Below are 72,089 nucleotides of genomic sequence, written 5' to 3'. Positions count from 1 at the left end.
TTGGGCCCGGTGTCTTGAAACTCGTCGCTCTACTTATGGGTACGCGATATTCCTGGTGGGTAATCTTGTATCAAGGAGTGCTAAGAAACAACCCACAGTTTTCCGCTCTAGTTGTGAGTCTGAATATCGAGCCATGGCGAACACGGCAGCTGAAATTATTTGGATTACTCATCTGTTACAAGAGTTATATGCTTTGCCCACCGGTCGTCCTACACTTCTTTGTGATAATCAGAGTGCATTATTTCTCACTCAAAATCCAGTCGCTCACAAACATGCTAAACACATTGTCCTTGACTATCATTTTGTTCGTGAGCTAGTTGCATCCGGAAAACTGGTCACCATGTTTGTTCCTACCAAGCTTCAAGTCGCTGACATCTTCACCAAGAGTCTTCCTCGACCGCAGTTTGAGCAGTTTCGTCGCATGTTGCGCCTTGGGTCACCGCCTCTTGCTTGAGGGGGGATATTAGCCTAACTTATATTTATGTAAACTATTAGATTTATTGTATACTTGAGGGGTGTATACTGTATTATTTTTCTAGTATTTATATAAGATAACTCCCATGCCTATTGGTGTGGCATTCCATTCATTACAGAGAGGTTAATTTATTATTTGATTATTAAATTGAAATAAATAATTTATTAAGATATTATAAGAATAATATATTAATTAGAAATAGTAAAATTTAATTAATAATTAATCAGAAATTAATTGGAGTTAGTTGGGGTTTAATGGAATTAATTAAAAGTGCATGATCTAAAGTGCAATTGTTCAAGAGTCGAACAAAAGGCTCCAGAACCTTCCACCAGGAGGGTAGACAGTTTCAAAGGGATAATCTAGGGTTTCTACATTATCCCATGTTGATAAATATGAAGTTGGATAATTAGCAATTTGAAATATTATTATTATATTCAGATTAGGGTTATCCATGGCTTCCTTGTACCACTATATAAAGGACCCTAGCCTTTCATATTTCGGTCACTCATACTCTTATAGAGATGGCCAAAATTTTGCTCTCCCCTCTCCCCTCTCCATAATATTCCTCTTGCTATTTTGGGTGTGATTCCATTAGAAGCATGACACTTGTGGTGCTTGCTTCCAAGAGATCAATAAATGATAATTCTGGTTGTTTACTATAACAACTAAATTGTGTATAACCCTAAACCTTCTCTTTAGTAATATCGAAAATTACTTAAGGGCTAAGGTTTATAAGGTTCTTTTGATGTTATTAGTTGTAGGTTCAATAAAGAAAACATAGATCTTGTTTTAGGTTGTATGCACACTTAAGAGTTTTAAGTATGATTTGTTAAGCCTAAAACCCATCATTATGGTGATTGGATTTATGTGTGTCTTTCCTTTTAAACCTTGCATCAAGATTTGTCTATTTTGGCCTCTTTAGATCTAGGGTTTTATGAAATGCTTGTTGAGGCATGTAAATGGATAAAGTTGAAAATTTTATCCATTAACTCCATATTTCGAAGTATTCTGGAAGTTTTGAGCTTAGGTCTCAAGGGATTAAGTGGTTAATAATAATTGTATATCTGACCGAAAAGCACGTGACCATTGAAGGGGTTTTCCCAAACAAAGCACGTAAAATGTACGTTCTTGTTTAACTTTTTGGAGAGAGGAGGAGATTAGTTGGACCAACGGTGCTCAACGATGGTAGTTGTTGGAGATGACGTTGGTCGATAGTGTAGGTGGTGTTGTGGATAGTTAATCACTTTGAGGTTGTTAGGTGGTAACAGCCGAGTATTTATTAAGTAATTATAAAATAAAGAAAAAGAATTATTAAAGACAAATAAAAAATTATTAAGGATAGAACAGTGTTTTTATGTCATATAGGGACCAATTATGTAATAAAAATATACCCTAGAGTGTAAATTGCCCAAGAACATGGATCATTCGTGTATTTAGGTTGTGTTTGGCGCGCCATAACTTGCTGATAAGCTAGTTTATTTTTCGAGCTTTTTTTATGTTGTCGTGTTTGGTAAACCAAAATATGGCTTATAAGCTAGCTTATAAGCTATCTTTTTGAAAAGTTACTTAGACCAGCTGCTTAGGGAGCTTTTTTTAAAAATTTCCAAATACACCCCTTAATTAATTATAGAAAAACATTCTCTTACATGTCATTTTATATTTTCAGCTAGTTTTATCAAACGTAATTTTTTATCAGTTAGTTTTTCAGCTATCAGCTAGCTTTTCAGTTAGTACACCAAACACAGCCTTAGTGTAGTTATTATAACTATTTACTTAAATTTTCTAATCCGTGTATTTTATTACTATCGTCATGACAAAAACGAATAAAATCTTTTGATTTATGTTACTTTGTACGAAGGGAATATATGATTTATCCCACTTGATTATTAAAACTATTTTCAAATGTATAATTTAGTAACGAATTATTCTTTTCAAAAGGACAAATTTTTGTTTTTTTTCTTTGATAATACCTCGCATATTCATGCTGTTTGACTTACATGCACAATGCATTTGTATGTACATGCATGTATCATGTTCCATCGATTTTCCTTTCTCAACATCAAATGGTTTGCTTATATTACTGGTTAACGACGTGTATGATATTTCATCAATTAAATTAACTTATCATCACGCAATATGTTATTTTTTTTCTTTATACAAAGTTAAAATGATTCACCATAAAAGATGATAACATTAATAATATTTGAATACAAGACCTTATGCTATTCAATCAATTGAGAAAACAAATCACATTATATCCCAATAAATGTACAGATAGAAAAATTAGATTCCAAAAAGAGTTATAAAATAAAATGATTTATTAATATTAAATGTGATATAAAAGGTAACAAAATACAGTCACAAAAGCAAGAAATTGCATAAGTGCACTGTGCACAACATGCAAGGCTTTGCCTTTAAAGTTTTGGGGATATGAATAGTAGTAATCATTGGTACCACCACCAAATATACTTTTTATAAAATTTTATACATGAATATATTTTAGATTATATAACTGCTATAAATAATTCAAATACTGTAATGATAATAATAACTATGTTTGTCATAATATAATATTTGAACGATTGTAGTTTACAAAAACTCTAATCATTTAGCCATATATGTTGTTAGATAATTTATTTTTCTTTAAATTATATCGATGTTTAAGATCTGAATTATCTAGGAAACAAATAGCCTGTCTCTCAATGATGAAAGAAAAAAGGTGAGTGTTGTTAAGTATCTCTAATACAGGTCAAAAAGCTTTAATTAATACCACAAAAAATGATTATTTGTTCGTTTAATGTTTGCTCTTAATATACATATTACTTTCTATGTGATGGTTTTGTGGTTGGTGCAAGTTGCAACGTAAGAGTGATAAGACCTTTATGGTTTACATATATTTTTCAGTTTGAATACAAAATTTTAAGGCCAACACAAATATAAGTTCATATCGTATCCCGTATTATTAGACGAATGAATATTTAAATTTAAATTATATTATAATTTAAACTACCAATATATTTTATTAATTCGAGCCTCTGGGTTATTATAAAATGCATCCAACTATATCTCGACCAAAAAGGCTTCAAATATTTTAAATGATGAAAACCACTAAGAGTTTTTAAGAGAAAGGAAAACATTAGACATTTGGATTAAGATTGGCACACCAGAATGATGAGAAGCATTGTAATTAGAGTGTTTTGAATAAAGCTCCATGATATATTTTGCCTTTAATCATTCCACGAAGAAGAAAAGAAATCCCCATGTTCTTTATCACTGCAAATTCACTCTTTAATGACATGTAGGCCCACACATCTTATTGGCTTGGCCCATCAAATTCATGTGGTAGATTTTATGTCTTTACAAAGAGTTTACTTTTCTTTTCACACAAATGAAAATGAAGCTTGACCGAACTTTGCATCTAACTAAATAAATATCTTATTTCTAACAAGAAGTTAGTAATACATTAAAATACGTTTTTAGTTTATCGAATTTGGTTGTCTATGAAAAAGATCTTAGGATGTCTATGGACTGACTTTGATCTTTGATCTATATTAACTATTAACATCTATTTGGTTGTTAATATATCTTAATCCCAATCAATTGCTGGCCATTAGCTTGAGTTTCTAGTTAGTACCCCACAAGACAAATATTCTTTTTATGCTCAATTTTGATATAATAATAGCTATAAGGAATAACCAAATGACTAATGACCCAACGGTATCAAAACATAACAAAAAGATGTTCACAACTAAATGTTGATAGTTCGAGTAATGTTTAATACTATGTAGATTTAAAAGCATTATGGTATGTGTAAGTAAATTGTTTAGAAAAAAATAGTTATGTAGTATAAAGGACAATTGGGCAAACATGCAAATTTCAAACGATTGTTGTCATAAACACATCGAACTATCAACGTACTTTAACAATTTAATACTTGATGCCTACTCAAAATTGTGGCCCCAAGAAACAAAGCATGTCTACTAGGACTATAAAAAGACCAACCATGGGCCATGATTAACTGGTCACAGTTCTGGACCTTAAGCGGGCCTGGTCCTAAAAACTCTTCTTCAGTCATTGATTAATGAGTCTTGGGTCAGCCTCCAATAAACAAAGCATGCCTACTAAGACGGAGGGAGTAGTTAAAAATAAATGATTCAACAACTTTTTACTACAATCAGATAAAGATTTAAATTATTTTAATAAAAAGTTAAAAATGAATACATTATGAAACTTAATTTTCCTCTAAGTATATGTAAACGTATATGTTATTGATGTCGTCTTTGTCTTGGTTATCGTATTCATCATGGATATTGTGATCGTATTTCTCTTTCTCTTGTATATAACATTTGTCACTATTGTTATCTTGTTTGTCTTGGATATTTTAAAAGCATATCATTGTCTTGGAAGTTTTTATAACTCATGTTTGTCTTCTTTTAAATTGGTTGTGGGTGTTGATAAACCTTTAACCTTGTGCGGAGTCTTCTAGTATCTTATATTTTATGTTCTAAATTTGACTTTCAACCTTTAACTAGTGTTTGTCTTGAAGTACGTTGCTATTCCAGACCCATATATGAAAAACATGATCGTGCTTTTTGAAGAAACACATTGTGTAAGTGTTTCGATGTCTCAAAATCTGATTTTTGACTCAAAAAAGTTGCGAACAAAAAGTGTGATCAGAAACACGATCGCGGCACAAAAACACAATCATGTTTTTTTGAAAATACGTGTTTCGGATACGAACTCTTCAGTTTCAGCAAATTAAACCTAGGTTTCAGATTTTCCTCAATTCACTCAAACCAAGGTTATAATACCAACTTGTAACGAGTTAAAAAATCACAATAAAAAGAACTTTTTAAAAACAACTCATAGTCATAAAATGTTTACAAAATTATTGTTTCCAAGACCTCTGCATAGGCTCGCTATCCTGAAATTAGAAAATTCTCGAAATTGGATGTTACACTCCCCTATATACTCTTCTTCATATGCTCACTATTAAGCTATCATCTTCAAACTATTTTCTCTAGGGAAAACAAAACCTTCCCATCCTAACTTATCAAAAATTTCTTGGTTACATTAATGCAAGCACCACCTCCCACAATTATAGTTAATGATGTTTCCATCCCCAATCCGACGTTTGTTACCTGGCTTAGAAGTCGATCAAAGAGCCTTAATTCTTATTCAGTTTGCTCTCTCTGAAGAATCCATGGTTGTTGCTCTTGAACACTCTAGTGCCAGATTCGTATGGACCTCACTTGAAGCCGCCTATAGCCATGACTCGGTGGAGCGTATGCAAACTCATCGTGATTCCCTACGCCAACTTACAAAAGGTACTTCCAGTATTGCGAAATATGGCTGGAAATTTAAATACCATTATGATCAACTATCTGCAATCGGTCATCCCATTTATGATGCCGATAAATGTAATTGGTTTTTATGGGGTATCGATGCCTCATTTGAGAATTATTCTACTTCCAAACGTGCAATCAATGCATACCCCTCTTTTTTCTAATATCCTTGTACAAGCACAAAGGCATGAGTTATTCCTAAAATTACTTCACGACTCCACTGTTTTGCAAGCTGCTTTTACTGCCATTCTCACCAGATCTTCAGGACAATCTTCTACTCGTGGTTTTTTTTCTAGAGGAAGGGGTCGTATATCTAGCAATCGTGGTGGTTATTCTAGTGGCTGAGTTCGTGGTCTGTGGCCCCCACACTGTTAGTTGTGTCGTACAAATGGCTATTATGCAAATCAATGATCGTAATTATCTTTGTTTTCTTATCAAACTTCATCCCCACCACTTGATGCAAATTTGGTTTTTGCATTTCAAGCTTAATGTCATGTTACAAATAACTCACAAGACTAGTATGTTGATTTTGGAGCTACTGTCCATATGACCCTGCATGTCACAAACCTTGAAACAATCAAGCCCTATCAAGGAAAACAACAGATCCCTATCAAGGAAAACAACATGTCTCCTTTGGCAATGATAAAACTCTTTAATTTCTCTTATTGGTCGATCCTATATTCCTAGCAATATTCAACTCTTAGATGCCCTTATTGTTCCTAATCTCACAAAAAAATATTTTATCTATTAGTAAACTTACCAACGTTCAACCCGTTGATTTCTTACTTTCAAAACATTTTTTTGCTATTCAGCATCGAATCACCAAGGACATTATAACGTGGGGTCGGGTTGATTGTGGGTTCTACATTCCTGAGCAAGGTCATGAAGCATTTTTGGCATCTTTGTCTAAGCCTAGTGTCTCCTTTGAACATTGGCATGCTTGTCTTGGCCATGTTGTTTTTGATGTTATTACTTTTATGTCTAAAATAGGTTGTTTGTATGCGACTTCTTTGTTACCTAAACCTCATATTTGTACTTCTTGTTAGCTTTCCAAAAACAAACATTTATCCTTTCCAATTAATGAAAAATGTTCTTTACATGTTTTAGACTTGATTCATTGTGATTTTTGGGGCCCCACTCCGATTATGTCTGTTGATGGTTGTCTATATTATATTATTTTTGTGGATGATTTTTCTCGTTTCACATGGTTTTACCCATTAAATACGAAATCACAAGTTCACATAATTATATCTTCCTTTTTTAGTTTTGTTCAAATTCAATTTTGTATTAAACTAAAAACCTTTTGTGACATCCCCATCTTCACGGCCAGAAAAGATCGATTTTGTTTATGCTTTGTTTAAAAATCAGAGTAACATTTTAAATAAAAGTGTTGCGGAATTTGTCCCAAAACAAAATATGATAAATATTTATCAAAAGCAATTCCAAGAAATGTATTTCATTAAAAGACTTGGGATGTCATGTGAGCACATAGGGACTTGGGATGTCATACGCCACTACCTGTAATACAAGAAACTGAGTGGGTCAGGCTTGGGAGCCTGATGAGCACATAGGGTTTTCAACCCACAATAAATAAGTTTATTAATTTCATCAATCAATAATAACCCGATTACCCGTTCCCGTTATCCTCACTTTACGTCCCTAAACACCTATCATAAGGAACCTAGCCTAAGGATCATCATCGGGATGGACACTACTGCTAAGGGGATTCATCAGCAATAAATGTACTAAAGGCAACCAAATGGGGGATGGAGTACACCGATGAACACCTCGTTCACAAACACCTACAGGTTGCGAGTCTGTTAGTGTTCCACTGGACTGTCTAGAAGAGTCAGTGGTCGTCATCCATACTCCGCTAGATGACGAAATCAACAACATCAACATTGAGGCCTCTCATCATTTTATCACACATCAATGATTACATCTACCCATGTTTTATCCCAACATTTTCGTAGATATAAAATACATATACAGTTTAAATCATTGAAAACATGTATAACAATGTTTATCCAGCATAGATAGCAAGTATTCAGATAATATGCACACATAACACGTAATTTATATAAAATACTTCATATCTATGTGTAAGTTGAAAGTAACCATGCACTCACCGGAAAGGTGGTGACTCAGCACTTGGACAACGCTTCGATACTCTCAAAACAATTTTCCTTCGATGAAACCTAGTACCAATACCACTAAGGTTTAGTCTAACGATAATCGCGACAAATTAATAGTCCGACAATTATTATTATTATATAAGCGTTAAATAACACTCAATATAACTCATAATAATAACCCAAATAATATTTTTAAGGACCTAATAACATTACTATAATTATTTGAAAGCTATATTAAAAATTGCGTAAGCGTAGCTCACTTACAACGGATTTTAAAGAAAACCGGGCTTTGCTCGGAGCAGCGTTTCCGAAATCGAAAGACCCTTTTTCTCGGGACTCTGGGAACCTCGGGGCTTCCTTAGGGTGCTAGGGGGGTTCCATAGGGTTTAGGAGTGTTTAGGAAGCTTAGAGAGAGAGTGAAGAAAGGTATGAAAATGGAGGAACTCTCAGCCCCCTTTTATAGCCTGCGAGGCCTCGAATTACGCTGGGCGTATGGCTCGGATGAGGCTTCCAGCCAAGGTTTTGAAAACCGGACCGGACATCGAACCGGCTGTCTTACCGGTTCGATGGTTCAATTGGTCCGACCGGTTGAACCGGTTCAAAAAACCGGAAAAACCGGATATATATATATATATATATATATATATATATATATATATATATATATATATATATATATATATATATATATATTGTAGTGTGTTTTATATATGTATATATGTATATTAAATATATGTAGCGTGTGTTTTATATATTTACGTTATAATTATGAAGTTGCATATATATATATATATATATATATATATATATATATATATATATATATATATATATATATATATATATATATATATTTTGTTATTTCAAAAATAAACAGTCTAAATATCTAAATATATATAATGTGTGTTGTGTTGAAGCAAATATATTTAATGCGTGCAAATTGGCTTGTAAAGGAACTGCAGTATAAACTTTGGCTTAAATCCCACATCGACGGGTAAAAAGAATTAGAAGGCAGTGTCACTTTATAAAACGGAGTATTCCCACAGCGTAGAAGATAAATTGACGCTTCATTGAATTAGTTGGTTCCTTTGAGCCGGTTTTCTTCTTAGGCGTGAGTAAGCCAAACTTGTTCAAAAACCGGTTTTGTTACCGGTTGAACCACACCGGTTTTTTTTGGTTCAAAAAAAAAACCGTCGGTTATTTCCGGTTTGGTTTACAAGCGGTTTTTTGCCTTTATAAAACTGGTAGCTTTGCCGGTTCCCGGTTGAACCGGTTCGACCGGCCGGTACGGTTTGGATTTCAGAACACTGCTTGCAGCTCTCTTTGCACGTGGACCGATCTCAGAATGGATAAGAACTGGAGTACGCGGGTCGTACTCGTCCTCGGACGCGGGCGTATGCGAGGGTGACGCATCAAGATCCGAAGCGAAGCCTTGGTCAGCAAGCAACGACTGAGATTTGGCCATGTCATCTCGGTTTCGCAATTTTCCTTCTCGCCTTCTAAAAATCATAACTTTCGCATACGAGCTCCGTTTTTGACGTTATTTATATCCACACGAAGGTGGTAATGTACTCTACAAATTTCGTTTAGACTCTGTCGGCTAATTTTGACTTTATTTTAAAAGTTACATTATTGGTCCGTTAAAAATTCATAACTTCTTCATCCTACGTCTGTTTTCGTCCGTCTTTTTATCGTTACGCTACAATTAATGAGATCTTCGATTGTCGTTTAGGTCGTGTTGGCTAAAAACAGCTCGATCTAATATTCAAATTTCGGGTTGTACACTGCTAAGCCGAAACTTCGAAAAATCATAACTTCTTCATATGAAGTCAGATTTCGGCGTTCTTTTTATGGACGCTCTCGGTTTAACGTATTCTACTACTCTCGTCTAGATCTCTAAGGCTAAATCTCGCTCTATCGTAAATTCACTATTTACGCTTCCCGGTATCGTGCCGGTTCCGTCGCAAAACTTCGACGGGTCATAACTTCTTCGTTATAACTCGGATTTCGACGTTCTTTATATCCCCAGAATCCTTGTTTTGACCACTACAACTTTATATAAAGATATCGGGCTTATCTCACACTTTCATTTTGACGCTTATTTTTATTCTTTATTAATTATACATTTATAATTAAATAATAAGCACATAAATACACATAATTCACATAATTCACATAATACTCAAATATTTCATCTTTATTACTTCAAAAAGAGTTAAAAAGTTGACCTAGACTATTACATTGTCAAAAATACTTAGCCCTGAAACCCGAACGTTACACCTTTCAAAGTGACGGGGGTATAGAGTTCTTATATTCTCATGTTCATTAGTTATTTACTAATAACAGGACACATCACCCTATCAATTGCCCATATAGACCCCAATAGAATGGTCATGCTGAAGGAAAACATCGCCACTTAACCGAAACGGGTCTTTCCATGTTGTTTAATGTACATGCTCCGACTCCTTATTGGGTTGATGTTTTTAATTTCGCTACGTATATCGTCAACCGTTTACTAACTAAAGTCCCTGATCAAAAACGCCCATTTGAAGTCCTTTATAACACCATGCCAAAATATGATGTTTTTCGTATTTCGGGGTGTCGTGTTTTTCCCTATCTATGTAACTATTCACCTCATAAGCTTGGTCCTCGTAGCTCACCTGGTATCTTTATTGGCTATGACTCTCAATATAAAGGATATTATTGTTTAGAACCATCTACCTCCTTTATTTATACAACTTTCCATTATAACACCTGGTTCCGAAAGTGCTTCGCTGCTAGGGTCTACGACCCAGTCATTAGTTGTCATGGGGTTAGGGCCTTGAGAAAGGAACGATTTGGCCCATTTCGGATGTGGGTATTAGGGTATACGAGACCCAAGTGTTTGATTGTGGCTTCGGAGGCCAAGGGCATACTCGTAATTCGACATCCCAGTCCTTTGAGAATTTAGGTTCGTGTTTGGGACGTGTTTAGGTAATGAGGAGTTGTAAGAAGCGTAGGGCTTCTCGCCACCTTTTCTTGGATATAAATTTCGTCGGAAACGGACCCCGGATGAAGAGGATATAACACTTTGAAGTTATTGTCAATTTCGGCCCCAAATGGAGAAAAGTTGCAAGAAGGTACCAAGCATGCAAGGTGGCATGTGCGAGAGTACGCCCATCGTAAAAGGTTGCTTGAATGTGGGTTTTGAAGGCGTACGCCCATCGTACGTTCGGAGTCCCTAAACCCTAATTTTTAGGATTAAACAGTATATAAGGAGCATTATAACTTAAACCCTAGCCTCCTTACCAGACTCCCAACGTCAAGAAACCCTAGATAGCCGTTCATTCCTCATCCTTGTGTGATTTTGTCCTTGCGAATCTCAATTTAGTGTTTAGAAGCTTGAAAAGAGAAAGAAGAAGTTGAAGAAGAAGAACTTGAGTAGCTTGAGCTCACAAATCAGAGATAACACCAGTATTTGGCACTCATTTGAGCTAAAAAGCTTCTAACTTGCCTCATGAATGCTTAGATCTGTGTTAATGGAGTTTTGGACCTTTTTAGGTTCCAAGAATGGGTTTTTAGTGATCAACCTCGTTCCTAGGTCTAGGGTTGCCACCCTTAGTGTCATATGAGCCCCATAAGCAATAAAGTTTCAATCTTTAAGGTCCATTTGTGACCATGCATGAGATCTAGCCATTTCCATGGGATTTTGTGGCTATATTCCAAGTTTGGGTTCATTTGGTGGGTTGCTAGCCACCAAGTGATCGACTTTATGGATTAAGACGTTGAAGAGGACTTGGATCTGTGATTATAGCCTCTGGAGTAGAGTATTAAGTGCTTAATGGTAAAAGAGCTTAACAGAGAAGTACGTGGGGCGTACATGCAGGTACGTGCTGCGTACAATTGAGTACGCTCCGCTTACTCATCAGATATGGCTTTACGTCTTTTAGGCCTCAGTTTGGTTCAATCTTTGGACTTATCATCTATTAGGCCTTAATGGGCCATCAAAACTCAGATATTGGACTAAGGACATGTTTGGGCTTAGGGAAGGCCTATTTGAGAAGTTGGGACCAACTTAGAAAATTGGGCCATTAATGGGCCTTTAGTGGGCCATTAGTGGACTTAAAAAGATTAGATGGAATTGGGCCTTGGATATGGTCCAAATTAGAGCAGGGGTAAAATGGTCATTTTACCCTAAGAAGGATTATTGGTTTTGGACTAAGTGTTATTTGATATTGATATCTCGGGGAGCCGAAGGATTAGCAGTTCGAGAATTGCCAATTAGTAGCCAGAGGCTTATCTGCAAGTCTTCAAAAGTGCAATGTGTGTCTCCTCACTGTCTGTATGGGTCTAAGGCCACAGTGCCGACCCATTTAGTTTATGTATGGTAGGAAGACCCAGGGGTTAGCCCTGGGAATTATGCATGAAAGACCAGGAGGTGGCTCTTGGCACATAATATGCTATTATGGATGGTAGGAAGACCTGAGGTTAGCCCTAGGCAGTATGTATAAAAGACCAAGAGGTGGCTCCTGACACACTGTATGCACATTAGCTAAGTAGAGTAGTTTGTATGCTATTTGTCTTTGTGATACTTGCATGGAAGACTAGGAGGCGGCTCTTGGCACTTGTCTGTAAGACCTAGGGGTGGCCTCCGGCTTGGCAAGAAAGACCACGTGGCGGCCTTTGGCATAACGACAAGACTATGTGCGGCACATAGCAACTTATTTGATATATGATTAATATGTATGGCTCACAGTTATGTATGGCTTAGTTGATATGTATGGTATGTGGTATCTGGGGAACTCACTAAGCTTCGTGCTTAGGGTTTACAATTTTGGTTTCAGGTACCGCCAGTTTTTAGATAAGGAGCTCGGTACGATCGCAGCACATCCACCCATATTATTCCACATTATGTGATCTTTGGAATTTGACTTTGATATTAGTTTATATTAAAATGTTTTCAATGTTTGTAACAAGGTTGTTAAAGTGTTTTAAGCAAACTATTTTATAACTTATCAAATAAAAAATGAAATTTTTGGTCTTGGATTTTGGGATGTTACAAGTTGGTATCAGAGCCCTTGTTTGAGGGATTCAGACACACTCTCGGGTGTGTCTGGACTGACACTAAGGACTTGGTATGAAAGTTTACAATACATAATCATATTTTTATAAAAAGGGTTTTAAAAAGAGAAAAAAGGGTGATGTGTGCAATCGACCGAGCTCAAGTAAGTGGTTCCCAAAATACCAATACAAGTTTGTTATGTGATATGATATGATTATGTGATTCGCATGCTAGATTAGAGTTAAGGATCTAGGAGAGATGCCTTTGTATGCTTATATGAGCTTGTAGATTTGCATGCTAGAACTGATCAGCCAGTGGTAGGATGGCCTGTTTAGGTTATGCTTAATTATATGAGCCTTTGTATTGTATGCTAGTACAGATTCCTGATTAGAGGATAGTTTGATTGGGGTATGTTGGTTAGATTTACCATTTTCTGAATGTTGTTTGCTCTGTGCTTTGTGAGACTCTTGGTAATGTGAGTTAGCTACTAAGTGAATATGCTAAGTCACATGTGGCATAGACTGGATAATCTCAGAGTGATAGACTTGACCCTATTGCGCAACTCTTGTATGAGTTCAACCGCTATATTCATAAGGTAGCTAGTTGACATTACTGGGAATCTTTTAGCAGCAGAGGACTGGGTGGGTTTGGGAACCTAGGAAAGCCTAGGATATGCAGTGGGTTAGTAGTATGGTTACCTGCATGATGGTTGAGGAAGTGACTTAGAGGATTCATGAGGATTGATGCGGAAATTATGGATAGGTGTAGAAGGTAGTATTGGGCCCATACTACTGAAAGCATAGGATCCATACTCGAATCAGTGAGAGTCTTGGAAAATTCGAGAAGCTTCGGGGAGGAGGATCTCTGAGTATGTTTTGATCATTGGTTTTGTGGTTTTTCAGCTTGGGGATGAGCTATCCGGGAGATGGTTCAGGTTCAGGTTCCAGCTTAGGAGCAGTTGCTGAGCGGATCAACTAGTAGTTGCGACGGTTCATTTCATCAGAGATCCTTCACTGTGTTTTGGAGATAGTAGAAGAGCACTTGAGCGCATTCCATGTAGAGATCATGGATGTCATTGGAGCTCGCACGCTAACTTTCCGGGAGTTCAGTGCTTGTGGAGCCCCTGCGTTCCATTGGGAGAGGGACCCCTTCGTTAGTAGGAGGTGGTTAGCAGATATGACTAGCGCGTTCAGGACAAGTTTCTTCCCCGAGGAGGCAAAGGTCAAATATTTTTCATGCATGTTGAAGGATCGGACACGTGATTGGTGGGAGGAGATCGGTAGTAATTGGGTGATGATGCGGTCGATGTTATGTCATGAGATGACATCTCGACCAGGTTCCGAGTTGAGTTTGCACCGGCGATTGAGGTGCAGCAGTTGGCGCGAGAGTTTTTGAATCTTCACCATACTACTGAGACTGTGGCAGAGATCACTGCCAAGTTCCGAGAGAGGGCGTTGTTGGTACCGCAGTATGTAGCAGATGAGGAAATGAAGAAAGTAAGGTATCACGACATGCTGCGAGATGACATCAAGAAGTTCGTAAGTATCTCAAGGTGCGAGACCTTGAATGACATGATCTCTAGAGCCCGAGAACAGGAGAATGATTTGGAGCACATTGAGGAAAGGAGGGCAGACCGGGTGCATACTTTGGAGGGTCCCGGGAAGAGACCCAATACTTCTGACCAGCATTCGAGAGGCCAGCAGGACCAGAGTCAGTGCAACACGTGCGGGAAACTGCACAAGGGATTCTGTCGTTCCAGGGGTATGGGCTGCTACAAGTGTGGTAGTATAGGTCACTTCAGTAGGGATTGCCCTTAGGGAGCGAGCCCATTGTGTTTCCACTGCGATCAGGTAGGCCTCAAGAAGGTCGACTGCCCGACGATGAGGGGAGGAGCAGCGAGTGCGTCTGTCCCGACTACCTTGAGGATTACTGATGTACGAGAGAGTAGGGCTTTGCGGTGACAAATGAGGAATATTAGGATTCTAGCAGGCCATGTGGCAGGTATATATACCTTTTACTCTGTTTAGTTCTATCGGTACTTAGAAATTCTATTTCCTCGTATTGGTTGAGAACAGTATACCTATGGGTTTATCCCCTACTTGTATTTGGATTATATTTTGCATACTGGGAATTCTTAGTAGTCAATGTAAGGTCATTTTTTTTATGGATCGGAAGTGTTTATTATTATTTTGGTTACTGTCGAGGTTAGTTCTGGGGCATTACACGACGGTCTGCGGTCAGGGTTCAGCAGGGTGGTTATTCACCAAAGTTAGGATTTGGTGAGGTTCAGTCTTTATGCTAAGGTTAGCTTTTGGAAGCGTCAAGAGAAGCAGTCTAAGAAGTTACCCTGAGCATCAGCCAATTGGGCTTGAAGGTTGAGTGGGACATCAGGATAAGCATTAGGACCATCACTATTGGGGGTTCAGAAAGCGTTCATCTAGTATTCAATAATTCCGCGTGTAACACCCCGTTTATTAAATAAATAAATAAATAAAATTAATGGATAAATAGTAGTCCTAAAATCCATAATATTTATCGGGGTGTTGATTTCGGGGAGTTGAATGGCATGATTTAGAGTTTCGGGGGCTAAAGTGTAATTTTGGGATTTAATTTGTAAAGATTTTTAGAAGACAGGGGGTGTTTGGTAAGTATTGGACGTATTATGAAATAATTTTTAGATCTGGGGGCTATTGGGTAAATTTCGGACTTGATTTGAAAGGGAATTCAGAAGGCAAGGCTTAAATGGTAAATATTGGATTGAGTCTGAAAGAAAAAGGGAAAGGATGGACTATTTTTGGCATTATGGAAACTAGTTAAGGGCATCGAGTATATAAGCATCACCCTTCGTAACCCTAACCCTAAATGAGTTAGCAGCCGTCATCCTCTTTATACCTCCCACCCCTTCCGGACGCCGCCACCATTGAACTCGTTCATTCTCCGGCCACCAAGCACCATCAAGCCGTCCTTGTCATCGGCAACATTGAATACCGACAATGAGTGGAGGGCATCCTCCAGGCGCTACTGCTTCGTCACTCTCCATTAGCGACCGCCGCTGCTGGATCTTGCTGCCGCTGCTGTCATTTCCAACGAGAGGAGACGCCGGGAATTAGAGCTGGATGATAAGGAGGTTCTATGGCATTCATTCCATCGGAGATGGCGACTCCTTCTCTTCCTTTCGTTTCTGTGGTTCCGATGACTCTAACTGCCGCCTTTAGCCACCGTTGTGGCCGTTAGGGCTGCCGCTGCCGTCATCATGCACCACCAAGTGGTGGTTGCGTTCAGATTTCGAAGAAAGGGCTTACCGGTGTCGTTGCTTCTTGACTGGGAAACAAAAGAAACCACCGCCACCACCGTGAGGTGGTGGCTGCCATCGTAAAATCATCACTGTCGTCGCCGTAAGCCACCAGGTGGGAGGCTGGAGTGTATTATGCAATTTGGAGTGTGTGTGTGTGTGTGTTTTGTGTGGCTGGAACACCAAGGAAGTCACCACCACCACCATGAGGTAGTGGCTGCCACTATGTGCCACCACCGGCCACCATTAGGGTGGTTGTGTGTGTGTGTGTGTGTGTTTGTTTGTAATAGTTAGTGTGCGTTTATTTGGATTTTTTGCTTTGTAATATTGTAACCGATTCTAAAATAATAAAAGAAACTCGTAACCACCACCGTGAGGTGGTGGCCGCCGTCGTGACCCTTCGTTGACCACCATTACCCGAGGTGGTAGTTGGTGGGGCCCTAGCGAAGCCCTAATGGGACTAGTGAAACCCTAATTGACCTAATGAAACCCTAATGGGATCAAAAACTTAGTTTTTGGGCTATTGGGCTATGATTGGGTTGGAAACCCTAATTAGGGTTTAGAAAACCCTAATTTTGGATATATGGATTATGGGTTGTCGGGACCCGTATTTTTAGATGATCGAAATGGGATTATGGATTAAGCCGACCACGCTACATGATTGACCCAATATATTGATGGACTTAATGGATTAAGTCTTTAATGGGTTAAGTGAGATACACTTAACCCTAATTGTCATTTTATGTGAAACCCTAATTTTCACTTGGGCTTTGAGTTCGGCCTTCCTATTGGGCTTTGGTGATTTGGCTAATAATGGGCCATCCAAGAACTAGCAAATGGACTAGAATAATTTAATGGGCTTTAGGGTAAGGCCCATGTAAGGGGTTTGGTCTCAATTTGGAAAATTAGGCCTCAGATGGCCATAATTGGGCATTTATGATTATGAGATATTGGGTCATTAGAAATGCCAAATGTTTGGACTGGACTAAATAGTTGGGCCTTAGAATAAGACCATGTAAAGTTTTGGGCCCAATTTGGAAAATTGGGACATATGTTGGGCTTTGACTCATAGCTGAATTTGGGCCTTTAGATTGGGCCTCGAGTTTGAATCAAGCTAAGATAGGGGTAAAGCAATCTTTTACCCCAAGCATGGACTTACGATTTTCGTGTTGGAAACCAATTATTAATTGGGTGTTATTTTGATGATTGACAGTGTAACGCCCGTGTTTCTGGGCTTGCCATTTTTAGCAATGTAATAGTCTAGGTTAACCTTTGTAACCCCAATTTGAAATAATAAAATGTATTATTTGTGAATTATTTGAATTATGTGATTTATGTGTGTATTTTCTTAATTTTTATAATTTAATGAATTAAGAATAAAATAAGCATCAAAATTAAAGTGTGAGATAAGCCCGATATCTTTGCATAAAGTTGTAGTGGTTGAAACAAAGATTCCGGAGATATAAGGAATGCCAAAATCCGAGTTATAACGAAGAAGTTATGACCTGTCGAAGTTTCGCGACAGAACCGGCACGACGCCGAGTGACGTAAAATATGAATTTAAGATAGAGCGATATTTAGCCTTAGCGATCTAAACGAAAGTCATAGATTTCGTTAAACCGAGAGCGTGCATAAAAGGAACGCCCAAATCTGACTTCGTATGAGGAAGTTATGATTTTTCTAAGTTTCGACTTAGCAGTATGCATCCCGAATACTCGATTTGAGATCGAGCGGTTTTTAGCCGAAACAATCTAAATTTGAATCGAAGATCTCGTTGTTAGTAGCGAAATGATGAAAAGTTAGGAGAGAACGGACGTCAGACGAAGAAGTTATGAATTTATAACGAAGTTTTTCTGTCCTGGCCTTCTAAAAATAAATAATAAAAATAAAATCAAAATTAGCCGACGGAGTCTAAATGAAAGTTGTAGAGTATGGTCTGACCTTCGCGTGGATATAAAGAACGTCGAAAACGGAGCTCGTATGCGAAAGTTACGCAATTTAGAAGTTCGACGAGTCCATTACGCCCAACGTAATTTGAGTACCCCCCGCGTACTCAGGCGGATGCAAGTTGCCTGACCAATACTCGAGTGCCACAGATCGACGCATGCAGTGACGTCAAAGTACGCCCCGCGTAACCAAGTTACGCCCCACGTACTGAGTACGCCCTGCGTAATTTGAGATTACGCCCCGCGTAATCCCAGACCCTCAGCCTATAAATAGAACTCGAAATCAGCCATTTTCTCTTGTTCAAACTCTTCCCTCTCTCTAAGTTTTCCTCGATTTGCGTGCCAATCATATCCCGAAGCCCCGGTATCATTCCCGAGCCCCGAAGCAAGATCCGAAGCCCCGAGGATCCCGAAGAGCGTTATTCCCGAGCCGAAGCTCTGCCCGCGAGGAGTTTGATTTTGGTGAAGATCTTCCAGATCTATCGATGTATACTACTTCTATAAGCCGTAGTGCTGTCGGATCATCTTCTGATCAAGTGAGTGTGTAGTTATTTTCATTCCAATGCAATATTATGAAGTATTTAATATAAAATACGTGCTACGTGTATATATTTTGTGGTTATATGTGTGAATGTATATTCACTCTCTTCTATCTCATAGATATGATATATTCTCTATGAAATACGTGTTATGTGTGTATGCCTCATCTGTTATGTGGAATATGTATTGATTAAAGCATGCTATACAGGTTTTTAAACAGTGTATAAAAATGTATATTTTTATCTACTAATATGTTGGGTAGAACATGGGTAGATAATTGGTGTGTAATAAACAGATGAGAGGCCTCGGTGTTATTGGTGTTATTCTAGTCATTTAGCAGAGTATGTGGGACACTAGCAGACTTATTACCTGTAGATAATTGGTGTGTAATGACGACCACGGACTATTCTAGACTGTCCTGTGGAACACTAGCAGGCTTATTACCTGTAGGTGTTGTGAACGACGTGTTCACTGGTGTACTCTATCCCCCACATGGTTGCCTTTAGGGCACTTATTGTTGAGGAAGCCCCTCTGTAGTAATGTCCGTCCCGATGAAAATCCTGAATTAGGTTCCTTATAATAGAAGTTATTTTAGGGACGTAAAGTGAGGATAACGGGAATGGGTAATCGGGCTTTATTGTGGATTGGTGAAATTAAATATAATTATTTATTGTGGGTTGAAAACCCTATATGCTCACCAGGCTCCCAAGCCTGACCCACTCAGTTTATTTTTATTACAGGAAGTGGCGCAAGAGCTTAAGATGGGCGAATCATCAAGTTGTTTTGTTTACAAGTCTGTATATGTATATATTTTTTGAATGACTTGTAATGTTATCGTTTATGCTTTATGATCTGTATCGGAACATGACATCCCGACTTTTGATTATGAAATGAAATCATATTTCTATATGAAATGTTTTGATAAATATCTATTTTATCATGTTTTGTGTTTGGGAACAAATTCCGCATCTCTTTTAAAATTAAAAATGATTTACTCTGAAAATGTTTAAAAAGCATAAATGAAAACGGTCTTTTCTGGCCGAGATTTTGGGGATGTCACAGTTGGTATCAGAGCATTAGTTTAAGCGAACTAGGAATTTGTAGGATTTCTAGACTTAAACTTAGTATGCTAAGTGGAGATTGTGAGATGTGTGTCTGATAAATTTTAGGCACGAGCACTAGTTTATTTTAGGAAAGTTGCCTAAAATGCTTTTATGTGCTAAATGTTATATGTTGCCATATATGATATTGTTTGTTCGGATCTATGGTTTGTTGCCAACTAGATCTGAAGGTTTATGTGCTTAGGATTCTAAGCGTATGTATACGATATTAGAACTAGCATGTAATCGTTTGGATTAATAAGGTGAAATTATTCGGTGTGTAGATCAAAAATGGTGAGAACAAGAAGCGGAGTTGGAAATGCTGATGAAAACAGGAATCAACCGCATGTAATTCAACAAGTACCTGTTGTAGCTGATGCACCTGAGCCGATAACAATGGCTGGTGTACAAATGATGATTCAAATGATGTTGAATCGTCAGATGGAAGAAACAAGACGCCTGCTTAGGCAGAATCGTGAAGAACCGTCAATTCAAGCGGAAGAGCCCGAGGAGAATGGAGGGCAGTCTGAAGGAGAAAACTTTAGTGGGATCATTGGTCAAGACGAACAACCAGTGGTTAGACGCAATAACCAGTATGGAGGAAATGATGGTCGTGGGTGCAAGTATAAGGATTTCATGGCATCCAAACCACCATGTCTATCCGGAAGCCCGACGCCGGTACAAGTTATGGACTGGGTCTCCGAAATGGAGACTATGTTTGAAAGTTGCGAATGCAGCAACAGGCAGAAGACCGCTCTTGCGATCCCTCTGCTAAAATCTGGCGTGTTGAGTTGGTGGAAGCTGTTAGCTGACTCTATGCCCAAGGGAGAAGCAAGCAAAATGTCTTGGGAAGACTTTGTGGAACAACTAAAAATGCAATACTGCTCTGAGCAGGACCTTCTGGAAATTAGTAATGAGTTTCAGAATTTGAAGAAAGGGAAATTGAGCGTTACTGAATACGCTGCAAGTTTCACAGAAAAGATGAAGTTTATCCCATATTTGGTGCCTACAGAACTCTCTAAGGTCAAGAAGTTTGCCCTTGGACTACTAGCGGACTATGGTCCAATGGTTAAGCAAGCAACCACATTGAAAGCCGCCATTTGGGCTGCTAGAAATGTTGAGACCCAGATCAGGGAAAAAGGTCTGGAAAGGTCAGAGGTTGGTGAGAAGAGGAAAATCGATGGATTTTCAGGGTCCAGCACAAAAAGTAAATTCTCGAAGTCTAGTTCGAAGGGAAGTGGAGGAAAGGTAGAGGCGAAATGGTGCGACAAGTGCAAGAAGAAGCATCATGGGAAGTGTGGCGGGGAAACCACATGCTTCAAATGTGGAAAGCCAGAGCATTATGCCAACGACTGCACCTTCACCAAGAATGTTTGTTATGGTTGTGGTGAGGAGGGGCACATCTCAAGGGATTGTCAAAGAAGGAAGCAGCAAGACCCAACATTCTGCCAAAGCCAAAGGTGAGAGCATTCCAGATGACACTGGAAGCTGCTAAAGATGAAGCTAATGTCGCTTCAGGCACCTTTCTCGTTAACAAATTGTCTGCCCAAATTTTATTTGATTCTGGAGCCAACTACTCCTTTATATCGCATGAATTTGGTAGAAAACTAGCTTTGCATGTTGATAGAGTAGATAATGCCTTATTAGTCGAAGTTGCTAGTGGCAAGTTTGTACCTGTTAGCCATCGTATGAAAAACATCTTAATTGATCTGAATGGGAATAAGTTCCACGAGGAATTATTGCCTATCGAACTTAAAGGTTTCGACATCATTTTGGGAATGGATTGGCTTAGCGCCAATGATGCCGAAATTTTATGCAAGAAGTAAATAGTGAAAGTGAACCCGCCTGGGAAGGAATCGTTTATGGTGTACGGAGATAAGCGGAGAGTAAACTCTGGAATCATTTCTCTAATGAAAGCCAGAAAATGTTTAACCAAGGGGTGTACATCATACTTAGCATTCGTGATCGACGCTAAGAAGGAAAAGAAGGTGATGCAAAATATTCCTGCTGTGTGTGATTATCCGGAAGTATTTCCAGAAGATCTTCCTGGATTACCCCCCGATCGACAAGTAGAATTTCGTATCGACTTGTTGCTTGGAACGACGCCAATTGCAAAAGCACCTTATCGATTAGCATCGACGGAGATGAAGGAGCTAATGATGCAGCTTCAGGAGTTATTGGACAAAGGTTTCATAAGACCTAGTTCATCACCCTGGGGAGCTCCGGTGTTATTCGTAAAGAAGAAAGATGGAAGCATGAGGATGTGCATTGATTACCGAGAGCTGAATAAGACAACAATAAAGAATAGATATTCGTTGCCAAGGATTGATGACCTATTCGATCAACTACAAGGTTCAAGTTATTTTTCAAAGATCGACTTGAGGTCAGGATATCATCAGCTGAAAGTAAGAGAGCAGGATATAGAGAAGACTGCATTCAGAACGCGATATGGACACTACGAGTTTTTGGTTATGTCGTTTGGACTAACCAATGCTCCAGCAACATTCATGGATTTAATGAACAGAGTTTGTAATCCGTTCCTTGATAAATCTGTGATAGTGTTCATAGATGACATTCTGATTTATTCAAAAAGCCAAGAAGAGCATGGCATACACTTGCGAGAAGTGTTGGAAGTCTTGAAGAAGGAGAAACTGTATGCGAAGTTCTCCAAATGTGATTTTTGGATTCGTGAAGTCCAATTCTTGGGTCACGTGGTCAACCAAGAAGGGATAATGGTTGATCCAGCAAAGATTGAAGCTGTAATGAAGTGGGAACAACCAAAAAGTCCCACGGAGATCTGAAGCTTTTTAGGATTAGCCGGATATTACCGAAGGTTTATCCAAGGCTTTTCTTCGATCGCTAGTCCATTAACAGCTTTGACCCACAAAGGAGCTACTTATGCTTGGAGTGATAAGCATAAAGAAGCATTCGAGAAGCTAAAGAAGAAACTATGCAAGGCACCGATACTTTCTCTACCCGATGGGGTTGAAGACTTTGCTGTTTATAGCGATGCGTCTGGGGTTGGATTGGGTTGCGTTTTGACCCAAAGGGATAAGGTGATCGCATATGCGTCTCGACAATTGAAAGAGCATGAAAAGAACTACGCGACTCATGATTTGGAGTTGGCAGCGGTAGTTTTCGCACTGAAAATATGGAGGCATTACCTCTATTGCACGAAGTGCAAACTTTTCACTGATCATAAGAGTCTCCAATATCTCTTTAGTCAAAAGGAATTGAATATGAGACAACGACGCTGGCTAGAGTTACTTAAAGACTACGACTGTGAGATACTTTACCACCCCGGTACAGCCAATGTTGTTGCTGATGCTCTCAGTCGAAAAGTCAAAGGAGAAGGCCAAGAGCGTTGAGAATTGAAGTTGTCTCGACTATTTTGGAAAGTATCAAGAAAGCTCAAAGCGAAGGTTTTGAGAAGAATGACCGAAAGGAGGAACGTTTGGGCAAAACATTGGTGTTCCGTGTAAACAGTCACGGACTGAAGGTGTTCCAAGATCAGATTTGGATACCTAAGACAGGAGGAGTCAGAGATCTTCTGATGGAAGAAGCTCACAAAACCATGTACTCGATTCATCCCGGTAGCACAAAGATGTATAGGGACCTGAAACCCTATTATTGGTGGCCGACGATGAAGCTCGACATTGCGAAGTATGTGGCCGAATGTGTGACTTGTGCAAGAGTCAAGGCACAACATCAGAAACCATACGGGAGTTTAGAACCATTACCTGTGCCTATGGGTAAGTGGGAAGACATTGCTATGGATTTTGTCACTAAACTACCCAGAACAAAAAGTGGTCACGACATGATTTGGGTGGTCGTTGATCGATTCACTAAGAGTGCGCATTTCATAGCAGCCAACGAGAAATGGTCTATGGAAAAGCTTGCGAATTTTTATGTGAAGGAAATTGTGAGGCTTCACGGTGTTCCGTTAATGATTGTGTCGGATCGTGATAGCCATTTCACCTCGAGGTTTTGGAAAAGTCTACAAGAGGAATTGGGTACCAAGTTGTGTTTAAGTACAACTTACCATCCGCAGACTGATGGTCAGAGCGAACGGACGATACAAACACTTGAAGATATGCTGAGAGCGTGTACCTTGGAATTCCTAGGTAATTGGGATGAACATTTACCTTTGGTAGAATTTTCCTATAATAATAGTTTTCACTCGAGCATAAAGATGGCACCTTATTAAGCATTGTATGGACATAAGTGTCGTACGCCGTCTTGTTGGCTTGAGGCTGGGGAAAAGTAGTTTATGGGGCCGGAGATAGTCCATCAAACTGCTGAAAAGTTGAGAATAATTAGGGAAAGAATGTTAGCAGCTCAGGACCGCCAAAAGAGCTATGCTGACAAAAAGCGAAGACCGATGACTTTTGAAGTTGGAGATTCGGTTTTGCTTAAAGTCTCGCCATGGAAGGGACTTATAAGATTTGGTAAAAGGGGAAAGTTAAGTCCAAGGTTTATTGGACCGTTTAAAGTTCTTCAGAGAATTGGGAACCAAGCTTACAAGCTCGAACTACCCGAAGAACTGAATGGAATTCTTAACACTTTTCATGTGTGTTACTTGAGGAAGTTCACGGGGGAAGTTCCCGACATAATTCCACTTTCGGAGTTGAGGATCGATGAGAACAAGAGGTTGATCGAGGAACCAGAGGCAATCGTTGACCGAAAGACTATGAAGTTGCGACGTAAGATGGTTGAGTTAGTGCTTGTCCGATGGAAACACGCGAATGGGCCGAATCTCACCTGGGAGACGGAGAGTGACATGATGAGTCGCTATCCACATTTGTTTGCTGGGGTGTGATTTCAGGGACGGAATCATTCTAAGGTGGAGAGAATTGTAACGCTCGTGTTTTTGGGCTTGCCATTTTTAGCAATGTAATAGTCTAGGTTAACCTTTGTAACCCCAATTTGAAATAATAAAATGTATTATTTGTGAATTATTTGAATTATGTGATTTATGTGTGTATTTTCTTAATTTTTATAATTTAATGAATTAAGAATAAAATAAGCGTCAAAATTAAAGTGTGAGATAAGCCCGATATCTTTGCATAAAGTTGTAGTGGTTGCAACAAGGATTCCGGAGATATAAGGAATGCCAAAATCCGAGTTATAACGAAGAAGTTATGACCTGTCGAAGTTTCGCGACAGAACCGACACGACGCCGAGTGACGTAAAATATGAATTTAAGATAGAGCGATATTTAGCCTTAGCGATCTAAACAAAAGTCGTAGATTTCGTTAAACCGAGAGCGTGCATAAAAGGAACACCCAAATCTAACTTCGTATGAGGAAGTTATGATTTTTCTAAGTTTCGACGTAGCAGTATGCAGCCCGAATACTCGATTTGAGATCGATCGGTTTTTAGCCGAAACAATCTAAATGAGAATCGAAGATCTCGTTGTTAGTAGCGAAACGATGAAAAGTTAGGCGAGAACGGACGTCAGACGAAGAAGTTATGAATTTATAACGAAGTTTTTCTGTCCCGGCCTTCTAAAAATAAATAATAAAAATAAAAGTCAAAATTAGCCGACAGAGTCTAAATGAAAGTTGTAGAGTATGGTCTGACGTTCGCGTGGATATAAAGAACGTCGAAAACGGAGCTCGTATGCGAAAGTTATGCAATTTAGAAGTTTGACGAGTCAATTACGCCCAACGTAATTTGAGTACACCCCGCGTACTCAGGCGGATGCAAGTTGCCTGACCAATACTCGAGTGCCACAGATCGACGCATGCAGTGACGTCAAAGTACGCCCCGCGTACTGAGTACGCCCTGCGTAATTTGAGATTACGCCCCGCGTAATCCCAGACCCTCAGCCTATAAATAGAACTCGAAATCAGCCATTTTCTCTTGTTCAAACTCTTCCCTCTCTCTAAGTTTTCCCTCGATTTGCGTGCCAATCATATCCCGAAGCCCCGGTATCATTCCCGAGCCCCGAAGCAAGATCCGAAGCCCCGAGGATCCCGAAGAGCGTTATTCCCGAGCCGAAGCTCTGCCCGCGAAGAGTTCGATTTTGGTGAAGATCTTCCAGATCTATCGATGTATACTACTTCTATAAGCCGTAGTGTTGTCAGATTATCTTCTGATCAAGTGAGTGTGTAGTTATTTTCATTCCAACGCAATATTATGAAGTATTTAATATAAAATACGTGCTACGTGTATATATTTTGTGGTTATATGTGTGAATGTATATTCACTCTCTTATATCTCATAGATGTGATATATTCTCTATGAAATATGTGTTATGTGTGTATGCCTCATCTGTTATGTGGAATATGTATTGATTAAAGCATGCTATACAGGTTTTTAAACAGTGTATAAAAATGTATATTTTTATCTACTAATATGTTGGGTAGAACATGGATAGATAATTGGTGTGTAATAAACAGATGAAAGGCCTCGGTGTTATTGGTGTTATTCTAGTCATTCAGCAGAGTATGGATGACGACCACGGACTATTCTAGACTGTCCTGTGGAACACTAGCAGGCTTATTACCTGTAGGTGTTGTGAACGACGTGTTCACTGGTGTACTCTATCCCCCACATGGTTGCCTTTAGGGCACTTATTGTTGAGGAAGCCCCTCTGCAGTAATGTCCGTCCCGATGAAAATCCTGAATTAGGTTCCTTATTATAGAAGTTATTTTAGGGACGTAAAGTGAGGATAACGGGAATGGGTAATCGGGTTTTATTGTGGATTGGTGAAATTAAATATAATTATTTATTGTGGGTTGAAAACCTTATATGCTCACCAGGCTCCCAAGCCTGACCCACTCAGTTTATTTGTATTACAGGAAGTGGCGCAAGAGCTTAAGATGGGCGAATCATCAAGTTGTTTTGTTTACAAGTCTGTATATGTATATATTTGTTGAATGACTTGTAATGTTATCGTTTATGCTTTATGATCTGTATCGGAACATGACATCCCGACTTTTGATTATGAAATGAAATCATATTTCTATATGAAATGTTTTGATAAATATCTATTTTATCATGTTTTGTTTTTGGGAACAAATTCCGCATCTCTTTTAAAATTAAAAATGATTTACTCTGAAAATGTTTAAAAAGCATAAATGAAAACGGTCTTTTCTGGCCGAGATTTTGGGGATGTCACAGACAGTTCGTGAACCTGTCATCCAACAGCTAGAGTTTTGTCTACACGACTTCAGCAGTGTGAGGTGAGTTACTTTCTAGTAGAAGTGGGTCTACGACCACAATGTCGGTCCACTAGTAGGAGTTGTTTGATTAGATAATTGTCTTTTTGATAATTATCTAGGTTTGGTACTGCTTGATATGTTTTTATGTGCTAGCGTGATATGATGTTATGTGATAGTGGTAGTAGGGGGAATAGTCCCTGTGTTACGGTTGTAAGGATCGAAGGGTAGGTCGGGCACCCCAAATATGCCTGACAGTATGTGTATGCTATGTTATTATGTGGTAGTAGTATGGGTGAAATAGTTCCCGTAGCCGGTTGAGATAAATCGGAGGTAGGTCGGCACCCCAGAATGGCCTGACAGGGTAGGTCGAGCACCCCAGAAATGCTTGACATGGGTAGGTCGAGCACCCCAGAATTGCCTGGCAGGGTAGGCCGGGCACCCCATAATTGCCTGGCAGTACGTGATTTGTATGGTATGTGGTATGATGGGGGAACTCACTAAGCTTCGTGCTTACGGTTTTCAGTTTTGGTTTCAGGTACTTCGTTTTAAAAGGAAAGGAGCTGGCTCGATCGCAGCGCATCACACTATGTTTTCCGCACATGAGATCTTTGGGATTTTACTCTGATATGGTTTTATGATAATATGTTTTGATTATTGACACTTTGGTTTTGGCATGAGATATTATTATGGTTGTTTTTATAATGTTGGTTTATGAATTTTTAAACTAAAAACGGAATTTTTGGTCTTGGATTTTAGGATGTTACAAGCGGTATTTAGAGTGGGCTAGTAATGGATTGCTAGCAAGGTTAAGTGTTGGCAGTCAACGTGTCTATCATGTAAGGAAGAAAGGAATGAGAATCCTCCAATTCTCGTGTGCCGTGAAGACTTAGTCTAATCTAAGTGGGGGAGAAACAATCATGTATACAGAAGTGGGAGCGGGTTTGTAACCGGGATAAGTTTCGCATCCATATCAAGAAGAAAGGTGACCCAAGCGGTTGTATTGAGTGAGGGTAGTGTAAGTTGGAAGTTCGGAAAACTTGCCAACATTTAGATCGCGTCCTCGTTATGGTTGATAGCAGGTCTTAAGAAATCAGGATGGGGATTTCAGTCATAACATGAATTCAGCTTGGGATATTAGATCGTGCATGTATGCTCGACTTTGGGTGTGTTCAGATTACTAGTAAGTGAAAGACTATGGTCAGCGGTCGAGTTAGCATGGAAAGTGTTGTAAGATTGCGGGATAGTCGTAGCATTCACTAGTAGCCAGTTAGAGTGGAAAGTGTTGTAAGACTGCGGGATAGTCGTAGCGTTCACTAGTAGCCAGTTAGCGTGGAAAGTGTTGTAAGACTGCGGGATAGCCGTAGCATTTACCAGTGGCCAGATAGCATGAGAAAGGTGGCAAGATTGTGGAGTGGCCCGTAGCATTATAAGTGTTGTAAGACTATGGGGTGGCCTATAGCATTCACTAGTTGGCAGATTGAATAGACACGTTGTAAGACTATCGTTAGTTAGCCATTAGTATATTGGTATAGTAAGACTGTTGGGTGGCCCATAGCACTCGTTAGTTAGCCGTTGGTATATTGGGGTAGTAAGACTATGGGGTGACCCGTAGCATTCATTAGTGATCAGTAAGTATGGGAGCGTCAGACTGCGGGTTGGCCCGTAGCATTCGCCGGTCTTTATTCGACAGTGAAAATGTATTAGATGCGTGATTCACTGGTAGATTTCTTCAGATTGTTTACACCAGGGCAGGACAACCCGCACGGATGTGAGCATGCCACAATATTATTGGATTCGAGAAGCGATAGGTCGTTGGAGACCAGGAAGGATGTAAGACTACAATGGTTCTGGTAGCATTCACCTTTTGTAGTAGAACTGGTGGCAATGGGTTGTCAGACGGTGTGATCAGGAGGGTCAACAGGAATTATGGATCCATGAGTGACAATGTGGATAAAATATTTTTTGGTAGTCAAGGTTTCTTCGGAAGTCACTGGGAGCGACTGAGAGGGTGTTCTTTAGTTCAACAACCGGGTGGGGGTCCGGTATTTCAAATAAGGGCAGATCAGTTGGGACCAGGGTGGCCTCGATTCATCCAGAAAGCGGATAAGGGACAACATGATGTTCAGATAGAAGTGGTAATGTGAGGATTCCTGTGTGAGGAATAGCTTACCGATCGAAGGTACTAAGTCACTTACATATGGATTGAATAATCTTAGAGTAATGGATTTGACCTTGTTACACGGCTCTTGTATGAGTCTAACTGTTGCAGGGATGAATCTTCTACTTGAAGGATTATTTGAGCCTTCTGCCAAGTATAATTGTCCTGCAGATGGTTATGCAGGGGCAGTCTATCAGGGAGACAAACCAGTATGGGATTCAGACTCGGGGGGGGGGGGGGAGGGACAGAAGTGGTTTGCGGAAGCTCAAAGCTCATTTTCTTCTGGATGGAAGATCGTTTTGGTTTTCGATTGTCTTGGGAAGATTGTTTTACGCGTAGAATCCTCGGTTGCATTCCTTAGATCAATTGTTGGGAGATAGGTGTTAGTAAGAAGAGATTTCGAGGACGAAATCTAATTTAAGTGGGGGAGAGTTGTAACACCTGGTTTCGAAAGTGCTTCGCTGCTAGGGGCTATGGCCCATTCATCAGTTGTCATGGGGTTAGGGCCTTGAGAAAGGAATAAGCTCCGTGCTTACAGTTTACAGTTTTGGTTTCAGGTACCTCCAGTTTTCAGATAAGGAGCTCGGGACGATCGCAACGCATCCACCCATATCATTCTGCATTATGTAATCTTTGGGATTTGACTATAATATTAGTTTAAATTAAAACGTTTTCAATGTTTAGAACAATGTTGTTAAAGTGTTTTCAGTAAACCAATTTATAACTTATTAAATCAAAAATGAAAATTTTGGTCTTGGATTTTGGGATGTTACATCCATGCTCAATTTGATGAGTCTGTGCTACCATTCACCGGTTAAGTTCCACCCGTTGATAAATCTACTTTGGTGTTTTCTTCTTTTATCGATGTCTCTACTATACAAGCACCATCTACATCTGATGCCACTACATCGTCTATACATCAGTGTGATGTATCACATGTCGTATCTACATGTCCCTTGTGTACTAATGTACCTCCAGACCCACCACTGCCTACTGATGCTCCCTTGCCACCACTGACAATGCAACCTCCTGTTGTCACTGAATCCGCTCAAGCCCCTACTGTCGACGAACCAGCTCCATCCACCAGGCTCCTGTTACTCAATCGACACCTAATGGTTACAAGGAGACACACACATATTTTTAAACCAAAGTATATTGCTGATTTTGTGCAAATTTAATAAAACCAACTTCATCTTGCTCTATTTGCAAATAAATAGCCAAAAGGTTTTAAAAGTGCAGCCAAAAATCCAAAATGGTTTACTTCAATGGAAGAAGAAATGCAAGCTTTGAACTCCAATAACACCAGGTGTAACAGCCCAATTTTCACGCCCAAAAATTTCATTTTTATAAATTACTTTAATTAAAACATTCAGAGGAAAACATCGTAAAATCATAACATCTCATAAACTATGTGTAACGTCTGAAAATCCAAATCGTAAATAGTGATAATGTCAGAGCACAATTCCAAGGAACTCATAGTGCGGAATCTGGGGTGTGTGTATGATGTGCAGCTACCGCGCCGACTCCTTCCCCTTCGAAGAAGAGGTACCTGAAACAAAATTGAAAACCGTAAGCACAAAGCTTAGTGAGCTCCCCATAATACCACATACCATACACATATAATGAACAGCTAGGAGATACGGGCCTCGCCCACACTCATGGAGATACGGGCCTCACCCACACGCCGCTAGCTAGGAGATACGGGCCTCGCCCACACTCCATTATCTGGGAGATACGGGCCTCACCCACACTCCTCTATCTCTGAGATACGGTCATCGCCCACACTCAGCTACTAAACCATAACATACAAGTATCGCACAGACAACGAGTATAAACAATTCTATCATACAAGCATATGTCATAATCAAGCTCAACTATGAGATACGGGCTCTGCCCACACTCCGATAATAATGTATCATCTATACCTTGGTGCCTTAGACCCGTTCCTACTGGAAGGAAACTCACCTCAAACGAGGAGCTGCTGATAATCCATGCGGGGGAATCTCTGACTGCTGCTGCTCCGGAAATCCTCCGGCTATATTCCCCACAAAACACTTAATCAGAATCTGGTATCTACCCTTTAGGGTAAAATAGTAGACCAAGTCCAAGCCAAAGTCAAAGTCAAAGTCAACGTGAAGGTCAACTTCCAAGTGACCCGACTCGCCGAGTTGGGTCGTCAACTCGTCGAGTCCCTACCACTTCAATTGTCCTCCTCCACGTCCCTAATCGTTGAGTTTAGCGATGACTCGACGAGTTCTCCTTCTAACACAACCTCAGATGAACCTTCATCCGACTCACCAAGTGGTATGAACACTCGTTGAGCCCGACTTCATCCTAAGAACACGTCCTGTCCTCGACTCGCTGAGTTGTATGAACAACTCGTCGAGTTCATCTTCAAGGGTTGGGAGATTGCCTTGGACTCGCCGAGTCTGTTCTAGAACTCGTCGAGTCCCATGAACTCCAGGTCTAAAATGAAGTTCAATACGTTAGGTCACTCTTTATGTCCTGCTAAAACCCTACTAACACCCAACTGAATTCTTTTGACCCTCAACAAATATGGGACTCAAAGCCTTGGACTCGTCGAGTCCCAAGAACGGACTCGCCGAGTTGGTCACGTCCACACCCTAAATCCTCGATTTCTGATGTACAACTCATGACCAAAGGATAGATCTAGGCTCATAAAATCGTTCTAGCACATAAAGTTACAAACTTTACGTGCATGCATGGGACTTTGAGTCTAAAAGGTCCTAAAACAAGCTCTTGGGTTGCATAGAGTGTTCCTTGGGTGGAAAAGCACCCACTTTCTGCCTTGTGACCCCTCAAAGGACCTAGATCCGAAGCTTTGTCCCCAACCATGCTTGCATTCATGGTTGGCCACCTAAAATGGCTTATAAAAGCCCTAAATCTCCACAAAATGGGATCTAGCTAGCAATTGAACAAGCAAGTTAGCAACTTTATACCTTCTGAGGACTGAAAATGAAGCACAAAATCGAACCCCTCTGGTCTCCTCTTGTTTCCTCAAGTTCTTCTCCTTCCTTCTTAAGACCACCAACACCAAAATCCACCAAAATGACTTAGATTGCTTCAACAACGGCTAGGGTTTTCTATAGAGGGTTTCTGGGAGCATAAGGGACGATGAAGGCTGTATAAGGTTGTTTAAATAGGGTGCAAACCCTCAGTTTAGGGTTTTGTCTAGACAGAGTCTACTCGTCGAGTCCGGGACCCGACTCGACGAGTTCACCACTTAAATCTCGCGTCTCATCCCGCTTCTACTCGGCGAATTGAGCGTTCAACTCGCCGAGTCCCAGGCCAAAAATGCAAAATTACTAAGATAAAATACATATCAGGAAGCGGGTGCTACACCTGGGTCCTTGTCCCTAGGTCTACAACTTCTAATATTGTAGGATAAAAATGGGTTTTTTCGCATTAAGTACCATTCTGATGGTTCTGTTGACCGCTTTAAAGCACACCTAGTTGCCCAAGGCTTCATTCAAATACCAGGAGTTGATTACTATCTTACCTTCAGTCTGGTTGTTAAAGTCTCAATAGTTCGTATCGTTTTATCTCTTGCGGTTCTCCATAAATGGCACTTCACAAAGTGAATGTTAAAAATGCATTTCTAAATGGGTAGCTCATCGAAACTATTTTTATGGAGCAACCTCCGGGGTTTATTGATCCAAAATTCCCTGATCACGTGTTTCATCTCAAGAAAGCTTTATATGGCCTTAAACACGCTCCATGCGATTGGTTTCAACGGTTAAGCAATTTTCTCATTCACTTTGGTTTTACTGCAGTCGTGCTGACACTTCGCTATTTGTTCTTCACACAGGTGTCTGTGCACTTTATCTACTGGTTTATGTTGATGATTTAATTCTTACAAGGAATAACCCAACTTCTATAAGGAACTTTATTACTCGCCTTCATCAAGAATTCATAATCAAAGATCTTGGTCCACTTAGTTATTTTTGGGGCCTTGATGTTGTTTACAATATCGATGGTCTTTTTCTCAGTCAAGCCAAGTATGCCCATGATGTGCTAGTTCGAGCCGGTCTTTTGAGCTCTAAACCAGTTGCTACTCCACTTTCTAATACTGATTATCTCACTACTGCTGGAACTCCATTTAATGATCCAACCACTTGTCGCTCTGTGGTTGGTGGTCTTCAATATCTTACTATTACACGACCAGACCTATCTTATGTAATTAATCAAGTTAGTCAATTTTTGCACACTCCAACTTTAGATCATTTTCAAGCCGTCAAGTGCATTCTCCGGTATGTAAAAGGCACTATCTCGTACAGTCTAACCTATGACTATTTGATCTTTCTTGGAGGAAATCTTGTTTCATGGTGTGCAAAGAAACAACATGTGTCCCGATCCAGCTGTGAATCAGAGTATCGTGTCATGGCTAATACAATTGCATAAATTGTCTAGGTTACTCATCTTCTCAAGGAACTTTATATTTTGCCTCCGAAAAGACCTACTCTTCTTTGTGATAATAAAAATGTTATTTTTATGAATCGAAATCCAGTCTCTCATAGACGTGCTAAGCATATTGATCTTCACTATCATTTTGTTCGTGAGCTTGTTATATATGGAAAACTCTACACCAAGTTTATTCCAACCAAATTTCAATTGGGGGATTCAATTGGCGGATATCTGATATTCTCACCAAGAGTTTACCGAAGCCACTCTATGAGCATTTTCGATCCCAATTATGTGTTGGTCCACCAATCCGCTTGAAGGGTGTGGTGGGGGTATTAATGATAACAATTAGATATCAAAAATATCCTGAGGATTCCATATAATTTTGGTATTTATCTTATGTCATTATCTTGTATCACATATACTATATTATTGAACGAATACACCTCCATATAATTTGTGGTGAATTTTATCGAATCATACACGTAGATCGCGGATGATGCCTGTTCTTAATAAATATGCAAACATCAATCTTAAATGTCGAATTACAACTCTATGTAAAAAAAATATGACTACATCTCTAATTTCGTCAAGTAATCTAGTAAGCCGCAAAAACCCCAAAATGTTATGAAGACCGAACAATATGGTTACAACCTACACCAGCAAAGTCATGGCTAAGATGAAAGCCGCCGCGGACTTGGCGGCAAAATTTACATTCAGGTTGGCAGCACCATCGGTATTTGTGGTGGCAGATGCGTTGGTGTTAGAAGAAGTAGGTGGAGCTTGCACTGGGGAGCCGGTCAAAGGCTTGCTTTTATTAAAGAAAGGAGCATCGTCCCACGGACTCGCGGCGGAGGAAGGTGCATCTGAAGCAGAGGCGGCACCCAACGGTGACGGAGACGGAGCTTGAGCCTGATCACAAAGGGCACATTCGTCATTTGTCAACAATGTTAAACGTCACAACTGAATCACCATTCCTTTTCATTTTATTTTTAAAAGTTTATTCTAATTGTTTAAAGTTGTACACCATAATATTCCAAAAGGGGATAAGAATTTGTTGCCACATTTGAACACAACAAATACCAATACAAAAACTAAAAGTTAAAAGATAAAATATTAAATTTGAGACAAGGGCACATGGGCATCCACCTTTCGGTGATTTGGTTATTGTGCACCACGTAAAAATCTAACGTGTGAAAGGACAAATTTGGTCAAACTAGTGCTGGAGAAAAAGATTACCTGTGGCGCGTGCATTATACCAACGTTGTAGACCTGAGTGAAATCGGGTCGGAACAACCCGAAATTCTTCTCATCCAACGACGGCCCTTTCAAATTCTCATTGAACAAAGCAAAGATGTACGTCTCGAACTTCCGCCCCGGCATCAATGGCGTTCCGTCGCCGGAGTTAACTTTCTTCATCAACCCACCAATATAAGCCGCCGCATTGACAGGATTAGCGTGGAGGTTCGCCGGGTCACCGCCTGACGGCCACCCTGTCTCCGCCACCACGACTTCCACATCTGGGTAACCAAGCTTCTTCATCGACACGTGCACCGCATCCATCAGTTGGTCAAACTGGTTTGTGTACCTTTGAGTATACCAATATAAACGAAATCAATAAAATTGAACTTCAAAAAGCTAGCTGTTCAAGTTTAAATTTGATTAAAAACAAAAGTAGAAGTTTAATTACGTTATTCCAGTGGCTTTGTCGAACAATCCGTCGTTGGGTTTGAAGAGACAGAAGTTGGCATTCGACGGAGAGTACCCGAAGTATGTATATGGGTTAACCATAAACCCGGCTTTTGTTTGTTTTAAGAACTCAAGCATTGGCTTTAAAGTACCCACATCCCATCCGGGTCGGAAAGAAGCGTTGCTGGGTGGAACCGATGAAAGAAGTATACCCAGCGAATGTGGGCTAGAAATCTTGATCTCGTTAAACCCTTCTTTAACGAGTGCCGCATTGAGCACCTTCATCGCCGGAACAAGGCTGTCAATGAGGGGTTGTGGGCCCCAGTGGAGAACCTCGGTGCCCATACAGATGTAGTTGATCTTGGTGGCTGGGTAGAACGGCTTGATGTTGGCATCGATCCAGCGGCGGGCGTTGCGGGCGTCTGTAAGCGAAGGGATATCGCCGTTGGGGACGGTGACGGAGACGAGGATGCCGGTGTTGGCAAAAGCTTTGATGATGGTGGTGTTGACATCGAAGATCCTGATGCGGTCGATGGTGGTTCTGGTTTTAAGGAAGTGAGCGACTTCAGAGGGTGGTGGAAGGTTGTCGCCGAGGGTACCGTAGTTGACGCCGATGGAGTATGCGGCGGGTAGCAGCAGTAGTACTACTAGAAGGAGGAAAGGGAGTGATGGGTGTTCTGAAGTATTCATGATGTCTAGTGTTGTCGATACTTGGCTGTTTGTTCGATCCTTTAATTAAGCTCACATTTTCGATCTACAACAATGTCTTCTGACCGTTGGAGATATTCTATGTGCATTAGAAAAATATATAATATCTAAAATATATATTTTCTTTTTTTTTTTTGAACGTCGACATGCATTAAAAGGGAGAACCTAGAAAAGAGTTACACATGGAACAATACCAATCAAACTAATATAAAGAACTAAAATTATCTTTATATTACTCAACCCACTTCAATGACATGAATTGAATTTCATCCGTTATTTTTATAAACTTGTCCATCTAAACTTGCTTCTCTTTTTGTCCGTAAGTGAGGATTTCAAGATATCAAGCAACTCGGATGCAGTTTTCTGAGCGACGATTTGGCTTATTTGAAAGGCTAGAAAAAGAGGTCTATTTTAAAAAGACGGAGCTTAAAGAAAAAATTTTGTTGATGACATTAAATTTTGTTTATTCTCTTAGGTGAAGCATACAAGTAAAATATAATCTAGATTGGATTGATTATTTGATGGGGGCATTTCACCCTTCAAATCATGTAACATGTAATCTTTGCTTTACTATTTGCCATCGCCTAGCTTCTTTGATATAATCTTTCGCCGTTCTAAAAAAAAATCAAGCAACTTGGATCTAACATTTGGAGCAGATGTCATCATACCGCTCCCAAGATATAAACCAACTCCAAATAACAACTTATTGACAAGCAATATATAAAAACATCAACCCACAAACTTATTTAATAAAAATTAAGAGAATAGTAAAATACAAATTTAATTAACTCTATTATGCATTATTTGATATATATTTTTTAATAAGAGATTATATATAACGTGGAAATTTCATATATATCATAATTAAACATCAAAATATGTCAAAATCTCTATTTTCTAACATTTTAAATTTTTATATTTATTAATGGGTTATTATACCCTTTTATAAATCTAAAATCAAATAAATACGTCTAATAATTTAGAGGTTTTGAAGATGAAATTTAACTGCATAAGGAATATCTCGGGGCTTGATATTATGAAGGAAAGTGATTCGTATACAACGGTTTTCTTCATAAACAATAATATATGTTTTATAGAGTTATATAATACAACATTTTAAATCACAAATTGATGCGGAGGACATAGACGATCCGACATAAATGTTTAGGGACAAGTGACAAAAAGACAAACGGGACCAAAAAATGTCCAACTTAAAACAAATATAACTTTTGATTCGTAAGGAATTTTGAGGGTGCGATATATCGACAAAAAGGTATCGACAAGCCGGAGCTCCTCACAAGTCGACTTCCCGACAGTCGACCCTCAAATTCCACTATTTAGGTCCCAAATCTCTGTTTTTCTTAATTTTCGAATAATTCTTATTTTTATTTTATTCTGTTTTAATGATAGGATATTCGTTTCCTTAATTTCTGAAATTCTTTTTCTTATTTAGCACGCTAATTATTAGAATTAATTGTTAATATGAGTTTTCCAAATTTGGTGGTACCTGCCACATTTAACATCATCCTTTATAAAATGTTCTTGTAAGCCTTTATAGACATCTTGAATTTCAGTAATAAAATACTTTGAGTTTCTCTCTATTGTTTGCTTTCGTTCCTCATCACAAATTGTTGTATATGAAAAAAAAAATTGGTGGATGAATCAACTCCTTATTATGAATGGTTAATTTCTATTTTCTAATGTAGTCCTTTCGGTTGTTCCTTGAATCACAATCAAGAATTCGAGACATAATTCTGTTTACTGGATTGAGTTGCCCTTTTGATCGAAATAATTAAGAACCAGTCGAGCATTGGCTATACAGTGTAATCATAAACCTATAAAACTCTTGCCGTCGAGCATTGGCTACCCGTGTCAAGCCATTCTGGGTGCTGACTATCCATGTCAAGCCATTCTGGGGTGCTGACTACCCATGTCAAGCCATTCTGGGGTGCTGACTACCCATCGGTCCTAACAACCGATCTTCGGGGACTAGTCCCCTCTTACTACCTTTATCTCATATAACATAACAAGCCAGCATGCAATCATATCATCACGTACTGTCAGACATATCTGGGGTGTCCGACCTACCCTTCGGTCCTAACAACCGAACTCTACAACTATCACATATACATATCATGCCAGCATACAACATATCAGGTAGTAGCAAACCTAGATGATATCACAAAGACAATCATCTAACATACAACTCCTACTGGTGGGCCGGCATTGTGGTCGTAGACCCACCGCTACTGGAAGGTAACTCACCTCGAAGTAGCTGCTGATCTGATCGGGAACTGACTGCCTACTACTGCTGCTGCTGCTCCGGAAATCTTCCGGCTGCAATTCCCACAACATACTCAATCAAACACTGCTCACTGACCTTTGGGTAAAATGACCATTTTACCCCTGACCATGCCCTAAGTCAAAGTCAGAGTCAACTTTCAGTTGACCTGACTCGCCGAGTTGGCTTTCCAACTCGCCGAGTCACCACCCAAACGATTGTCCTGGATCCCGTTCCTACTCGTCGAGTTAGGCGACGACTCGACGAGTTCTCCTTCTAAACTGATATTCAAGTCCTTCATCCTACTCGTCGGGTTGTATGAACAACTCGTCGAGTTCATCTTCATCCGATGAACACCTATGCTGCGACTCGCCGAGTTGTATGAACAACTCGCCGAGTCTGTTCTTGATCTAAGGAGATTGCCTTGAACTCGCCGAGTCAGGGCATTGACTCGCCGAGTACCTCCATAGATGAGTTCAGCTTCCGACTCACTGAGTCACACCCCGTGACTCACTGCTCACTCGACACTACGAAAAGGGGACAAACTCGGAGACTCGCGAACAGACTCGCCGAGTCACATGAACGACTCGCCGAGTCGTTGCCATGCACCCACTAAATACACAGATTTGCTCAATTCCAGTCCATGCCATTCACAGATCTGGACTTCTAGGACACGAATCACACGTAAAGTTTCCAACTTTACGTGTGGATATTCAACAATATGGATTTTAGGGCTCAAAATGCCTCAAAAGGGTAGATCTAGGGTGAACAAGCAACATGGGTCCGTAAAGCTAACAGATCTGAGCTCCTGGAGCTCAATCTTGCCTAGATCTAGAGGCCAATCGACTTATTACCAACCCTCAAGCATACACAATCTTGGAAATGGCTCAAAAAGGACTTTTATGGAGCTATAAGCTTAAAAACAGAGGGGAAACGAGCTATACCTTAGGGGAAACGTTGGAATGACACAGAGATGCTTGGCCTCCTTCTCCTCTTCTTGATTCCCTCTTCTTTTCCTTCAAAGAAACTTCAATACACCACAAAACACTTCAAACTCACAAGAAAGCAAGACTAGAGAGAGATACAGGGCTCTGAGGGTGAATGGGGGCTGGCTTGGGGCAGTTAAGTCGTTTAAATAGGGTGCAAACCCCTGAAACTTAGGGTTTCATCCAACAGCTGTGACTCGCCGAGTCCAGGATATGGACTCGCTGAGTCTACAACTTAAACTTGTCCCGGGTCCCGCATCCACTCGGCGAGTCGGACCTATGACTCGCCGAGTCCAAGGCTAAAAGAAGGGGAAATACTTAATTAAGATTTACGTACCAGGAACCGGGTGCTACAGCTTCTGATCCTCCTCCTCTCGAACCAGACTTCGAGAATCTACCCTTCTTACCAGACCTGGAGGATCCGTCAGATTTCCTTTTCTCTCCCACCTCCACTCTCTCCATACCCTTCTCTCGTATCTGGGTCTCCATATTCTTAGCAGCCCAGATGGCGGCTTTCAGAGTGGTAGTTTGCTTGACCATTGGACCGAAGTCCGCTGGTAATCCGAGGGCAAATTTGTTAACCTTGGAGAGTTCAGTTGGAACGTGGTGAGGAACAAGCTTCATTTTCTTAGTAAAGCTTGCAGCGTATTCAGTAACACTCATTCTTCCCTTCTTCAGATTCTGGAATTCGTTGTTGATCTCCAGAAGATCCTGCTCAGAGCAGTATTGCATCTTCAACTGTACCAGAAAATCCTCCCACGACATCTTGCTTGCTTCACCTTTGTTCATTGAATCAGCTAGTAGCTTCCACCAGCTTAGTACTCCAGATTTCAACAGAGCAACCGCGAGAGCGGTCTTCTGCCTGTTGCTACACTCGCAACTCTCAAACATCATCTCCATTTCAGAGATCCAGTTCATGACTTCCACCGGTGTCGGGCTTCCAGATAGACTCGGTGGCTTGGATGCCATGAAATCCTTGTATTTGCATCCACGTCCGTCATTTCCTCCATCCTAGTGGTTTTGCCTAACTATCGGTGGGTTGGCTTGACCAACAGTCCCACCGTAGTTTCCCTCCTCAGTCTGCCCTTCGTTCAACTCGGGCTGTTCGATCTGAATAGTCTCTTCCTCTCGATTTTGCTGGAGCAAACATCTGGTTTCCTCCATTTGACGATCCAACATCGCCTGGATCATCGCTAGTACTCCGGCCATCGTTATTGGCTCAGCAGCGGCTTCCACAACCGGTATTTGCTCAATCACTGGGGGCTGGTTCCTATCTCCATTTGCGTTCACGTTTCCGCTACGGGTCCTTGCCATCTTGATCTATACACCGAATAAGGTGAATTTAGATCTTTATTTAGGATAGACGTTTAAATCGTCCTTATCACTCCGAAACGTTTACATGCTAGTTCTAATATCGTAGTCGTACGTTTAGAATCCTAAACACATAAGGTTTCCAGATCCGGTCGGCAACAGACCAAAGATCCGAACAATTAACAGCATATCAGGCACAAAGCATTTAGCACATAAAAGCATTTTAGGCATAATTCCTAAAATAAGCTAGTGCTCACACCTCACAATCATTGCTTAGCATTCTAAGTTTAAGTCTAGAAATCCTACAAATTCCTAGTTCGCTTAAACTAATGCTCTGATACCAACTGTGACATCCCCATTTTCACGGCCAGAAAAACCGATTTCGTTTACGCTTTGTTTGAAAATCAGAGTAACATTTTAAATAAAAGTGTTGCGGAATTTGTCCCAAAACAAAATATGATAAAGATTTATCAAAAGCATTTCCATAAAAATGTATTTCATTAAAAGACTTGGGATGTCATGTTCGTACAGATCAAAAGCATAAACAGTACAATATAAGCCTTACTACATTATTTCATATCTACAGGCCTATATCCGTAATCCCTCGTCCAAACATCATATCTATGCTCAAGCGCCACTACCTGTAATACATAAAACTGAGCGGGTCAGGCTTGGGAGCCTGGTGAGCACATAGGGTTTTCAACCCACAATAAATAAGTTTATTAATTTCATCAATCAACAATAACCCGATTACCCGTTCCCGTTATCCTCACTTTACGTCCCTAAACACCTATCATAAGGGACCTAGTCTAAGGATCATCATCGGGATGGACACTACTGCTAAGGGGATTCCTTAACAATAAATGTCCTAAAGGCAACCATGTGGGGGATGGAGTACACCGGTGAACACATCGTTCACAAACACCTACAGGTTGCGAGCCTGCTAGTGTTCCACTGGACTGTCTAGAAGAGTCCGTGGTCGTCATCCATACTCCGCTAGATGACAGAATCAACAACATCAACATCGATGCCTCTCACCATTTTATCACACATCACCTATTACATCTACCAATGTTTTACCCCATCATTTTCGTAGATATAAAATACATATACAGTTTAAATCATTGAAAACATGTATAACAATGTTCATCCAGCATAGATAGCAAGTATTCAGATAATATGCACACATAACACGTAATTTATATAAAATACTTCATATCTATGTGTAAGCTGAAAGTAACTATGCACTCACCTGGTAAGGTGGTGACTCGGCACTCGGAAAACTCTTCGTTACTTCTTAAAACAATTTTTCCTTGACCAAAACCTAGTATTAATACCACTAGAGTTTAGTTTTAACGTTAATCGCGACTAATTAATAGTCTAACTATTATTACTATTATATAAGCGTTAAATAACACTCAAGATAACTCATAATAATAGCCCAAATAATTATTTTAAGGTCCTAATAATGTTACTATAATTAAATAAAAGCTATATTAAATATAGTATAGGCGTAACTCACTTACAGCGGGTTTTTATTAAAAACCGGGCTTCGCTGGAGCAGCGTTTCCGAGCCGAAAGCTTTTCTTCTCGGAGCCGTCGGGCGCTCCGGAGATTTCTTCTCGTGATAGGGAGGTTCCCTAGACTTGGGAGAGGGGTTTAGGGAGGTTAGAGAGAAGTTAGAGAGAGAAAGAAAGGTTTGAAGGTGTGAGGAAATAATGAAGAGTTCATCTCTTATTTATAGGAAGTGTATAATAAAGTAGTCTCCAAGCTTCGTCCGTAACTTTTGCATACGAGCTCCGTTTTTGTCTGTCATTTTACCGTTGAGTTCCTATTAATGAGATCTTCAACTTTCATTTAGACCTCGTTAGCTAATTCTCATTCTATCTCGGATTTACAAAACTGTATCGAATTCGTCGCGCTCGAAAAGTAGGGACTAAGCTTCGTCCATATCTTTCGCATACGAGCTCTATTATTGACGTTCTTTATATCCATGCGTTGGTATTTATGAGTACTACAAATTTCATTTAGATCCCGTCGGCTAAAAATCGACCGATCTAAAATTCAGATTTCAGGCTGTGCACTGCTATGCTAAATCTTAGAAAAATCATAACTTCCTCATACGAAGTCAGATTTGGGCGATCTTTTTATCGATGTTCTTAGTTTAACATATTCTACGACTTTTGTTTAGAGCGCTAAGGCTAAATCTCGCTCTATTGTAAATTCACTATTTACGCTTCCCGGTATCGTGTCGGTTCTGTCGCGAAACTTCGACGGGTCATAACTTCTTCGTTATAACTCGGATTTCGGCGTTCCTTATATCCCCGGAAATCCTTGTTTCGACCACTACAACTTTATGTAGAGATATCGGGTTAATATCACACTTTAATTTTAACGCTTATTTTTATTCTTTATTAATTATACATTTATAATTAAATAATAAGCACAATAACACACATAATTCACATAATACTCAAATATTTCATCTTTATTACTTCAAAAAGAGTTACAATAGTTGACCTAGACTATTACATTGACAAATATGCTTAGCCCTGAAACCCGGACGTTACAACTAAGGACCATAATGGTTCATAAAAATGTCAAATTTATGGACATGCACGACCCATGCATGCCCATCCCTCAATTAGGTCATAATGAAGAGAAATGACCTACAACCCCAAGCCAGATTTACAAATCTCCACCAAAACCTATATTTTAATGATATACTACTCAAGGGACCTAGGTGAGCCATAAAGTTGCAAACATTATCTCATTGGACTAATAAAAAACACATTAAATGACCCATACATGCAAAACAACCTTATATCTACTAGGAATGAACCAAAAAGATCAGATTTTGAAACCTTACAAAGGGTCCAGAAGGCGATCTCAAATATAGGAAGGCGTTGCTTGCTTGATTCTTGCACCAAATCTCATTCTTCTTCGTTTAAAGAGTATCAATACACCAAAGATAAGCTCAAATATGGAGATAAATGATTAGGGTTTCTTCAAGGCTCTTGGAAGTGATGGAGGCTGAAGGTGGACGAAACCCTAGCCCCCACTTTCTTTAAATAAGGCTTTAAGCCTGAAATTTAGGGTTTGCTTAAAAACAGTTGCCACGTCATGGCCAGATATTGCTACGTCGTGGCGACCGATTGATATATGCGATTCATATGGTTATGCCACGTCGTGGCCAACACAAAACTCATAAATTACTTTATTTTCATACGTCGAAGATCCAAATGTTACAAATTGTGAGTAATTAAGTTTATCCAAGACATATCCTATATTTAATGGTTGAGGGTGAAATCGTTCTACCAAGCAATTTAGACCTTGAATTGAACTAGGGGATAGGCACCATACTTTTAAACAAGATATTTATGATATTTTTTATATTGGTCACATAGGAACATCCGATGACCGAGTATGACTTCAGGAGTCAATCATTCGTGGCATGCTATTAATGAAGATATATTATTAACTGCTCAATTGACTTTGAGGATAATCTGAGCGTGACTACTTTATTGTCCGCTTCTTGTAAAGATTTAAGTGTACTTTTGATCAGGTGAATCTTCTCACTATACTACATAGGATGCTAGTTGTCTTTATGATACTTGCATGGAAAACCATGGGGGTATCTCATGGTAATTATATGAAAGACCATGGGGGTAGCCCATGACACTTGTATGTAAGACCGGGATTTGGCCATCGACATTGCAAGGAAAGAACATGGGGGGAGCCTATGACAGTTGTATGTAAGACCAAGATTTGGCCCTCGACAATGCAAGAAAAGACCATGGGGTAGCCTATAGCACTTGTATGTAAGACCAGGATTTGGCCATCGACATTGCACGGAAAAAAATATGGGGGTACCCATGAAACTTGTATGTTTGGTGTGTGGTATCTTTGGAAACTCACTAAGCTTTGTGCTTACGGTTTATGTTTAAAATTGTTTCAGGTTTTCTTATATTGAAGGAAGAGTGCGACTTGATTGCTTCGTATCCATTGGAGATTTCTGCACTTATTAACTCTTATGTCGATACTCTGATAAATGTTTCGAATCAAATGATTTTATTTAGATATTTGAAGTTGTAATTGGAACAAATGCTTTTATTTTTAAATGAAAATTTTGGTTTGAAAATTGGGACATTATAATAAAGCATGTTTAAGATTCACCCTTAAGGAACTTGTGTTTCGTTTATTTGCAGAGAGGATATAATAGTAAAATGATAGAAGTTAGATATCCTTAACATTTAAGAACCTTTTACTAAATAGAACATGTTTTTTAATGGCATAAACATTGCATAAAACATGTTTATAACTCCTTGATTTCTAAATCCTCGAAGATATTCTTAACATTTAAGAAGTTGAGATGTAGATCATTTTGGGGAGGTGATATCGATAGGGTCAAAAATTATTGGTTGTAATGGAAAAGCCGTGAGGTCTTCCTTCAAGTGGATGTGAAGGTTTTGTTAGGTAACAAGACACTTTATGGACTACATGGTTAATCGACCAGACGTTTGTGTTTCAATCAAGATTCATATCTTAATGTAAAGAATTTTGTTACATTAGCTTGTCACTAGGATTAACTTGGATAAAAAAGGAGTTTATGTTACTGTATTTTTGTACATGATGTATGATCCGCATGTCGACAAAAATTAATGATGCTTATTTAACTATGTTGTATATCATATCCAATAGACGCACATGAAAAATGACAAATAACATTGAAAATTATATGTCAATTAGTTGCTATAACAAATTCATTTAATATTAATAATTATCAAGTTTCGTATAGAAACCATATCGCGATCTGATAGTAAGAAAAATGGAGACAAAATTAAACGGCGTAATAATAACGTAAAACTAGCGTCGTAGTAGCTAATGTCGACTTGTGTAAGACGGCATGGACAACCTTCGTTCATTACCCATGATTTTGATGCAAAATATCCTTCGTTGCAACAATTACGGAAGAAGTGATAAATGTAAAGTGAATAAAGAAAGACAGAGAACGTAAGAAGAATGCTTGGTATAAATAACTCAATTCTTGGTCTTTGACCCCCACAGTCACTACGAGCGCCCCCGAGCCCGATTGCCCACCATTTCACATAGGGGTGAGCATCGGAACATGGTACCCGCTTTAGGAACCGGAACTGGCATGGAACCACCGATTCCGGAACTGCCTCGGTTCCCAAAGTTTTGGAACCGTCTTATGCGGTTTCGATTCCGGTTCTTAGTTTTTTGGAACCGCTAACTGTTGGGTAACAGTCGGCATACACACACACACACACACACACACATATATATATATATATATATATATATATATATATATATGGTTAGGTTATTTTGTTTTCACTATTTATTGTGTGCATGTATGACTGATTCTGGACCAATCATTTTAGTTATTTTAATAAGGTAATTAATGCATATTACATGTTGAAAATATAATAGGTATTAATTACATCTTCAGCATTTAATATGCATTAATTACTTTCTTAAAATAACTAAAATGATTGGTCCATAATCAATCATACAGGCACACAATAGATAGTGAAAACATTTGAACCTAACTCTCTCTCTCTCTCTCTCTCTATATATATATATATATATATATATATATATATATATATATATATATATATATATATATATATAGTAATTTAAACGACTTACACAGTTATGAAATACTTATTGAGTACTTTGATTTGTTATTATGCAATTGTTAATGTGATGAAAATTAATTAGTTTCAAATTTAACATCAAATATATGTCTACACACAGAAAATGTTAGTACGTCTGCATGATTAATTTTCTATCTAAATGGGTCACACATGCTTTTTAGAGTTATGTTACAGTTATTGATCGATTATTACTTCTTGATGCTTAATGAATGACTAGTTTGATTTTATTGATAATTATTTTTTTGTATGTATGCAAAATATATAGGTTTTTTAAGATATTAAAAGTTTAAAAACTAACGAACCAGGTTTCCGGTTTTGGAACCGCAACCCGCCGGTTTCGGTTCCGGTTCCAATACTTTAGGAATCGGTATCACCGGTTCCGGTTCCAGTCAAATATGGCGGGTACCGCCTATGCTCACCCTTAATTTCACACACTTGTGTCATTAGCTAGGGCCTAGCATGTGTGGGCTTGACCCATCTTTTGATCCACTTAAAGGCTTTAAAGCCCTATCAAAAGATAAACCCACTAAATGTTTTTCCCCACCAATGTGGTATAATGGGAAACTTGCCAATTGCATATCCTAATGTAATTTCCATCAAATTCATGTTCCATGACTTCTCCAATTTAGTATCAAATAGCTAGATGGAGGAAGATTGATAATCCTATGTAAAATATGACTTCAAATAGAATAAATCAAGTTGATTTTTCTACCCATAATAAGAATCGACGATCATGTTTTGATTAAGTGGTTCTGACATTGATTTAGGTGTTATCTGAAACTTTGACAACAAGATGTTGCTAGAAGCGTAAAAATCGAAGAAGACAAGATACTTGATAAGATTGTTTCACAATACTACTTTTGAATTCTTTATACTCTGGACGACGGTGAGTGGAAAACCGTCGTCAAAATGACAGTCGTTTAAACTCCTCCAACTTTTGATCTTTACCGTAAGACTAAGGGGTCGTTTGATAGTTGCTGACTGGGTTAGAGCTGACTGGGTTAGAAGCTGACTGAGTTAGAAATGCTGACTGAGTCCATATCTGACTGAGTTTATGCTGTTTGATTATTTATCTGAATAGTTGTGCTGAATGAAAAAATGATCATATTACCCTTGTGTTGTCTCTTGTGTTGGATAAAAAAAATTCTAAAAACACAAATTATCATATAAAATTCAAATTAAACATACATCAATTTTGATTTCATATAAATAAATTTTAACAAATTCACAGCATATATCACTTTCTTATCTTAACAAATTTTGATTTCTTATCTTAACAAAATTCACAGCATATAACACTTTCTTATCTTAACAAATTTCATACAACATAAGTTTTGATTTCATACAAATAAATTTTGATCTCATAAGCATATAACATTCTCTTGGGCATTTTGTCAAACACGTTGTGTGCACAACTTATCTCCTCCCTTTTCTAGCGGATTTTAGAGTGACATTGCTCCATAAATAGATTTACAAACAGATGCACATTCAAGACCATTTGAAACAAGACAATGGAATCAAATCAAGATTCTATATTTTCAAAACCAATAGATTTCTGCACTTGGGTAAAGTCATAAAAAAAAGCAAAAAAAAAAAAAAAAAAAAAAAAAAACACAAGAAAACGTTACCTGCAGTAGGCCTGGCAATCGTGTCGTGTTCGGGTTGGCGTGTCGCGGGTTGGCGGGTCAAAATATGCCAACCCAAACACGACCCATTTAAATATACAGGTCACGGGTTGGCGGGTCACGTGTTGGCGGGTTTGGAACATAAACCCATATATGACCCGCCAACCCATTTATTTATACGGGTTTACAGGTTGGCTGGTTTGTGGTTCAGATTTGGGTTCATGGGTCCGAATTTTAGACATTTAAGTCTTAAACATCCAAATGAAAATGAAAAACATTCATAGAAACATGTTACAGACTTAGCCTAATAGGTTACGACTTACGACCTTAGACCATCCACCACGAGTCAAAATGTCAAAACAGTCAAATGGTCTATGAATCAATGATATATATTATATAATACTTATTAAATATTCATACTTGATACATAAATATTTAAAAATAAAATATTTTTTTTTATTAAGAATATAAACAGGTTGGCGGGTTAACCCGTTTATTTTTTGAGAAACCCATATATGACCCGTTTAATAAACAGGTTGGCGGGTTGGCGGGTTAGCGGGTTAGCGGGTTGAAAAACTCAACCCAAACCCATTTATTTCGTGTCGTGTCGCGGGTCGTGTCGCGTGTCGTGTCGAGAATTGCCAGCCTTAACCTGCAGTAGAGAAGATGGTGCAGGAGGTGTAGATCAAGGATGACGCTGTGTAATCGTCGCCGGAGAAGCTGTTGGCGATGGAGGCGATCAACTGCAGCAGGTGTGGCTTTTGTCTAGGTTAACAGCGAAGGAAGCTGGAGGCGAGCAAGGATACGCTTCTTATTTTCAGTCAGGAGTTTATTTTTTGCTTACCAGGTAAGTGGATTGGCTGACCGAGGTTAATTGGAATGCTGACTGAATCAGCTATATTTTGTATTCATCAAACAGCTGACTGCTGACTGAGTCAGCAATCAACGCTGACCGGACCCGGTAAGTTGAAATCAAACATGCCCTAAGAGGAGTGGTGACACTCTTGGCATCTTGCCACATACCACATCATTTTTCTCCTTTTAACACATACACTTGACATTTGGTAAGGAGTGGTAACACTCTTAACACTCAATTTTTTGTATTTTCTAATTTAATTTAATTACTATATTTTAATAAATATATTTTTTGTATTTACTTTTTGTAATTTAATTTAATTCCTTGTAATTTTCTTTTTGTACTTTTCTAAACTTTTGGGTTGTTCCTATTTTGCCCCTCTCTTGCTATCATTGTAGTTGGGGACTTCAAGATTGTCTATCAAAGTAGCACCACTTTGTCTTGTTTTACACAAATTGCAAAAGTAAGAATGTTAGATTTAGGAATTAAAGAACACTCCAGATGTTAAAAACTTAAAATGCATACCTTAATATCATGAAATGTTTTTTGTACTTATTCAAAATTTCAGTGTCATTACCAAATCCGAAATTAGAATAAGCCCTCACTGTCCCTAACGTCTTTCCTCTCACTATCCCTAACGTCTTTCCTTTAAGACCACCAGATTTTAGGTGCTTCAATAACCACCATGGGGGATATACTTTGAAGCTTTTCTTGTTGCAACTTCATCATTTTTATCAAAACCCACAATGGCATCAAGGACATAAACAACATCAGTTACAGTCCTACATATTGGTCTGTCAAGAGGGACAAAAACTGTTAGTAAAATCATTAAATCCCAACAACTGAGTTAGCACATGAAGGACATAGGATTGACCCATCTGTTTCTGTACCCAGTGATACGGTTACCATGCTTGTTGCAACTGCTATAGCTGATCCAGTGCTTGAACCACATGGATCGTGGGTTGCTACATATGGATTCTGCACACAATTCAACAACTTTTTCAAAGACGCATATACACAAACACCTGGTGTGCTATAATGTTTTGATGGCAACAAGTTATCATATGTGCAGTAAAACAATCAAATGACCATAAGTACTAAAGAAAGCTGAAGGTGGGAACCTACAATTGCTTGTTTAGTTCTGGCATTCCAACCACTGGGTGCAGTGGAGCTTCGGAAAAAAGCCCACTCACTCAAGCTTGCTTTCCCGAGTATAATTGCCCCTGATTCTCTCAACTTCTACTGGAAAGACGACATTAGAACCCTAGAATCGAGAAAACGGTGAGACCTTTGAGGGTTTTTTCGGAGAAGGAGACTTGCGACATCACAGGCCAACAACCACCAGATCTCTTTCTCTCTCTTCTCGTTTTGGTGCTGGCGATCCCTTTGGCGCAAGCGAAGGGGCGGTGTTTAGCGCCCTTGACGACCGGTGGCGACCTCCTTAGCGAGGCCCACTCCCTTTAGCCTAATAACTTGAGAATTATGGTTTCTCGTCGGTTTTCTCTTCCAACTCCAGAGCTCCCACGGCGACAGTTCTTCTTTTCCCCACGTCCACCATCTTCCATATCCCACAAATGCAGATGAACGACTCAACTTCTCAGAACTGTCACCCTACTCACGATTTCATTCGGCCACGATCTGATTGCTTGTGGAAGTTTCTTTGGTCAAGAGTATAAGAAAGTCCCTCCCACCCCCTCGATCCCTTTCGTCTTCTACCCAGGGCAAGTTGAATCTGTAGCCATCTCCCATTCTCCCCCATTTCAGTAACCGCAACCTACAAAACCCCACCATTTCTTCTTCTTTAATTTGTTTATGTTGTATCATATAATAGTTTTATTCAAAAATCGATAACTTAAATTCTGGTATAAGGGCGTCAGAAGATATTGATATGTTTGTCAATCCAATAACATCTCAATCTTTCTTCAAATCTTCATCTGGTTTTATTGACTCCTTCAAACTTCTTGTCTACATCGGTAGGTATTTTAAATTATTATTCTCTTCTTTATCGATTCATAAAAGTATTTTTTACATGTAGCGAGAAATTGGATTATTTTTTGTACAGAAGTTTATATATATATATATATATATATATATATATATATATATATATATATATATATATATATATATATATATATATATATATATGGTGAACTGCTAGAAAGCTATTTCTAATGAATTGTTTGTTTAGTTGGGTGATTTCTATTGAATGGTGGATGTGTATGATCTGTTAAATAATTGGTTTTAATTTCAGACTATTGGAGTACAAAAATGTAGCTTTCTAAAGTAGATTTTAAGATTTCAAAGATGAGGAAAGGACCATTGTGCCCCTGGCTTATTGGCTAATGAACTCTCCTCATCAAAAAATCCCTATCTAAAATAATCACCAATCACCAGAGTATGTGCTTGCTTGGATTTAGTAATTTTCACATTACTACCGGACAATCTTTTTCATATTTGATAATTATGATCCTTCAGTGTTAATCTTGTTTTGACAATGCTTAGCTTTATCTCTTCGGTTGACCTTAGCAGACTTGCAGTTGAACTAGAAAGGGGAACTATTTGGCTCTCAATGGAAGAAGGTATAGGACTAATGGCTGTCATTTTTTAGTCTATATTGTTTGCTTTCCTGCTATAATCACCTAATATTGGAGCTTTCTTGGGATCATATTGTAGTCATCATTCTGTAGGGGGGAAAAACATATTGTTGATCATCATTATTTTTTTTTTGAAAGGTTAATAATTTGTTCTATGCAAGAAAGCCTCAGTGAGAGATGGATGCCTAATTGCATGCTGAATACAAGAAACTGTTAAAGGTGGCAATGACTTGGTCATATATTCATATTAGTTTTTAGTAGTAACATTTACACAAGTTGGAGTTGGATATACATATCACAACTTGGTCTTATATTCATATTAGTCAAAAGGTAATTTGTTTTTTTCTCTTTTTTTGTTCTTGACTCCTCCAGCTCGGTTAGATGGCTTCATGGAGTTTTTTCTTTCCGTTATGGTAGATAAAGCAAAGAATTACCCTGATCAAATCTGAGATATCAAGTACAAAAATGCATCAATCGAGGAGATTCCTAAGGCAGTTCAAAGCACAACCATTACACGCCACACCTACAAAAAAAATCACATTCAAGTTTCCGACACTAAAAAGCCCCTTTTCTTCTTTATTAATCCCATTAAGGTAAAACGTTATATATGTTTTTTTTATTCTTCTTTATCAATATGTATAGCTATTTCTTGCATTTTGTTTTGTTGTCAGGTCTGCTCAAGTCCTTTGGTGAATGGTGTAGTATGCAATATTGAATTATAACAAATAGAGGTACAATGCTACTACATGTCTACAATGCTCTAATAGTGACGCCCATAAGAATACTGAAGAGTTTTAACTTTTAACACTAAAGATGTAGAAACTATGGCACTACCAATTGAGGAATGCTAGTATTATCATCTAAGATTGTGGTTGCATAAACTAAGAGTTGACATATTTACGATCAAACATTGATTGTTTAACATCCAAATAGTTGTGGAATTTCTGTTTTTTTTAACTTCTTTGTTTTAATGGTAGTAGTATTTTGATTTCTGATTTGTGTTATAAAATATCTAAGAGAATTTTATATTTCTTTGTTTCTACACTACTACAGATTGTTTAGTTTTTATCCTAACGATAGCTTCTGTATTGGATTTGAGGCTGGTGCAATTGCAAATACAAAGTCTCATCAAGCATCATTCAGGAACATTGAATATCATGGTTGCCCGAGGGCTTGCACAGAATCTGTATGAATTTTAATCTTTTGTATGTCTATTAATGTTTTTTTTTTTTGTCTTTTTAAAATTCATCAGATTTGGGTTTGCTAATGGTGCACGGTTTGGACTTGGATACTAAGAGTGTTTGGGTTTGCTTATTAGCTTATGCTCTTCAAAACATTGTTAAAAAGTGTTTGCATTTGTTTTTACATGTAGCAAATTATTTATGGATGGAAAATAAAGTATTTGGTTTGATAACCATTTGTATTATTTCCTATTTGCTTTCCACTTTATATGGATGAAACAAATAGTCTTATTTGGTCAAAATTCTCATAGTGTTTGACATATTTTGCTGTGGTATTTTGGTTCTTAGTACTTCATGGTAAAAACCATGATTGTGGTTCTTGATTAACATAATAAACAATTATTCTTATAAGTTTTGGTTGTCTCATGTCGAATGCCTCTACATTCAAATGAGATAGTTGCTTCTTTTCCAAATTCCAAGCTGCAGGTTTGTTTATAAACATCAAGAGGTTGAAGTGGTTATGTATAACTCTTAGAGTGATGTTATCCTTAGATTATAGGAGTTTGTAGTTGAATGCATTGTTAGTGGATTTTGTCGTTCAGTGCATTGGCAGTGGTTTTTTAAATGATAGATTGGATTGTAGTGGTAAAAGCATTGTATCTTTTTGCTTTAGCGATATTGTTTAAGAATTATGAACTTTTGTTTTTTGGTTTAAAAGGTAAACATGGCCAAATTGGACGAGAGCAAGCTTCAACGGTGGCATTACATGTTAAATTATCAGTCATTGTAATGTCTTCATGTATATGTCATTTGCGTAGATTCCATTGGTAGTTATAGAATATAGGTTTTATGTAACATTGATTAATTGGGTAAATTGTTTTGGATAGTAATGAACAAAGGTTGTAAGCTTTATATCTCTAATTACTTGTAGTTTCTTGATTGTTTTATTAAAAAAATTAACTATAAAATTATCTTATTACTAAATTGTAATTCGAGATTCGAATGTTAAACTGATGGGACATGGTTTTTTTTGGGTTCTTTAGAGTTTTAGGTAATTTTCATGCATGTAACTCAAATTCTTTAGATCATGTAGCTTTCTGCTTAATTTAATAATTTTCATTTTGATAATTTAAAAGTATAAACTAGATTAAGCATTTTATAAGAGTTTTTACACAAATTTATGGTTTAAGTAGATTAAATTTATGGAATCACATAGTACATTCATGTTTTTTGTCCATGTAGGGAAACACATTATTGTTTGGGTATCATAAGCCAAAGGATCTTACAAAGTCTGTCTCTATGGGTGGTTTTATGTGAACAAATAATTTGGCAGTGCCAACATTTGAGCTCTACACTGAATAATCTTTGTGTTTTTGAGTTTTAAGTTAGACTCTCGAATTTCCTTTATGTTATGTATGCAACAAAATTATAGATATTATTACAAAAAGGTATTTTGGTATATTTGTCATTGTGCATTGCTAATATGGGAACAAATGAAAGAAATATGTTATTAAACAAAGTAAAATCAATCTATTGTTTATATATTTGTCAACCTATCCATCGGACGGGTATAATACTAGTTATTCATAGAAAACCTAAGTTAAAACTTAACCTAGATGGATGGTTACCAAACGCCATCCTTGCTATTTCTTCTTTGTAAATATCATTTTTTATCTTACACATTATTTAATAAAAAAATGTAACCACTTTTTTGTTTTAACTCAGAAACTAGGGTTACAGAACTTGGCCATGGTTTAAATGATAATAGGGAAAAATAATCTAACCACCATCAAAATGGCATAATAGTAATCACTTTGTACGAAGTACTTTAAAATGGGATCGAACCGAGTTTGAATCTCACATCCTTTAATCTTGTGGTGGCCCGTCGTTTGGAAAAAAGAAATAAGAAAAAATAACCAATCGTAATTAAAGTGAAGCTTATTCTTGAATCGTGGATTTTTATAATTTAATACATTTGTATGAGTTAGGTTCCAAAAAAATCTTTTAAGAAAGAGAAGCGTTTTAGAGTTTAAGCATGTCTACTGTCTGGATAAATTTAACCATATTCCGTAATCCCCTTTACCTTTACAACATAGGGTATAAAATGTTGCAACCATTAAATTACGTATTTTCTTGATCAATATCAACCTGTGTTGCCAAATGTCAGGATACGTACCATACTGGCCCGGGCCGGCCCAAAAGGTATGTAGATTAGGCCCGACGCAAAAGTGTACACTTGGCACTCGCATAAGGCCCCAAAAGATAATGGCCCATATTAACAATATATATTATATAGTTGTAAATTGTAATATATCCAAGACGATGTAAGCGATTAAAAACGCTTTAGCTGTAACTTGTAAGAGTTCAATGGTTCGGATATTAAGGCATCTAGTGTGGTGGAATGGCTATCGCTTTCTTTGTGTGAAAGCTCTTGAGTTTAATACTCATACAAACACACATTTCATATAATTATGTATTCGTGTATGTTTATATCTTAAAACAGACGTCATCAAAAGACACAAGTAAAATGTAATAAGACATTGAGCAGAAAACCAAAAAAAAAGGAACAAATTCAGAGTTTTATTTCCATAGAATAAACTTTTTATCATCTATAAATTAAAGAATATAACATTATCCAGACAGCCTCTAATAACATCTCACCAAAACAAACAAATTCCAAAATGAAAAACAAAACAAAGCAAAACTTGTTAGGATCCACATAACAAAACACTGAGGATCCAGATTATCATCAAGAGATGAAAAAATAAACCCTATAAAAATAACACAAAAAAAAATCAATGAGAAAAAACACCAAAGAAAACAAGTATACCATATATCCCATCAGGACCTCCGATGGCAACAAAAAAGCATCCATCTTGATGGGTTTTAAGTTATTACCATTTTACCTCTTTACTATTTCCATTCTCACTTATTTCACTTTATAAATCTCTTTACAATCTTCACTCGGCTCGTGGGATTCGGTTTCTTCACATGATTCCGCTCTGTTTCCATCTCAAATTGGATCAAAGACTTGAGCCGATTCAGGTGCCCGATGCATAACTTATGCTCAGAACTAAAACCGGAACCGGAAAACAATTCCGATTCCGGTTCTGGGTTTACATGTCGTTGATAAGGGGAGTGCCATTTGGATTGCAGATAGGCTAAGGATCTCCAAGGTGGAAGCGGCATTGAGTTCTGTTTTAGGGATGATTTTGCAGCCTCAACCATAACTTGAAGAAACTGTTTTAGTTTTGTTAATGTTCCCACATAAACAACAGGAAGCGATTTCAGAATCCTGTTGTAAGAAGGAACAGCTCTAGCTATCTCAAAGTGACTTCGAAAGTCAATGTCAATGATTAACCGGTCAACGTTGCCCGAATCATTGTAATTTATAATATCAACGTATTCATGATCCCCTACAAAAATAAAATAAAATAAAAACATTACAGTTTTCAACCTTAAATATATACATATATATTTTTTTAGTAATAGAATGGTTTAAAGATTTACCTCCGGGAACTTTTCCGGTGCCCTGCCACCTGGATGTACAGACGGCAGCATCGTAACCTGAGAGCCTTAGAAGTTTGACGAGAGAGAACCTTATGCAACTAGCGTTACATGAACATGAACCTGATCTGATAAAATGAAGGTCCATTGTATTGATTGATAGGATGAGAGAATTAACTACTGACAGCATGTCAATCCCGTGTTTATCCAGCAAAACTTTGTAGTACTACACCAACACAAATTAATTTCAGTCATGTAAATTGCATGGGTGCATTTAATGGAGAGGAATTCATGGAAGCTCTAATTAATCATATAAAGTAATTGGCATTTAAGGGTGAAGCATCGGTAATAATAATAACTTATATTCAAGGGAGGAAATTGGTATTGTTTATGATAAACAGAAAATATATGTAAAACTATTGGGTCTGATGAACTTTTTTTTTTATCAATTCTAACTGTTTTGTCAATGGATTACAATATTAACAAATTGATGAGAGAGAGAAAGAGAGGGGGATACCGAAATCTTGTCGGCGAGGTGAGCGAGTTCGCAGAAACCGGAATCGCTGTCGCTACTACACCGTGAATCGGCGCCACAACTACTCCCGTTTTCCAAGAAATCACTAACCATCGCTGCCAAATCATGTTCGCTTTCGTGGCTAAACGCCCCACCCAACATCTGCCCGCCTACACCGCCACCACCACCACCACCGGAGCCACTGCTACCCATCATCAACCACGGGTCTCCTGTTGCCGCGTAGACTCCGCAATCCATGCTCCACCACCCCCACCAAAATCAACTTGCCGCAAAAATCAAAATCAAAAAAGAAGAAAAAAAAAACTGTTTTCCAAATAATACGAATACCCAATTATAATTGATCGTTTATCAAACGTACAATAAAAATTATATTTATATACTCTATGAAAACGTCAGAATCAACACCCAAAAAACCCTAAATTGCGAATTTCGTAATGGATTGAAAATTAAAAAACACAAAACCAACGCTCAAAATCCGCTGAAAACAAAGAAAAGGATATCCGATTAGAATTATATTCTTTGACTCTTAAAAATATTCAATCTTCCCCTATTCATCTTCTTCTTTTAAAGTTTATTCTGTTCTGTACTCGATTATGTATCATTCAAAAAACTAATCAATCAAAATATATAAAGAAAAAAAAAACTACGTGTGATTCAATATCTGAAAGGAATTAGAAAAGATTTATAACGATCCAAAGGGGGTGAGAGGAAGGTAATTGAGAGAATTCGGCAAGAGGCACAATCAACCCGCAGAGGATGAAGACGCAAGAAAGGGGGAAATTGATATAAAGAGGATTTGGATTGAGTGGGAAATTACCAAAAAGGGCTCTGTCGGAGGATTTTCCGTGAATTGGACCTAGTAAAGTGGAGGATATGGGTGAATTACGTATTTAGACAGAAAAGAAAACCATATTCGCTTCTGGGGTACTTTCGTCAATTGAACTCCCCCCAACTATTTTTCATTTATTCAGATTTTATCCACCTTCACATACACAAAATAAAAAAAAATAAAAAAATAAAAAAATAAAAAAAAAAAAAGAAAGAAAACTAAGTGTGGTACACGGGATAAATAATACCGAGTAAAAATTAGATAGTAAATATTAAGTATTTTTTAAAATTAAATTTTAAACTAAAAAAGAAAAAAATATATTTATTGTAATTTATATCATATATATTACATTTAATATTTTATTTATATAATTATATTAGTTTATAATTTGTGGAAACTACGGTTACAAAATTAATTAAATTTTAATAGTAAAAACTCAAAATTATTAATCACTTATTTTAAATAAATTATTAATTAAGAGAATTTTTTTAGTTATACAAAATTATAATCATTGATTTAAGACAAAACTACAAATTTGGTCCTTGTGGTTTGCAAAAACCTTTGGATAGGGTCCAAAAACTTTTCGACTTGCATGGAAGGTCTAAAATCAAAGTTTTTCTATGTTTTTAGTCCAAAAAAACTTGAAATGACGGTTATACCCTTTCATTTTCTTTTTTATTATTTTTTTCATTTTTTAAATACTATTTTAATTTAAAAAAGAAAATAAAATAACTCTCTCTCTCTCTCACACACACACAACAAACACAAACCCAATTAATAAATAACCAATATTCCCCTTGATCTGATGATCGAAAGCACACACAAAAAAAAATCACGATTTCTACATCCGGATCAAATAAGAAATCCTCCAGTGCTCGATTGATATGAATATGAAAGGCAAGTGCTTACGAGTCATTGCCGATTCAAAGATTTAAAAGGCTGTAGAGAGCAGCGATTTGAGAATCGAGATCGTCGGAATCCAGCGAAGCTTCGATCGTTCTCATCCGGTTGTGAGGTGCGAAGGAAGGAGGGTCAGAGGAGGGAGGTCTTTGATTGAAGAGAAAGAAAGCGAGGGGTGAGGCCAGAAGATGGGTTCGGTGTGGCCAAGAGGCTGCGAAGGGACGGAGGTCTTTGATAGGGCGAGACAAGCAGCAATGGTAATGACTTTGGTTGTTCGATGTCCAACAGGAGGTATGCGAGGGCCTTTTTGCTCCTTAATTCCTTGCTTCATCTTCTTTTTGATTTGGTAGGAACAATGAAAAGGTGAAGGGAGAACGAAGGGGGTTTGTAGCTCCCTTGCTCACCGGGAACGCACAAGAAGGAAAGAAACCTGGGTTAGGTTAGAGAAGAAGGGGGTTTGTAGCTCCCTTGCTCACCTCCTGCCGAAAATCGGGACAGAAGAAGGAAAGAAACAGGAAGAGTTCCAGTAGTGGGTTAGGTTAGAGAGAGAGAGAGAGTGAGTTTGGGTAAGATTTTATTTTTTATTTTTTTTAACTATTTAAATACCAAAAACAATAAAGAAAATAGAAAAAAGAAATTAAAAAGGGTAAAATCGACTTTTCAAGTTTTTTTGGACCAAAAACAATGAAAAACCTTGATTTTGGACCTTTGGTGCAAGCCGGAAACTTTTTGGACCCCATCCAAAGGTTTTTGCAAACCACAAGGACCAAATTTGTAGTTTTGTCTTGATTTAAATAAATATGTAAAATTATATCACTTTATAATTTGTATTAATTTTATTTTAATTTTTATTCTAATATTATTAAGTTAATATAATTAGAGTAGGAAATTTAAAATTTGAAATTTGAAATAGATAATAAATAGGTTGATAAGTGGCATTCATTAATTAGGAGACAAAATTAGGTGACACATAACAAAAGAAAAATAAAATATGTATTAATTATGAGGCCTAATATGATGACATATGCCAAAAGAAGAATAAAATCATTCTTTTATTAAATAGGAAGATGTATTATGTGGCTTTTTAATTAAAAAAAAAAAAAAAAAAAAAAAAAAAAAAAAAAAAAAACCCTAGAAATTGACATGTGTATTATTTATTTCAAAAATACCATAAAATAACAAGTGTCAAAACTTATGGGAGATTGACATGTGGCAAAATGGATTTTTATTTATTAGAGTAGATTATAATGCAATATTACCACGAGGAACGATTTTCTTAATAATAATAATGACCAACATTTTTTTTTCGTTTTTTAAAAATGTTATTTTCTCTTTTAATTCCAGAATATTCATGTTTTTCTAATGACCAACATTTCTTTTTCATCTTTTAAAAATGTTATTTTGTCCTCAATTCCAGAATATTCATGTTTTTCTTAGAATATGACATGATAGAAATAGATATATTGTTGTCCAATGTAATTTTTTATATGCGAACTGTACACAATTAGGTTAAATGATATTAAAAAACAATACTTTAAATCTTCAACATCCAAGGTTAAAACATATAAAATCATAAAGAGAATTAACTATCTTTGTAAGTTTTTATAATATTAAATGGATAATAATATTGGATTGTAATTGAATATCTATTGGATTAATATTGATATCCAATTTGATGAACGTTGGATCAATTAGGTTTGGTTATCCATTAGATTTCCAGGATGATCCAATAACCGATTCAGTTCAATTAGATTTTCAAATTTCGAAAATAATCTAATTCAATTGTAATTAGATATTCAATCAAATTGATTGGTTCGTAATTTGATCCGTCACTTGGAACTAGATCACTTAAGTTCTGCACACACCTAATGTCTATCGTTCATTTCAGACAGAAAATTATATGTTCCCTACATATATTCGTGAAAAAGTATTCGCTGTTTGTTTCCTACATATGTCTTGCTTATGAGTTCTATTATTATGAATAAAGTTTATCCATCAGGAATTAAGTTTCTTAAAAACTAACAATGAGTTCATCAAATCGAATTCATGAACAAAGTTTTGCCAACCACTCTCTTTATTGTCATAATCTTCAAAGAACAAATACAACAACTATTACCCAAGTCAAGAAAGATGTGAATCAGCGTTTGAGTTTTTCTTTGTCTCCGGGGATGCGTGGTAAGTTATATCTGCAGTACAATAAATTTGGTTGTATGAAGTCACTCAAACATATGTAAAAATAATGGAACATTAACAACTAAGCAAACAACAAGCAATACAGCCTTACTATACACAATGAACACCAGACTATGCTTCATATCCCAAATTGTTCTTCGCATTGGAGAATATGATTTATATTCTGACCACGTTCTTGTGTTTTACGTAAGGTTGTTTAAGCTACCTACAAGCTATCAAAAGGCTTCATAAAGAATCTAAAAACAAAGGGACGAAAAAATAGAATCAAGCCTTGAAATATAAAAGCTTCCAGAATTATTTGTTGCATTCCAGACTCCTTCAACGTGTCTCGGATATACATTTAAATATTTTGAGTTTAATTCATATATAAATAAAAATGAATATAACTTGGTTCACCGAATCCATGTCTTTTTTGGAAAACTTTATTAGGGGATTTCAGAACAATCTGAAATGAAAACAACGTTTTGATTGGAGGCGATCTCCTTTATTGTAACATCCTATTTTTAAGCAGCTTCAAATTCACCCCTCGGATTTGAATTATGTCACTTTTGGCCCTTGGGTTTGAAAGGAAGTGGAAAGAAAGGACCAAGCTACAAAAGGTGGCAACTGGGTGAGTACACCCATCGTAAGCTGGGGTACGCCCGACGTAGAAGGTCGAGTGGTCGCGGGTGTTGGAGGCGTACGCCCAGCGTACGCTCAATGACACAAAATCGTAATTTTAGGGTCCAGCACTATATAAAGAACATGAGGACTTGAACCCTAGCCCATTATCAGCCTCCCCAACCTCAGAAAAACCCTAGAACGTCTCATCCCTTCATTCTTGAGTGATCTTGATCTTGGAAGAGGAAAAAAGAAGTTGGCAAGGAAGGACTTGGGAAGTTTGAGCTCATGAATCTGGAATAACATCATCATTTGAGACTCTTTGGAGGTATAAAGTTCATAACTTTCCTCAAGAATGCTTAGATCTAGTGTAGCTTGATTTTGAAGTCATTTTGGTCCCAAGTATGGAGCTTTATGGTTCAAATCCGATTTCTAAACTTAGAGTTGCCATTTTCAGTTCAAAATGAGTCCCTAAGGTAGAAAGTTGCCATCTTGAATGCCTTACTGGATTCATGCACGAGTTAAGATCATTTCTATGGGAATGGAATGCTATTTTGGAGTTTAGGCTTATTAGGGTCATGTAAAGTCACCAAGTCAGTGACTTTATGGATTAAGACGTTGAAAAGGACTCGAGTCAGTGATTGTAGCTTATGGATTGGGGTATTAAACACTTAATGGGAAAGTGACTTAATAGGGGAGTACGATGAGCGTACATGCAGGTACGCCCAGCGTACTCACCATTTAACTAGTACGCCCAGCGTACTCATCAGATATAGGCCTTGCGAGTTTTGGGCCATGCATGGGATTTTGGTTCTTTGGGCCTTGATGGGCCATCAGAAGTCAGATAATGTGGGCCAAGAAGATATATGGGCTTAGGGTAAGGCCCATTAGGGGGTTTGGGCTGAATTTAGCAAATTAGGCCAGTAGTAGGCTTGAGAAAGCCTATCTAGTGTTGGGTTTTGTTTTGGTATTGGGCCTTGGTCCCAAATTAAATAAAGGACAAAATGGACTATATGGACCCCTTAGTCAAGATTGATAGCCCATACGTTGACTCAAAAATTGTTATTTTGGACAGTACGGGATTTTCGGTAAGACAGCACTTCGGGAGTCGATACTTCAGTTCAGACTGGCATTGCAAGGTGAATTATCCTTACTATATCAATAAGGTCTAAGGCGCCAAGGTCGGCCCTTTATCGGATTTGTATCCGGGTATTTGCTTGATATGTTTATTGATCTGCTAGATCTGCATCCTGGTAGTTAGGACGGTATTATGTTAGTGACCTGGTTTAGGTCGGTATCCTTGTATATAGGATGGTTTTATGTTAGTGACTTGGTTTAGGTCTGTATCCTGGTATATAGGATGATGTTATTGAAGGGTTTTGAGCATTCTAACACTTCCTAAGTGTACATGCAACCCTAATAACCTTGGATCTATGTTTGTCTAATTATCATGCAAAGTTGAATTCCAAGGTTATATTCCTATCTAGCATACATGGGGAACAACTTTAACTTGAATCATAGATAGAATAACTTACCTTGTTGTTGCTTGTGTTCCTTGAAACCTTGTGAGCCTAGCACCCCAAGTGTGATGCCTCAAATGCTTCACACAACACCAAATGCTCTTGGAAAGACTCTTGAGATAACACACACTTCTCAAAATCGGCCAAGCCCTCTAGTTTCTTAGTGTTCAACTTGTGTAGCCAATTTTGTGGAGAATGGGACTCTTATATAGTGTTGGCACATCTAGGGTTACACCATGTAAACCCTAATGTGTCATGACTCTTCATTTCCATGACCCATGGGTTTGTAACTCCCATGGAGCATCCATGGAGCATCCTATGGGTAGAACCCAACTTGATAATCCATGGAGCCTTTTAGCCCACTATACAAGATATAGATGATTTACATAACCAACCCATATATTTAATTAGTTATCCTTTGATCACTTAATTAATTCCAAATTAATTCTTTGATCAACTAATTAAATAATATTATTAATATATTAGAACTTATAATATATTAATAATCTCCAAGTGTTATTTCTCTCATTTAGTCTATCCAATTGCATGGTGCCATGCAACCCAAATGGACCATGCCGGGTCGGGTCAAGTACAAGCCCGAAATAGTTATGGACTTAGACACCTTATCCAACAGTTATGTTAGTGACCGGTTAGGTCGGAATCCTGGTTATAGGATGTCTATTGTGTTAGTGATCTGTTAGATCGGTATGATTATATGTTATATATACATGCTAGGATATGATATTTATGTGCACATGATCATTTGATTGGTATGGGGTTGGGTTGAGGCGGTTCATGCTTCGTGTTGTAGGCCAACATACCCAGGGCGGATCGGATAGACTGCATGCCGAGGAGGGCACCTAGTTAGGCCGAAGGCCCGGCGAGCGGTCCGGATAGGTTGAAGACCCCGAGAGGGCGGTCTAGACATGCTGAGGCATGGAGAGTAGGCCAGACAGACTGAAGGACCGGAGCGGGCGGGCCAATCATATTGTAAACTCAGAGAGTGGACCAGGTGGACTGAAGGCTCGGTGCGGCGGACCAGTCACACTGTAGACTCGAGATGCATGGTTGTTATGTTGCTTATATGTTTATATGATATGGTTATATCGGTATGAGGTTGGTATTTTGGGGGTAACTCACTAAGCCTTCGAGCTTACATTTATCGATTATTGTTTCAGGTATAACGGATGACCGTGGGAAGGCGAAGACGTGACCGTACACTTCCTCATATATTGATTGGATTTCTGGGATACTTTGATATAAACTATTTTGGAAACCTTTTTGTAATAACTTTTAGTATTTGAAATGTTTTCAAAAGTTTAAATTTGACATGAATTTTATGGATGTTACATTTATATTGGATGAGACCACATAGATAGGGACCGATTCAATTTTCCTCGGGTTCCGATGCAATTTCCACATTAACTAGTTATCAAGTAACCAAATGCAATTTCCACATTAGCTGGTTATATATATATATATATATATATATATATATATATATATATATATATATATATAATTCATCAGTTTTGTTAATATCCTAATTATAATTATTACATAATTCTATTTGCAATAATTCAATATAGCTATTTTACTAATTACTTAAAATGGATCTTAACAAAAGCACTGTTTTTTCAATGAGAAATTAAATTTCTTCCTACTTTTTATACCTACAAATGTTCCTACCCAATAAAATTATGATAAGTGTCATCATTCCATATTTTTTTAACTAACTCATTAAAGTTATATTAGGAATACATAAATCAAATTAAATTGAATGGTGATTTGTCATAATTTTAATGGGTATGAGTAATTGTAGGCTTAAAAAGTAGGAAGTAATTTAATTTCTCCTTTTCAATTGGTTTATTCATGGGAACCACAATAAGTTATATTTACAATTAATTTAAAACACATGGAACTCGCCAAATCAATAAATAAGCTAACGACAACATTTTGTTTATTAAAAAGCTCTTTAAAAAATGGTTTGCAAACTCCTCGAATAGCTTTTTCACTTTTCAAGATTTTTTTAATTAAAAAACCTCTTGAAAATGCTCTTGTAAAGCTTCTATTATGAATGTGCCAATAAAAATATTTACATCCTCTAATAACCAAAACCTATGTTTGCCATGTGTCTCTATTCTACCTTGCTACTATGTCACGTGTCATTTTTTGAATAATTCCTATATTTCCTACTAAATTTCCCACTAAATAATTCATAACTCGATACATATTAACTGTAATCCCGAATTTTTATGAAATTACTGAATGTTTCTGTTTCAAATAACATTCAAATTCCATGTTTTTTGGAAACAATAACAATTCTTGTTCATATTCATTGGTTACAAATCCTATCTTTTTTTGAATCTTTCAAAGATTTCAATAAATCACAAAAAAATCAGCATTTTGAATTCAAATTCTAATAATAAATATTCTGACTCCATTTAATACGTCTTCAATTTTACAACTATCATTTTGTCGAATTTGATTGTGCTTTCTTCTTCAACAATATGTTTTTTGCAGATGAGACATCATAAGAATCGGGTTAGTTCATCTTCATAAACTAATAATTATAACATTTTTCTAAAAATACTTTAATACCAATGTACTTTCAGTTCTTATCTGTTTGTTGAGATGCATCCTACTTGACTCAATTGATTTCTGTTTCAATTTTTTGATAAATAAACTTAATATTAAGTCCTACAATGAATCCATATTTACTTTTTCTGAAGAAAAAAAAAATATAATTATATCGAGATTGCTGATTTGGTACATTTAAATCTAAATATTCATAAACATTTATAATTATAACAAGATTATTAACCTATGATTCAAGATAACACCATTTACCAATCGATCTGAAGATGTTGATCTTGTGGGCATGCAAATCTTGCATTTTTTCTGATTCTCCATCTGAAGATGCAAATAGTTTTTCAACTTCAGTTACCAATCGATCTCTTTATATCTAAAACAATTATAAAAATGAGCAAGAAAACACCATTTATCAAATTTACCTGAACTGTCTGTTTTTCATCCTCAAGTTCCAGTAATTTCTTTACAAAATGTTACTTAAGAGTCATGGTATCAGATCCTTCAAAAAGTCTCATTTCTGATTCTTTCTTTTCTAAGCATTTATTTAACTTATGTAACTCTTAATTTAAAATCAAAAGATCTCAAAAATCACAATTTATTTAAGTGTTTATGTCCTCAAAAACCATCTTGAAGACTTGAATCTCATATATGATGTATAATTACGCATATTTCCTACATAACAGTAATAAAAATAATTTCGGAAACCTGACTGAAATAACAATGTTCTTTCAATTGTTTTCATATACCTTTAAATATCAATGTTCTTTCAATTGTGTTCATAAACCAATTTGCCTTTTTTTTAAATAAAAAAAAAGAGCCAAACAGAAAATATAACAGTTTACTTCAATATTTTTAAAAGTACATAGCTATTTTGACATATTCTTGAAGTTGGAAAATACAATAAATAGCAATGTACTTTCAAAGTATATTGCTATACTTTATAGGAAGCTTTTGTGTTTTCAACTTATAAAACGGAACAGTTTATCTTGAGGTTGTGAATTATAGTAATGTACTATGAATGTACATTGCTATTTTAAAGTATAAATAATAAAAACTCATTAAAATTATCTTCTATGTTCATTGACTTTTCTAATTTTTTTACAAAAATATGGCTACTTCAAAGATAACATTCATAAAAGACATTGACCCAGTCAACTCGGATTTCACGATCAAAGTAAAAGTATTGAAGTTATGGATACTCGATTCTAAATTTGATGCTAACGAAAAGTACTCCATCGAAATGATTTTCTTGGATGAACATGTAGATTCTTTTTTATTTTAAGATTTGGTGTTTGCGTGCTAAGATTTTGATACATAGTACTTTGTAAGTATATATATATATATATATATATATATATATATATATAGGAGTAGGATCAAATGAGAACACCAAAAAGGTTGAGAACGCGAGAATAAAGTATATTCATTTGCGATTTCATGTATTCATTTGTGGAGAAATGATAAATTTTTACGCCTTTAATTTCAATTAAAGAGAAAAATCATATTCATATTGATTGTGCATAAAAATTTATCATTTCTCCACACATGGAATCACAAATGAATATACTTGTTCTCACGTCCTTAACCTTTTAGGTGTTCTCATTTGATCATTTCCATATATATATATATATATATATATATATATATATATATATATATATATATATATATATATATATATATATCCAAAAGGGTATTATTGTATATAAATGGACGATAAATAGACATGGAGCATTCTATTAAAGTAATCTTGCTTATGTATATTCTTAAAAAAATGTTATAAAGTGTGTATGCTAATCTTTACTGTTTGTATAAACAGATAAATATATAATATTGTTGGGTCAAAAATATGGTTTATACTTTGCTTTTCTGGGCAATTGTATTTTTATGTAATGTTTTAAGTGTTTACGGCCGTAAACTCATTTACGACCGTAAACCCATTAGGCCCATATTCCCCAAGTATATATATATATATATATATATATATATATATATATATATATATATATATATAGGTGTTAGGTGGTTGAGGAGGAATCGATGAACATAAGAGAATAGCGGAGCTTATGTGTGTGTATTTGAAGGTGTTCTAGAGACAGAGAAAAGAGAGTGTGTGTTAGTGTGTGTAAATCTTGTATCCGGATCTTCATTCATATCAATACATACAAGATTTATCATCTTCTTCTTCTCCTTCTCTTCTATTTGATCTGACATCATCCGTTTGATTGTGATTCCGCACCATCGAACGAATTTGATTGATACACAACCAGATTGGGGACTTACAATTGGTATTAGAGCATAGATTGTATCAGTCAATTTGGTCAGATTTGATCTTATTTTTGAAGGATTCCTGCGTTTTTGGATAGATCTTGGTAAAATAAGGGGGGTTTGTTATTCGTGTTTTTGATAAAAAAAAAAAAGGGCTTTTGATCGAGTTTTGGAGCTTCAAAGTCAAAAAAACGTTGTTTTTGGTCGTAAACAGCGTGGGGATGGCGGCGTGTACGGCCAACAGCTAGGGTTTCCGAAGAGTTTGCGGCCGGAGTTTGCGGTCCGAGGAGTTCACGGTCAGAGGGTTTACGGTCCGAGGCCTCGCACGTGTACGGACCGCGGTTTGCGGCCCTCGGAGTTTACGGCTCGCACCTCTTCTCGTGCTTGTCCTCGCATCGCACCCGCCTCGTCTCGCATTCGCAACTTCGTCCTCGCTTCACGGCAGCAGCCTCACCTTTGCATATAAAAAAATAGGAAGCAGAAGCAGAGGTGCCAAGGTTCGAACTCAGGACCTCTGATTCATCAGCCTAACGCTTTACCACTTGATCTACCATGCCACATGTTGCTTTCCTTTCGAACTTTAATTGAAAACCACTTCCTGTCGCACCAAGTTTCGCATTTTTTACACTTTTAACCCCAAAATTAAATTTCTTTTATTTTGAAACTCCTTTTTCATCCAAAAAAATAAATATTAAAAAAAAATAGATAATAAAAACAATTTTTAATTTTTGACTTTTGACTTTCAAGTTTGACCTTTGACTTTCTCTTTTAACTTTTAAAATTTCAAATTTAGTTTTTCAGTTTGACTTTTTAGTTTGACCTTTTCAAGCTTGCTTTTGAGTTTGACTTTTTAAATTTGACTTTTAAGGTTGACTTTTGAGGTGTGTAGTAAAATGGTTTGACTTTCAAGTTTGATTTTGGCTTTAGTTGTGCCTTTAATGGCTTTTGTGGTCCATGAGGGAAATGAAGACATGAAAGAGAGTCAGGATATGTTAAGAAAAAACTTCAACATGTTCAACTATATCCCTGGAGAAACCTTGGAAGCTCAGTTGCAGCGATTTACCACACTCACTACTAAGATGAATATAGTTGGGGTCTTCTTAACCAAATCTGAGATAAACAAAAAGCTATTGAATTCACTTCCGAAATCGTGGGATATGAATGTGGCTGTCATCAAGGAGACAAAAGATCTCAATCATCTTAGTCTTGCTGCTATAATTGAGGAACTTGATGCTTTAAAGTGTGGAAAAACAATGAGTTCCACAAACATCCCTGTCAATGAAGTTTCATGTACTCCATCTTGTGAACATACGATTAAAATTCTTCGTGAACATAATGATTTGCTAAAATACGAAGGATGTCAACTCAGGAAAGGACAGAAACCCCTGAAGGCTGAATTAGAAGAAAAAACCAAAGACTTTAGGAAGCTTCAGGAAGAGTATAGCAACAAGTGTGAAAATTATGACTATATTAAGAGACAACTTGCTGTTGTAACTGAAGAACTTGACACTTTGAAAATTAAGTGTGGAAAAACAGATGTTAGTTTCAAAAATTATACCGCGTCAAGTCAGACAGTCGAGTCCTTATTTGAAACCCAATTAAAATTCAAAGATAATCAAAACATGGGTCTAGGGTATGATAGTGTTCCTCCAACTTTTAATCATAACTACCCATCCATCCCTATGACACAGGAAGAAATTGACAGGGAGGAACATCTTCAATATGGCAATCCATCTGGATTTGTGTCAGGAGGTATTCAGGTTGAAGATTCTAATGTTTCTACTTTATGTGCAGGTAAAGTAGCAGAAGATGAGAACAAGGAGAAAACCATCGAACAAACCAACATCTCCTTGAGCTCTAAATTTGTTGCTTCAAACTCAGTTGTTTCTGATCAACCTGATGTTGAGAAATATAGGCCACCAATTCCAGTGAAACGAAGTGCCTGTTGTAATTGTGCTTGTGGGAACAATAAGAGTCAAGGCAAGGATACGCCGCTAGGGGCAGGAAAAAACAACTTCACAGTGAAGAAAAAAGCTTGTTTTCACTGTGGAACACCTGGACACATTGCCCGAAACTGTCCAAATCGCGCATACATTCCCTACTATGCACAAGGTGGCAAAACGCGCCAAAAGGGAGATACTCCAACAGAAACCCCTCAAGGTCACGTTCAAACAATGGTGAATGGAATGTGTAGAAGGCCAACAATCAAACCCACAAGGCCAAGAATCTGAATCCCAAGGGCACGAAGGAAATGCCAGCCTAGAAGCCAAATCCAAGAGATGCTCCCGTGAAGCCAAAATCAAAGTCATCACAACGGCCGACATCAAGATCAAAAGCAAGTACTGAGCCACTCATCAGATCGAAAAAGAAATGGGTTAAACCTAACTACCAATGGGTACCAAAGGCTCAATCTCCTAAATCTCCTAATGATTCTAATATTTCTACATGTTCTGTTTGTGATAAACAAGACATGTCATGGGAGAAAGTATCATGTGTTGATGACAAAGGTCGACCCAGTTTCAAAATGGACTGGGTTTCAAAGACCAACCAATCCCGCTCTGTGTTGGAGAAGCTATGGAGGCATATCATCAAACTTTGCTTTGTTGGTAGTGGCTGCTCCTGGCACATGATATGGAGGCATCTCTCAACTGTACAACACCCAGAACATTGTTTGAGAGTATGTGTCCTTGCGGGAAGGGAAGAAAGGAAGTGATCACTCATGGGGTTAGTGCTTAATGACATGAAGAATTTTCGGATCTGTTATGAGATGCGTGTTGTTCTCAGACCTTCTGGATGCAAATTCAATCGGTGAATTACGGTTTGAGTTTTCTTCTCTATAATCCTAAGTTTATTTTACACTGATTCTTTTCAAAGACAATTTTTTCATTTTCTTATAGTTTTTCGTTAATAGTTATTATTGGGAAGTGATATCAAGAAAGTGATAACGGGCAGTCTAAAACATGTGTAAAAGACTAAATCTGAATTGTCTAGACTCTGTGATCAATGTGTTGGTAGGCACGAAGGATTTGAAAGTGTGGATTTAGATAGGATTGTTTGGACTGACCATACGATGCTCGGGTAGATTGAGCAGTGAGATAAACACGAGAATCTACAGGATACACTAAATTAATATGCATCTAGAACAGTGGTTCGAATTTTCCTTGATGTACGGACTGATGTCCTTAATTATGGTTCTGATAGGGCGACCGGGGGTTCTGATAAAGTAGGTCTGTAGGAAATTATTTTCTTGCTTTCTATCTGTCAGTCATATGTTGCCTCTTTTGCGAGATCGGAAGATCTGAACTGGACTGCAACATATGCAACTCTATTTCTACGCACCTCTTTATATATGAAATTCTTTCTATCTATTAGCCATATGTTGTCCCCTCTGTGTGATCGGAAGATCCGACCTGGGACACAGCATATGCACCCTACTATTTCTATAACCCTCTATCTCTATTAGTCATATGTTATCCTCTCTGCGTGATTGAGATATATCTGACCTGGGACACAACATATGCATCTTTCTCTAATTCTGACTTCCTCCTTAATAATTGTTTGCTCACCTAAAGTAAGGAATGCTTAGGAAGTTCTTGATAACCAGGATATATCGGGAAGTGGGGAACACGTTCTAGTGCAACTAAAATTGAACCATTTAAGAGGTTGCCTGTAGATCTCGTTGCTTAATTTAAGTGGACAACAATACCTGTGGTCGTCGTCAGCTAAATGGTATATTTTGAAAAGTTTGTCAATATCCTTCGTGTTTAAGTGGACCACAATATCGGCAATTGACCAGATCTATTCATGAAGGTGAAGGTTCTGATAAACAAAGTTAAGACTGTATCACAACTTTGATCCCAAATATTTTTCATTTTGTTAAATTTGTTCATAATTTTCCTCTATGCACAAATTTAGGGGGAGAATAAAAAAAATAAATAAATAAAATCAAAAAATTCAAAATAAAAAAATAGTGTTATATTCTGTTTTATTTCCTTGTTCAAGAAAATCAAAAATCCAAAAATATTTTTGTTTCTGTTTTATTTTTTCAGAAAATATGAATTTCTTGTAACCCAGACATAGGGTAGAAATATCAGTTCGGAAAGTGATATCACGATCTCAGTTGGAATCCAGATCTCCACCACAAACCCTAAATTTTCCAACAATCGAACTGATATTTTCTGTTTCTGGAGATGGGTGACTCAATCCGCGAGATGACCACTAAGTTTGCCAAGTTGGAGAAGTTTGAAGGCGTCGATTGCAAGCGTTGGAAGAAAAAGATGCACTTCATGCTGACCACTCTGAAAACAACATACGTGCTGACTACTCCAAGACCAGCAGAGCCCGCGGAAGGTGTTGTTGAGACGGTTGAAGAGACAAGAAAGAGACAGAAGTGGGACAATGATGACTACATCTGCAAAGGTCACATTCTGAACGGTATGTCTGATGCTTTATTTGATATCCATAGTAAAGCCTTGTGTGCCAAGGAGTTGTGGGATACCCTTGAACTGGAATACATTACTGAGGATGCTTCTAGCAAGAAGTTTCTGGTTAGTGACTTTAATAATTATAAGATGGAAGATTCAAGGTCTGTCACTGAACAGTA

At 37.7% G+C, this 72,089-nt stretch overlaps 2 protein-coding genes and 2 long non-coding RNA genes across 9 annotated transcripts; 1 reads left to right on the top strand and 3 right to left on the bottom strand.

The window, feature by feature from the left end:
• Positions 1-34,053: 34,053 nt before the first annotated feature.
• Positions 34,054-36,114, bottom strand: LOC145088504 (glucan endo-1,3-beta-glucosidase-like). The gene is made up of 3 exons (XM_079026873.1): positions 35,315-36,114; positions 34,864-35,212; positions 34,054-34,536 (listed from the first exon to the last, which is right to left on the bottom strand). Exons 1-3 carry the CDS (start codon positions 36,001-36,003, stop codon positions 34,279-34,281), a joined length of 1,296 nt encoding a protein of 431 aa, XP_078882999.1. The 5' UTR covers positions 36,004-36,114; the 3' UTR covers positions 34,054-34,278.
• Positions 36,115-49,268: 13,154 nt separating this feature from the next.
• LOC145088503 (uncharacterized) lies at positions 49,269-50,027 on the bottom strand. Its single transcript, XR_013701165.1, has 2 exons — positions 49,890-50,027; positions 49,269-49,742 (listed from the first exon to the last, which is right to left on the bottom strand). It is a non-coding gene; the product is annotated as an uncharacterized LOC145088503 (long non-coding RNA).
• Positions 50,028-50,615: 588 nt separating this feature from the next.
• On the top strand, positions 50,616-53,438 carry LOC145088502 (uncharacterized). 6 transcript variants are annotated; one of them, XR_013701161.1, is made up of 5 exons: positions 50,616-50,737; positions 51,297-51,346; positions 51,500-51,580; positions 51,734-51,954; positions 52,033-52,775. It is a non-coding gene; the product is annotated as an uncharacterized LOC145088502 (long non-coding RNA). The 6 variants fall into 6 exon arrangements; XR_013701164.1 differs by having other exon boundaries at positions 51,294-51,346; XR_013701160.1 differs by lacking the exon at positions 50,616-50,737 and adding an exon at positions 53,261-53,438 and having other exon boundaries at positions 50,925-51,346; positions 52,033-52,547.
• Positions 53,439-55,120: 1,682 nt separating this feature from the next.
• On the bottom strand, positions 55,121-57,408 carry LOC145088500 (uncharacterized). The gene is made up of 3 exons (XM_079026871.1): positions 56,567-57,408; positions 56,053-56,275; positions 55,121-55,958 (listed from the first exon to the last, which is right to left on the bottom strand). The coding sequence occupies exons 1-3, from the start codon at positions 56,819-56,821 to the stop codon at positions 55,477-55,479; spliced, it is 960 nt and encodes a 319-aa protein (XP_078882997.1). The 5' UTR covers positions 56,822-57,408; the 3' UTR covers positions 55,121-55,476.
• Positions 57,409-72,089: the final 14,681 nt, after the last annotated feature.

Source organism: Lactuca serriola, chromosome 2 (genome assembly GCF_051521515.1).
Source record: "Lactuca serriola cultivar US96UC23 chromosome 2, Lser_US96UC23_V15, whole genome shotgun sequence".
Lineage (NCBI taxonomy): Eukaryota > Viridiplantae > Streptophyta > Magnoliopsida > Asterales > Asteraceae > Lactuca > Lactuca serriola.
Note: the sequence above shows the minus strand (reverse complement) of the source record. Positions and strands in the feature narration are given on the sequence as shown.

Excerpts from the sequence above, each read along its gene's own strand:
- LOC145088504 (XM_079026873.1), bottom strand. The coding sequence starts at position 36,003 with ATGAATACTTCAGAACACCCATCACTCCCTTTCCTCCTTCTAGTAGTA. Across the intron at positions 35,213-35,314 it reads GACAAAGCCACTGGAATAAC|GTACACAAACCAGTTTGACC; the intron begins GTAATTAAACTT and ends GTATACTCAAAG. Across the intron at positions 34,537-34,863 it reads GTATAATGCACGCGCCACAG|GCTCAAGCTCCGTCTCCGTC; the intron begins GTAATCTTTTTC and ends CTTTGTGATCAG.
- LOC145088500 (XM_079026871.1), bottom strand. The coding sequence starts at position 56,821 with ATGGATTGCGGAGTCTACGCGGCAACAGGAGACCCGTGGTTGATGATG. Across the intron at positions 56,276-56,566 it reads ACCTCGCCGACAAGATTTCG|TACTACAAAGTTTTGCTGGA; the intron begins GTATCCCCCTCT and ends GTGTTGGTGTAG. Across the intron at positions 55,959-56,052 it reads CACCGGAAAAGTTCCCGGAG|GGGATCATGAATACGTTGAT; the intron begins GTAAATCTTTAA and ends TTATTTTTGTAG.